Here is a 72,089-nt window from a genome sequence, read left to right on the forward strand (position 1 = left end):
TTTTTAGGTTTTTCACTGCAGCTACCAGAATTGATCCCATCTTTATGTTCTATGGTGGGCCTGGGTAATAACATAACAAGAGTGGAGATGAATGCACAGAAAAATGTTATTTTTCACCCAATCTTTGTATTTGATGTATTTTTTCAAGGTCTGATGTTTGTCATGAGAAGAGATTTGGGATCCTGCACAGCATCACATTTTTTTCTATGCTTATAATAAGCATCAAGGTGAAAAGGATCTTGTCTGTACTAATAGAAAAACACATCTATAAGAATTTCACGAGACACAAAGAAGGATGTTCTGTAAATATGGTGAAATGCACAAAAGCCTTTAATACATCAGATTAGTTATCGCACTGCACTGTGATCTTTCCAGGGGAAATCTTTTCTGGCTTCACATATTTTTATTCACACTGTATATGTGAAGGAATCATTTACTGGCATCCAGAACAGATGAACTGAATCCAAACAGCATCACCTTCACAGAGACCAACAGAGACCTGCAAGTTGCCACTGCCATCTGCTGTGGGAGCAAAACAAAACGATGTAATATTGAGCTTTTGAGGCCGAAATTATGCATCTTTTTGTTTTTTTGATCTCCTGGTGCACATCAAATAATCACAGACAAGAAGAACAGTAGATATCAGAAGCTGTTGGTGTGTGTGTGTGTGTGTGTGTGTGTGTGTGTGTGTGTGTGTGTGTGTGTGTGTGTGTGTGTGTGTGTGTGTGTGTGTGTGTGTGTGTGTGTGTGTGTGTGTGTGTGTGTGTGCGTGCGTGCAGAAGTCTGAACAGGTGCCACAACAATACAGTCACTTCGACATTCCTTGAAAGAGTGCAGGCTGCTTTTTGGGGAATAACAGGAGATCGACTGCATCCAGGCAAATTACTGAGCCAGCTGTGCTGTTCTTCTACCACTGATGGTCCCACATGCCCCCGCTGTGCATATCAGAGCTGCATCCAGCCCCTGTGCAATAAACAAGAAAATACTGTCGTTCTTGTCTGAATGCAACCGCACGAGGACCGAGATCCAATCAGAGGAGAGTTTAAGAAAGTAATGAAGACGTTCACTCTCAGTCTGTTACAGCAGATATTTCATCAGTTTGACAAAATACACAGGAATATCATTTGAAGCATTACTTTTTCGCTGTTATCAGAACTGTGATTAATGTGACTGTTTTAAAGCAACGTTGGCTCTAAAATGCACAGACACCACTGGATAGCATCAGGACAAAAAGTTATAGCACTTTTCTCCCAATCAAATCACATCTCTTATGAAGTCAACAAATAAATAGAGTCTTTCCAGTCAAGTAAAGTCAAAAACGTTTCTGTTCACATTGCAATATTCCCTTTCAGCCAGTTGGAGTCCATGTTGAGCTGTACTGAAAGGTCAAGTCTCGTCTTGAGATTTTTTTCCATAGACGCAGATCTACTCAGGCTGGGCCTCTTTGCTGCAGCGCAGGAAAATTGCACATGATGAGAAAAAGTGGAAGTTATTATTATTTCAGAGGGGAGCATCAAGGTGAATAATGCATTCGTCCATTCATCTTCTGCACTCATTCAACCCAACTTAGAACACTTGAGGCTTGAGTGGATCTCAGCTGACTTTGAGCGAAGGCAAGTTACAACATGGACAGGCTGCCAGGCCATCGCAGGGCAAACTCAGACACTCACATTAACACCTGGCTTGGCTGGCTGCAGCTTCCGAGTCACCAATGAACCTCAAACAAATGTCTTTTGAATGTGGGAAGAAAACTGGATGAAGCACAGCCTGAATTGAGTCCGAGTTTGGCTTGCTGGTCTTTCTATGTGGAATTTGCATTTTCTCCCTGTATGTATGGGTTATCTCTTGGGAGCCTTTGCAACATAGTGATCTGCTGAAGAGGGCTGATGGTGAAGTGAGGGTTAGCGCGCTTGCCTCAAATGGTGAATCATTCTGTGCTTATTTGCTCTATCCTTGGATGTGCTTTCTCCTCTCACGGTCACATATTTGAAGTTTATTGGTAATTCTAATTTGCCTGCAGGTGTGCATGTGAGTGCTTGTTTTTCTGTTATTGTCTGGTGATCCGTCCAGGGTGTGTCCGCCTGTTCTGCCATCACACGTCGTCAGCTGGGATCTGCGTGAGTCAGATAAAGCGCTTGATGAAATTGTTAAAGTTTGAGACAATACAATCAACCACAACACGCCTGTCACAGTAGGAAGGTGTCATTTTTTTAATGCATACAAACCAAAACCTGTCTCATCATTAATGCGCAGCAACTAAGAACTGTGTGATTAATAAGAAAAACAAAAACAGATTTAATTTTGGTCAGGTGGAACCTGAAACAGGTCAAGTCAGTTTAGATTAAATATAAGCTGCAAAGTTGGAGTTCACCCGCGAGACATGAAGACACACCCAGAGAGGCTTCCAAAGCTATGCAGGGATATGTGGGGGACAAAGAAAATCGACACTTTCACAGTTGATCATTAATATTAACAAAGTCAACAAAGATTTGAAGACAAGGGAGGAAATGAAAAAAAAGAAGCTATTTCTCTCTTACATGCGAGTCACACATCTCAGACTGAACTAAGCTGTGTAACCCTTTCAGAATAATATTTTTTGCTTTGTTTGACAGCTAATTTGCATCAAATTTTAAAGTCTGTTAATCCCAATGTATAAATACTGAACCAGCCGCTGAGGCACTGAGCAACGATTTTTTTTTACATTTGAAAACAACACAATGAAGAAGTCCTCATTTGAACTTTAAAATAATTTAAGTTTAAGGCTTGAATTTAATAGGTGGAAATTCTTTATTCTTTATTGTCTTTATTTGACAGTTTCTTCAGAACTTAATATTTGTTGTTTCTATATTCAGTGTATCAATAGTTGCATCTGACCTCCTCATCGGAAACATGCTCATGAGAGTTCAAAATATAAAGACCATCTGGACACTGCAGATGTCATTGTCCTCATGCTTATTTGTCACAACAGCCTGGCTTTGCAATATAAGGGGGGGCATGGCTCGGCTGGTAGAACAGTTGTCTCCAAATCAGAATGTTGCAGGTTCTATTCTCATCTCTACTTGCCTATGTGCCAAAGGGCCCTTGGGCAAGACACTGAACCCGATCGTGGGTGAATGCAGTTGGAGGGGTCGATAGTGCAGATTGGCAGCCTCGCTTCCATCAGTCTGCCCCAGGGCAGCTGTGGTTACAGAGGTAGTAAACCACCATCGAGTATGGAGTGAATGAATAATGCAATGTAAAGCGTCTTTGAGTGTCAAGAAAAGCGCAATATAAAACCCATGCATTATTATTAAGAGTCCAGGTGCTGAACTAACAGGGCTCCAGTCCAGACCTTTCATTAAAAGATAACATGTGGCTCTTTGTGAAACAAAAACATGAAGCAATGAAGGCTGAGGAGTGTGCAGCTGCTATATTCCTTACCAAACAGGAGGCGTATTAACTAACTGGAGATAATTTTCCACAAAAAATGGACAAATCCATGAATGACCTTTTACTCTGAATTGTAATGGGCTTGACAATAAATACATTTTAAAGTTATTGTTTTTTTGTTGTTTTGTTGTTGTTTTTTTATAATCTAAATTCAATACAAACCTTTTTGTGTTCAATTTAACGAAAATGAACAAACTGTTTTGGAATTGTAAAACATCAGAAAAATGAGTCATAATGAGAACCATATAGAGCCATTCATCTGTTGATCTCATACCATAATATCTATGTCAGCGTTATGGGTCACGGTACTGATCCCAGCTGACTGTGGATGAAGGAAGAGTGAACAATTTAGAGATGCTGCATGAATTGTTTCTGTTCTTCCATCTCCTACGTTGCTCCATCAAGCTAAAAGTCATGCATGGGCCAGAACCAATCCCAGCTGACTATCAACAGGGGTTCACCTGGACGGGTCATTTAGACAAGGCCACTCAATCAATTAACTTCAAATGTATGTTGGAGGAGCACACGAAGAACATGCAAACCCAAACCCGAGACACTACGGAGAGGTTGTCTTGATACACACTACGCCGTGTAGTGAGTTGGAGCATACAGAAAACTAAATCAAAAGGTAAGCATGTGTGGATGTGTAAATAGAAAGTTCTTGTTTTTTTGTCACTTTAAAAGCAGACCCCCACCTTGCTGAAACATATTCTCTGAAAACATGTTGTCTATGTATGTTTTTCAACAACAATTCTACCAAGAACGCCTGTGGCACAGCTTTGATAACTTCTAGGCGATGTGACCATGAAAAAACAAAAAAACATAAATGACAGCCTATGGAGGAACGCAAGGAGGATCAAATCTCAATTCATCTGTCTGGCATATAAGTAAGAATGAATGTTTACAGCTCTGCTGCAAGGCTTTCTTCAACAGAGGAACACAGCACTGACAAAATTTATCACATCTGCGCTGCTTTATGCTCAGCGGTATTGATGCTGAATGCTTCTTTGGTCTCGGATTATTGCAGCACTTTATTATAGATGTTAAACCCACTGGACATCAGTGAAGATCTCCTTCTGATTGGGCAATGAAATGAGTGTGATATGGAAATCCATCATATTACAGGAATGTCTCCTGTTACTTTGAAGCCATGAGCCCAAGGTTCTTTGTGCATGTAAAGGATTTTCAGAAGCATTTCAATGTAGCTCGCCGTCACTCAGAAAATGAGTCGACTTAAGCCTCTGAACGCATCTGACAACTCCAAAGACCATTTGATATACTGGACACTATGTGAGAAGGTTAACATTTGAGGATCTATTTCATGAGGCCTCCCTTGCAATGTTTTCTATCTTTTATAAAATCAATAAACTGCACATCCACTGGGTCTACCGTTTGAATTTAATTAAGAGATCAAAGACCCTGACATTTTGTCCTCTTTGTTTATTTATTTATTTATTTGTTATTTTTTGCTGTGCTGACACGTTGTCATTTATTAACCTGGTGAAGCAATGTGATTTATTTACAGAACATTTTATAGTGACGACTTACATAGGATGACTTACAAGTACACGTTGATTAATATTATATAGCCTCTGATACTTCGAAGGAGGCTGCCGATGCCTTTCACAGCGTGGCTTATGATTTTTCTTTTATGTGTGCTTTTTTGACTTTATTGCAGGCTGCTGAACAATCAGTCCGCCGGGACGCTGATGTCTGGACTGCTCTTTGCTGAAGACTTATATCTGTGGACAGTAATTCATTTGTTTTTCTGGCTGAAAACAGACTTCTAGTGGATTTGACACACGCTGGCATTTTAATAAAAAGTAATTACACTAATTGAAGATAATGAGGCCACACAATTATGTGGCTCTCCAAATCCATGAGTTGACATTTTAACTAAACCCCCAATCAAATGTGAGATTGTTATAAGCCACCAGCCTGAAAGAAAAAAACAATAATAAAAAAAAAAAGCTCACACAATTTAACTCAAAATCCGTTTTAGTCCTTTTCTCAAACACCCCAATTAATTCAACATGTGATGTGAATATTTAGTCATAATTGTTTTAAAAAAAAAATCCATTACAAAGCTACAGTAGATCTGCATTAAATGATGGACTTGTGACCTGCAGTAGGTCCAGGCTGACATCCCGGTGTTAAAAATAAAAATCACAGAACACAATGAAGTCTTTGCTTTTTAGTCGTTAAGACACAAAAGATAACAAGATACCAATTGCTAGAAAACCGCTTGCTTTTTTAGATTTATCTGCTGCGCAGGAAGATAGTCTTTCTTTTATCTGCAAATTGTTGTTTTATGCGCCAGCTGCTTCACAAGGTTACACCTCCCTCATCCTTTCTCAAGTCTTTTCTTCTATATCACAACTACATCAGATGTGTTAACGAGCTATTGTTCATATATCATAAATGTTCATGATTAATAGATCTATTGCCCTCTCAATTCGTTCTCAGGCCAGATAACAGAGAATATTTCTGTTCTATTACAACAGTATTAGAAAGTGATGCACCATGTTCCATTGAAGAAAATATCAGGTGTTTTAGGGTCGAAAGCAAAAGAACTCGTCAAATATATATATATAAAAAAAACAATGTTCTGCGAAAATGTGGATAACGCTCTTCTTTTCTTTGTTGCGCTTAGTCTTCTCCAGATTCAAAATGAATTGTGATCGCACACTATGAACCTGCTGTTATACCCAATCATGACCACATGGTGTCAGTGTTGCATCCTGGACAAAACAAACAACAACAGGTTGACGTTTTATTTATTTATTTATTTATTTATTTATTTATTTAATAAATTTATTGGTTTTATTTATATATTTATTTGACATTTTCGAGTCCTTCACTTAATCTTTGCAGTCCAGTCACCTCGACTTAACACCTATGACACCTTTCCAGATATGTTTTGAAAGATTGCCTGTTCAGAACATCTATCATTCACGGATAAATTGATGGATTGTGCCAAGTTTTTCTTAAAGTGTGAGGTGAAATCCAGACACCAAGCCAACTGCAAACTGACCTTATGTTAAGTGAGAACAATATGGTGCAAGAAATATGGTCTTGCTAGAAAGTACCTCTCCAGTGATCATTTCATACATTTATAATCTTTTTTATTTGTTTCTGTCTGTCAAAAGCTTTTGGAAAGAATATCATGTTAGAGCATCGTAAAAGTTTTAATGTGATCCATCCATCTTCTTTAGTGCTTTTTCCAACTTGAACTGTTCAGCCCGGAGAAAGTCAAGCTTAACATTCAGCTTTTTCAGAAAGTCATAACTGTATGTATTCCACCCTCATTACATGTAATCAAAATGTAGCATTTCCTGTAATTAGTTTTGGTAATTAGCGCCGACTGCTTTCAAGTGTATCTGAAAGTCATGGTTGCATAAATTACTATTTGTGCAGAATGAAAAACTGTGAATCTCTCAGGCAACGTCAGTACAAACCGTTGCAGTTGCAGAGAAGACTGCTTACTGCAATGTAATCCAGAAGACACTCAGTGACACCACTCTCATGAACATTGGAGGGTCTGGCTGCTCATAGAGGGCTGAGTCAAAGCAGATTCATGGAAAGTTCACCAGGAGGACAAGCTGTGGATGAAGTGAGTAAGCGTCAGGGACGATAGCAGCCTTGAGGTGATTGTCGAACAAAACCTCCTCAAGAACATTAAGGAGCATCACAAGCAGTGGACTGGACTTGAATCAATAGCATCAAGAGCTTGATCTGTCTCAGAAATGTGCTTCAAGTGTCAAATTCACAGTGTCAACCCCTGAACCAGAGAGAACAGTTGTCTGGCCAGAGAAGGAGACCAACGAGAAGTGTTTAAAGGTCTTTTCACAAATGTGTCAACCGTGTAGCTCAATTAGAAAGTGAACTCCCAGAGTCAGGAGGAAAAGTGGAGAGGTTCCAAATCCGAGATGCTTCAAGTCCAGAGTGAAGTGTCAACAGTCGGTGATGATTTAATGTGCCATGTCATCTGCTGCAGTCTGTTTGGTCCATTGTGTCAATGGAGTGTCTACAAGGAGATTTGAGAGCACTTCATGTTTCTGTGTACTGACAAGTTTTATAGAAATGCTGATTTCCCTTTTCCAGCAGGACATTACACTTGTGCATAGTGCCAAAACTCCTCAAACTGATTTGCTGACAATGACATTACTGGGCCTGATTGGTGGACTTACTGGCCTGAGCTGAACTCTACAGGAAATCTACGACACCTTGTCAAGAAGATGAGAAATGCTGGAGCCACGTAACAGATGAGCTGAAGGCCGAACTGATGATGCAGTAACTCAAACACGAGGACCAAGAATGGAGCCAGAAAAAAATGGCATTTCTTTTCTGTATTATAAGTCATTTGTTGAACTTTTCTGTACAGTGAGATCTGGATGTGTTGTTCTCATAAGCTAGTATGACCAGAAATATGAAACTAGAAAATTGAAGGTTGTTTGTTGGAGGAACTGATCCCACCTGACAAAAACAGGTTTTTACAATGTTCCTTTGTTCAAACCACTATATGTTTTAATTTGTGACTCTTATGGGCTCCTGGCTTTATAAAGAGATGCTTTCATCAGTCCATTTACTATATTGCTTAATCAGGCCAAAACAGAGAGTCACACACGCTCACATGTATGGGCAATTAAGACTCATTTTTAAATGAACCTCAAAGGCATGCTTTAGCTCTGCTGGAGTTGAAACCCTGAAAAAAAACCTATGCATGCACAATGACAACAGGCGTGCTCCACATGAAAAAAAAACCCTCAAGCTCAACCTAAACTCCAACCGGGGACCCTCTCTGTGCGGCCTGCATGCATTTTGTGAATTATAGATCTAAAATCTCTGAAAACTTCACTGTTTCAAATAAATTATGCGTGTAAAGCTCTTCTTTGATTTTCTCTCTTTTTTTTTTTACTTGCACGGGTATACCCAGTGGCAAATATGCAGTGTGTACAGACAGGTTTAAATTTCTGAAATTCTACACTAAAAGCCATTCAGTCTCTTGAGTTTCCGGTGTGTTTTGTGATGAACTGAAGAGTTTAATGTCAAATAAAAGGTAAAAGACACAATGTCCCCTCAGAGCAGTTTATATCCAGCAAGGGTATTGATTTTACAACTCTCAAAAAAATACTGTGCAGTACACTGTACAGGATATGAAACACCATTTCTCCAAAGGATGTCCCTTCATTTGCTTGTTATATTGAAGAGGGAGCAACACAACACATCCACCAAGGATACAGCACGTGAATCCCATAAGTAAAAAAAAAAAAACCCCATTCAATCCATTAAGTGACACCTCGTGCACTACGATAAGGGACATTGTTGTTATAAAAGAGATCAATCCCATTTGGATGATAAAGGCAGTAAAATGGATTTTTGGTGTTAAAAGAGACGGATGGCCTCAATTGCTGTGAGAAAAATGACCCCCAACAGCGTCACTGAGCTCCCAAATGAAGCTGTTGAGGCAAAGCATTCATATCTTTTTCTGCATTTTGTCACTTGCCTGAAGATTAAAAAAAGAAAGAAAGAAAAGACGAATTTCTATAAAAGGCAAACACTACAAGTGTGAGGGTTAGTATGTTTTTAAAACTTATTGAGCTATACACCTGTTCAGTGTTGTGACTTCTTTATGCGCAATCTCACTAAATATTCAATTTATCCTGTATCCCCTGCTGGCTGTGTGCAATGATCAGTGATCAGAGAACAATAATGTTTGAAGTTTTTAATGTCAAAGTCAAACTTTTACATGATTCATCTTCATACCAAACCATTCGTTGACCGCTCCTCCAGTTTCTCCTCATAGCAAATGCAATTAGTTCATTAGGTAATTACAGGTAGGGAACGGCAAAAAAACTGAACGGAAAATAAAAACAAAAACCAGAGCCAGTCCCTTAACAAAAAAAAACAAAAACAAAAACAAACCAGACAAGAAAAAACAAGTTTTTTTTCTTCTCATTTTTCTTTTTCTCAAGTGCAGATTTGAACCTTAAGCATGCCATCATCTTGTTATGGTTTTCAGTTGTCTGTTCTACAGTGTAGTTTAATCTGTACATGAATAGAGGAACAGCAGAAGGGGGCAACAGGTCGACGGTGTCCACTGCAGAGTCTGTTTTCAAAAAGGTCTTGATTAGTGGGAAGCTGATGTTAGATGTGACGCTCCTCCCTGTCTCCCCTCTGAATGTCGCAGTAGACTGAAATATACTAGTTTTTAAACGTGCAGTATAAAAAAAAAAGGACACACCCACACAGATTCATGTACATCAAGTTCCCTTAAATCCAGATTTGAGGGTTCTAAAGGTGCCATCAGGGGAACTGCCATAAAACAGCAGTTTGAAGAAATGTCTGCCACTTCCAAGAAGCAGAGCTGCATCAGGAATCTGTTTCCAGTTCGCTCAGACTGAGTTCTCCATGGGTCCTTTGTGACCGACATGTATCTCCACTCTTTGCTGTAGAACAAGCACTTGTCTTTTTTCTTTTGTTTTAATCTCCCAACAAAGGCGCATGATGCAAGATAATGTGATTGTTTTCATCGGTCACCTTATCAGTGTTGCCTCCAATAGCAGACTTGAACTTCTTTGTATCCTCAGCAGTCCTTCAAAAACAGAGTGTGGCGAACAGCCATGTTTGGGAGGGTGGGGGGGTTAATGACAGCATATGGGAGTAAATACATCAGTGGGCTTGATTAACAGAGTTGTAAAGTTGAAAGTATATACAGGTATATAAACCGCAGAGCATGTCCCATCTTAAATACGACGGTAAAAGGTAAGAAGGTGTCACGATAGATGCTGCTTTTTTTTTTTTTTGTTATACCATTCAGTCAAGCAGCAGCAGTGTGACTGGGTTAAACACTGTGGCACACCTGAGATTTTTTTTTTTTTAACTTCTCATAAGAGGGATGTCACGTTCGCCTCATCTGAACCACATCATCCCCCAAAAATTTAAGAGACACATTTACTGGCAAATTCCAGCAGTGTTACATTCGCCTATCCAGACATTAATGAGATCAGTGCAGATCAAGGGAGAAGAACAGAGGAGAAAGGAAACTCATTAAGACCATAGGGACGACCTAACCCTATTATCCCTATCACACTACGGAGCCACACACTGATGATGGGAATTAAGATGTGTTGGCCTCGATCCACACCCACTCCTTAGCCCAATGCAGCAGAGTGTGTCGGAAGTCGTGCAGTAGCTGTTGGGAAGGACAAATGTGAAGGAGTCTGTTATCTGTGCAGTTCGGCACAGCAGTATGGGCGTGTTCAGGTCAGCACTGCGTGGTGAAACAGGTCGCAGCTCAACTCTGCGCTCCCCGCAACATTGTCTTTTTTTAATTTTTTATCAGCCTCGGGCATCCTTCACGCTAGCTCTGGGAAGTGGAAAGTGAGAGAAAGGGTCCAAGGTTACTCCAAACTCACTCCACAATAAAGAAATAACATGTTTATTCATCCACTGAAGCAAACTCCCTTGCTGCCATCATTATCTCCATTTCCCCATAAGCACACACCGAGTACGGATGTATCCAAATAGGCGTGGTATCTAAAAAAGCGTGGCTTAAAAAAGAGAAAAAAAGTTAGCATTATCTTCCTTTCATGCAGTCTCTTTTTCCTTTCCTTTTTTTTCCAAGAGAAATTAGAGAAATTTGGTTTTTCTATGAGTCCTACTTACAGTGTGTATGCAGAAAGTCTCCTACTTCCACATCGTCTATCAGTACTTACAGTAGATGGCATTGAAATTCCCTTTAATGTAGCCTCACACATCAGTCAAAGATGAGTAATCATTTAAATACATTTCATGTTTAAATACTGGCTGGAGGGGAGCAGGCAAAATGCTACAGCTAATTCAATGAGGCAATATGTTAAAAAGAAACTATGAATAAAAAGACATACACACATAGTGCATATGAACTGCGCATTGTGTATATCTTAATATGTATCAATCAGCGTTGTGTGTGTGTGTCTGAGTTGTGTCTGCTCAGTTATTATGTATTAGAGTTAATGCAGTTTATTAAATACTTTATGTTACACAGCCACTGAATCATGTCACAAACTGTGGCCCAAAGCATGTTCACATTCTGTAAATGCACCGTACATGTTTACATGCTAAGGTCTGTGTGTGTGTGTGTGTGTGTGTGTGTGTGTGTGTGTGTGTGTGTGTGTGTGTGTGTGTGTGTGTGTGTGTGTGTTGATGTGTTTGCAAGAACACTTATCGTACATGAACATTGCTAAGATACTGTATAGATGTATAATGAAGTCAGCACCTCAGTCTAGTCTGGAACAGTGGACAGCAGCAAAGACTTAAATGCTGCTGCTCCATCAAATACACACATACAGTATATACATACAGACCGAGTCTGTCGAAAATTAATAAACAGGTATTTTCACACATGGTGGAGTACTGCGGCACTACTGACACTCTATGAGAACCTTGTATTCTGAATAGTTACATTTGATCGTTGTAAAAAAAAAAAGAAGTCTTTGTTTTCACATTGTTGCTGTTTGTTCTGAATCATGTACGTCTTTAAAAGAACAAAACCTGATGTTTAGTATCAGGATTTTTTTTCTAGTTCATAACTGTACAGTGACCACACTTGGTTGTACTCATTATTCTGTTTAAGATCCTCCTGGGATTAGCAGTTTGATAGGTTAATAACCCCCCCCCCCCTTTCTTGTGTTATGATACAGTTGATTAAGCATTAGAAAGTTTGATTGGCTTGAATAAGATCCAAATAACTCAATCAAAGACCCGTTACTTCTCGTTATCTGTTTTCAGTGGATGAAACCTCAGTGGTGTTTTTCAGCAGATGGTTCACCGGTTGAGTTCAGCTCTGGCCTGCTGTAGCCTTAGTTTCATATTCACCCTCGCATTTATAGCATCAGGATTCATACAGTCTTGATCTCTTGCTTCTTTCTTCTTCACACAGATTCCTCTGTTGCAAAGGGTCAGGCATGCATTGGATCCAGGTAAAAAGAAGAGAGGATTGTCCTCCTCCACATGGACATTGTAGGATTTTTGCCTGTAGGTAACTTTTACGAGTGGATAAAAAAAAAAAAAAAATGTTTTCTTTTCTTTTTTTTTAAAAAAGTACTCCCAGCCAGAGCTCTGAAAACAGTTGATCCACTCTGCTCGAGTTTTAGTGCCTATAAATATTACTCAGAATCCAAAAGTTCCAGTTTGATATTAACTTTCCGAGAACATCTTTCTTGAAATCTGCTCACATCTTCATCGATTAAAAGTCAGTGCGGATGTCTTGTCAGTGAAGTTTCAACCTTCGCTCTTTTTTGTTTGAAAAAAAAAAAAAAAAAAAAAAAAAAATGGCGATCGTACAGTGGCGATTGCTCCACTGCAAGGCCATCACAGGTAGACTTCACGGCGTGACAACGTGAGGCAGGATGTGGTCTTGTAGTCCCCCCCTGTCCGCGTCAGTGGTATGACTTCAGCGGGGTTCTGGCCTTCTCCTCCTTCCTCCTCTTGCTGGCGCCTCCCAAAGCCTGCGCTGCTAAACGTGTCATAGGAAGCCGAAGTCATCTTGCGATTTAGAAGGTTGCGGTTGTGATCGCCCATGTTCCTGTTGCGGTCTCCTCTGCCCAGGGTGCCGAGGGGATCCCCGTTAACTAAAGGTAATCTCTGACCTTCACCGCTGACGACCACCCCTGGCTCGGAGCTCCCTGCACTGCCGGCGCTTTCACTGTCGCTCTCGTGGTCGTTACCGCGCAGATTGTTGTTGTCATCTCCCGGTGCGAAGGTCGAAAGTCGTGGAGGGTCGCTGCCATGGCGCTGCCGCTGCCGTGGCGAAGCACGGACCGGCATCCAGCATGTGTCAGAGTGTCCGAACTCATCACACTCCCTGGTGCACTTTCCTGTTAGAGCCACATCTGGAAGCTGCCTGGCATCTGGATCGACAAGAACGGTGAAAAGAAGACAAAACATTTAAAAAAATGTTATGCTGATGTTGCTGCCTTCATTTATTGTTTTTGAGCATGAATGCCACCCGGCAAACTTTCTAACTGGAATAGAACTGAAGCAGCTGCAGTTTTACGGAGTACACTACGCCACCAAGAAGCCATGAAAAGACAGTTAAACAAAAGGTGCCGCAGAAGAGATGGGGGGAACATTGGATGAGGAAGACAAGAGAAAGAAAAATAGGTCAAAAAGAAAAAAAAAGGGATGAGACTAAGGTTATAAAGGAGGGGGTAGAATACGAAGGGAACAAGAAAGGAAGAAAAATGCTGTCTGAGCAAAATGAAAATCGCTGACTTCTAATGAGTGTTTTAAAAAAAAAAAAAGTTCAGCATTACATGAAAGGTGAAAAGAAGAGGTCAGACCAAAGGTTTATCGATGCCAAAGACGTCATAATTACTGGTAGTTTCAATGGCAAGTGGGACTTTCTTTCCATAAAAGAAAAGATTAATATTTGTTGTTTCCCAGGGGAGCAGTTCAATTGGTCGAGACTAAATGTTAATGCCATGCAGGGTCAAAAGTTACAGTGGTCATATATGGAAACAGGTCATTCATGAGTCAATAGAGGAAAGGTTAAGCTACAATTAAATTGATGGAAGTGATGGTAAATATGACTTTCCAATCATTTGCAAAGTGACTATGTTACAGAGATTCAGTTAGAAAACCCCATTGGTATCTAGTGCCCACATGAAAACAACACTAGCATTAAGTTTGATTTTGTAAATCGAGTTTTTCTGGAATTTCACAGTGTTGCAGTTATATTCTGAATCACATTTCTGTGCAGCAGTCGCAGAGGCAGTAAATTCATGTAAAACCAAACAAGCTCATAATTATGCAGTATAATTATAACAACACAATGACTTCTCTGTTCAGTTCCTCTCTCCATCTGACCGTGACAAAAATGTATTAAAGTTCCACAAAATCCTCAAGATTTCACACGCTGGTTAAATTGAAGCATTTAACCAGAAGAGCACAAACTGAGAGCGCAAGAAATAGTCAGTCACCAAGGTTACAATGACCTTGGTGTGTTGCCACTGTTGTTGCTGCATTGGCATGACCGTACACAGCGGCAAGAGATACAAAAAGATTTAAAAAATCAATAAATAAAAAAAATAAATTTCTGTTTCTTGTCATCCTTGACAAAGACTGTGGAAAAAAGGGTAAAACACTATTTTTTTGTAAAAGCGAGGCTCAGGACAAGGCCACAGATGAGCCTTTGGCACAACAGATTGCCACACATCAGTGTCTCTAAAAGAAAAAAAAAAATCCTTCACATAATACACAGAACAGAAGCTCTCACACATACAATATGTGCAGAGCATGCGTGTACACGTACGTGGGACCCCTGCTTTATTGTATAAAACACATTCCCATTTTGTTGTGGAAAGAAAAGACTCCAGAGACCTTGACAGCAAGTCAGGGTTCCAATAAATCTATTTGTGTCAAGCATGTGCATCCGGGTGTGTGTGTGTGTGTGTGTGTGTGTGTGTGTGTGTGTGTGTGTGTGTGTGTGTGTGTGTGTGTGTGTGTGTGTGTGTGTGTGTGTGTGTGTGTGTGCGTGGCCTTGTATTTTTCACTTTTCTCACTAGAAAGTGAGGACACCTATACAGTTAGGCCACACAGGATATATATGAGAGTTTTCAGACTATAGGTTAGAGTTAGGTTTAAAGTAAGGCACTAGGTTGTGATGATTAATAATAGAGAACACAACAATTAATGAAAAGGTCCAACAAAGATAGGACTGCAAGTTTGTGTGTGATCCAAAAATTTATACAATTCACACAACAAAAAAAAAAGAGACTAAAATGCGTGTCCAGTGAACTCCACTGGCCATATGCTATATCAGTGGAATATTGTGTGTACCATTCTCCACGTGCTCCTCTTCCCCAACGCTGCCCTCCGGTGTGGTCCGCTCGTAGCCCTCCTCGGGAAGTGGCAGGGATCCCAAACGTGGCCCAGTTGAACTCTTGCTGCTTGGGGTCTCCGAGTCCTCCAGGCCACTGTCATAGCAACCGCCATCCTGGGGTTGGCTCACCACGGAGAAGGTCACCCGGCGAAGGGTCCCCTACAGGGAACACACACACACACACACACACATGCACAATATGGGATTAATCATCCAAGATTCCTAATCTGAGTTTCTAAATCTGAGGATTAGGCTGTTGGGCAGGGGTCTGCAAAGACATACTGGGATTATCTGATCATGTTCGCCTTGATTATGGGCTTAGCTGCGACAATGCGGGGTAATAGTCATCAACGAATCACGGCAGTCTTTCAAAGTTTTCAGTTGGTTTTTAATCCCAGTTTAGATTAATGCTGCTGGACATGGCTGATGTTTACAACCCTCCTGGCCTGCCCAGAGCCACTTCTCATCTGGAGTGGTGCCTAAGAGCAGCAGCTGGGTAACATGGACTCCAGCCTCAACGCCACCATCTTAGTGAATGATATGAATTCATATGTTGACTGATGTCACATGATTTTATGAAGACAAGAAATGCCAGCAATGTAAATCCAGAGGAAATAAAGTTAAATCTTTGTATTTTAACTTCATTGACGACTGACATTATTATTAGTTTTGTTTGTCTTAGTATATGGTTGTGGATTTCTTCAACACAAGAAACACGATTAAAATAATCTCATTAAATAATCTACCTATAATGTCAATCCACACCCATTTTCCAAGTTATTGCGGCTGAGAGCCGTTTGTAATCCCAACTGATGACAGGTGAAAGCCAGGAGCACATAAAGAAAGGTTTTGTGGGAAAGAGGATCATCCTTCACTCTTGATATTTTATTTTGGCCTGAAGATTACCGGTCAAACTGTTGTTTTTCCCTGTGATGATTTGGGACTTGTGCAGTGTCTACCTTACATTTGCTGATAGTCCGCTGGGATTGGCTTGAGTCCCGATGAACTGAAGTTGGATACAGTGGTAGAAGATGGAGGAATGGATGCTTTCAGTGAGGTAAGTTAAGGTTGTTGGATAATTTTCCCTACTTTTTGTTCATTTTAGCCTGAGGCTACAGCTGTCTGTTGTTTTTTTCCCCCCTTTAATTGATGTTTTGAGTTTTGACTACTTTGACCTAATTCAAAATGAAGCTTGCTTGAATTCACAGTTTCTCTGGGATCCTGCTTTAAAAGCTTTCTGCTTTCTAAACCTTTCAAAGTTTTACTTTAGTTTCTTCTGGTGGTGGTAACACAAAGAGGCTAACAGAATGCTATGTAAAACTTAATTGGATGGTTACCAAAGTAAATATATAAAGATGACAGGCTTCTATTTGTGAAGCCTGAACTGCAGCCAGGAGCCTGTTAAAAGCAAGTCCTCACTCATCACTGTGAACACAGACCAGCAACAGAGCGTCACAATCCTGCAGTGGAAGTCTTTTCATCAATGAGTTACGTCATTCAGACAAACTGAGCATCTCACCTGCTGTGACTTTGACTCATAAATCACCTCAGTCTAGTTCGCAGAGTGGTTTTCACTTTGCCGTGGGAAAAAAAAAAAAAAAGACTAATAAGTCCACGCTGAGAGAACATCTCAGAGTTAAATAACTCTGTCTGGCCCGAAGGGATCATACTGCACCAGGAAGCCCTTTTCTATACAACACCCCACCAATCTCCTCTCATATTCATTTATCTGCTCACAAAATTACAACCCTTTCAATCTACATCGACTTTGAAACATGCAGCGTGAAGAGAGAACGTGAGGAAGCAGAAGGAAGAAACAGATTAGGGAGGAACATTTTTTTTGGCTCTGAGCGACACCTCCGGATAATCTGGAAGGAACTGATGGACAGCTGAAATAAAAGGCAAGGCTCCACCATTTCCTCTTAATGCAGAGGGAAGAGAAACATTTGAACAGTTCACCTAATGAACAGGCGCGGAAAGAGAAAAGATGAACACAGTGAAATTAATTAGGCAGAAGGGGGAAATTAACGGAGCACTTGTTTCTTCTGCCTCTCCTTAACAACATTCAGATGAAAGGGGGGATGAGAGAAAGTGACTCAGACAGCAGGGATGGCAACTACAAGCACGGCAGAGAAAGAAGACGATATTAAGAGTCTAGTGGAAAGCCAGCAGTTCTTGGAATCTCGGTGGCTTCATTTTAACTCTCCACAGAGAGAGAGCGATGTATTTTTAGAGCATTAGCTTAGATGAAGTCCAACCTCTTTTCCACTTCTTCAGACAAGGGGCAAACGCTGAAAGGAAAAGGGGAACTGGGTGAAATTATATCAGAGAGAGAATCAGGATAACAATCTTTTTTGTTGTCTTGTCAGGGGGAAAAAAAGAAAAATGCGTGATATCACCATAATCTTTTTTTTTCCTCTGAGATCAGAGATGTCAGCATCACAAATATTTCTTTTATTTTTCGTGACTTAGCCGGCTGTCAAAACAGCTTTCCTTAGATCATTGAAAAATAAAAACTCCACATCATGGCACCACTTGTTTTCATGATCACAAAATAATCATTTCATGATGATAGTGATGCAAAATTATAATTATTTCTGATGACAAAAAAAGAGATAAATGATGTCTTCAAACACTGCTCTTCTTTAGCCTTGTGTTCAATGGATATGAAGAGAGGGGGAAAAAAGGAAAGAAAATTAAATTACTAAGAAGTGGGGATTATTGTCAGACCCATTTTGTGCGTCTCTTGTATTACCATGACATTACTGTCACAGAGCTAAGCGTACAATTTTTCCAATATATGCTCAGCAATGTCTGAAGAAACCAAGGTCATTTAACAACAGTTGGAGCAGTTCTCAAGGTATTTCAAGACTTTTTCAAATAACAACAACAAAAAAAATCATTTGTACAATTTCAAAAGAGCTTTTAAGCCATGTAACGCCACAATTTATTTATGAGCTTTTTTCATTTATGCTGTGGTGGAAAAAGTTAAGTGTTATTTAGCTTGTGGCAAAAACTAAAAAGATACTTGTCATACTCAAATAACTTTAAAAAGCTGTTAATTTTCCTATTTGTGCAACAAAATCTTGTCAAGTATTTAATCTCGGAAGTCAAACATACAATTGGTGATGGTGAAAAATGTAATGAACGCAATAAACAGCTTTAAGCAAAAGTGGCTTGAGTGAAAAGCTGTTGCTACTCACAATGGCAGTGTAACCACGTTGATGTTTCGCATGTTATTATGCAGTAACATTTGTCAGTTCAGCACTGAGCAGCTGACACTGATGGCAGTACAAATGCATGCAGACATTCAGTCATGAACTGAAGTGTCAGGGAAATCCAAAGGCTGGGGATAGATGGCACTTGATGAAACATCAGGGAGGCATATGTGGATCGGATTTATAACAACCCATCCAGTTGAGTTGTTAAAACTACAAAAAGGAAGTGAGTGAATCATAAAAGTAATTCATGATTAGCAGAAGATTAGGTTAAAACCTCACACATAATGGATAACGTTTTGGATGAAACCACTAAAAGGCTTTTAATTTCAGCCCTTACACACCTTTTGAGACAGAAAGATGTGACAAGAAACATTAAAATGTGCTGAAAATGATCAACGAGTTACACGTTGTACAGTTCCTTTTTAAAAAAAAAATGAAATTCATTATAATTTACACTAAAAAGTTTGAGATTCAAAAAAGAAAGAGATTCACGAATAATTGCAACACAAATAAGCAGAGGCAAAATAGCGGAAGATGCAGACAGCAGCAGACAACTTTAATAATGGAATAAGCTCATTCTGATTTATGGCTTCTTATGTATTACATGAATCATGGCTACACACTGATCTTAGCATTAGTGACAGTGGCCATCTTTCAAATTGCTGTAAAATGGACTGTTGTTACAGAATTGATGGAGTAAACAGTTATTTAGTAAAATAGTAACTGCCAACACAACTGTTTTGGTAGAGTCATTGTGCAGTAAAGAGAGAGACTCCAGACCGGCAGTGCTAGAATAACAAGACAGTCCAGTGTTTATAACACTGTTGTTAATATGTTAATATTAATGGGTTGTTACTGCAAAACCCAGAGGTGATGACAAAAAAAAAAATGTAACACACTACTATAAAAAGTAAAATCAAAACTTCTGAACATCTGAGAGGGAACTTTTCTGATGTTATTTAGAAGTAGTGCTGTGAGATGGCTATGGCATAATTTGCACGAATAAAATGGAATTGAACTGAACTAAGACTGTATATAATCACAGCAGTATTTATTGTTTATACTGTGCATTTTCAATCAATACAATGAATTGGCTGAATGGAATATATCACCGGTTAATTACATCTCGTCTCTGCACATGTGGGCACATTCATTATTTTAATTCCTTTAATTGATTTGTATTTTTTTTCTGGCAGACTTTCTATTTTATTCGAATTAGCGCAATTCAAAGTAAAAAAAAAGTAGTCTTTAAATGAATGGCATTTTTCTGATACTTATCCGAGATGTATTCACAAAAGACAATAAATAAACAGGATAGAGATGGTGTAAAATTGCTGATTACCTTTAATCAGACACTGCAATCTTATAACAGAATAATTATAATGTTTGCTAAACTTGGCTGCAAAACAATCAATGTAGAGACCGATTTAAACAGGTTAATTACACAGTGAGATCAGTAAATATGTGATAAGGGAACGTGTGGAGTGAGTCCAAGTCGTTAATGTACCGGTACTTCCGAGACCATTTCATTAACATGCTAACTTCATTAACCTGATTTGTCCTGTTATTACTCAATTTAGTCTAGAGCATAAAAATTGGTGCGCTGCAACTTCGAAACAAGGACCAAACGATGCGTCGTCTGCATAGTTTTGGATGCCGTTCAAAACTTGGGGATGGTAGGTTAAAGCAGGCACAGTTGTAGATATGTCGTTAGTTAGTCTGACTTCAGTCATCATTTCAATCCATGCAGGAGATGTTGACATTATTCATATTGAGCAATGAGCTGTGCTGCTTAAGTGACTGAAAACATTGAAGGTTTTGAAAAGACCTGGATGAAAGTATACATGTAACACTCAGAGGTGTGAATGTAATACACAGTAGAAACTATCCAGGGATCAGTGAGCATATGATTGTAGAAATCCTGCTCCTGAGGGCAGGATTTGATTGACAAAGTATGAGTTGCTGGTATTGAAGTTTTGGTGCCGGTAGCTTTGTCTGTGTGTTCTCGAACAGACTTCATCTGTTCAGCCATGATTTCATCTAATTCAATTTCCCCTATAACACTCGTTCTGGTCAGAGGAGCCCCCCCCCCCCCCGTTCATTCCTTCATCCCGATAATTTTATTTTCTATCCCCCCTTCCCCACTCTCTTTTTTCCTCAGCCAATCCTGCAGTCAACTCTGCTTTTCACAGCTCTCACTCTCTCCTCTTTTCTCTGGCCCTCCCTCGCACGTCCTCCGTCCTCCCCCCTCCCCCCAACATCCTTTCTTCTCTTTGCCAGTCAGCTTTATGATGTGGCGATCGATGATGTGTCCTTGACCTCGTTATGAGTCCCTCTCCACTTCCCCACAGCAGGCTTTATTGACCCATAACTCCCTTACACTCTCTAACCCCCTTTCCCCCGTTTCTCTCATCCTTTTCTATCTCAGCCTTTAACTCATAGACGAAACCGTTATTCTTATATTTGGCCAAATCTCATGTTTCTAGTTATCTTTTGGTCGTTACACTATCTGGTTTCCCCATTTCTTCCTATCAATGTTATCTCACTTTTGTACTATTTAACGCATACACTCGGAAACCATTTAGAAATCTTCAGTCAGTGTAGATTTCTTTTTTATGAAAGGCTTTTTACACGAGGATCTTCTTTGCTTATATGATATGTTCATCTCTTATTGCCTCCATTCTGCGTTAGCGGCTTAAACCTATGTAGAAAAGAAAAATACTCTCTGTGAGCACTCCTTGATGTTTTTCAGACTGACTTGAAAAGCTTGTTTGTGTGCGTATCGGTACTTTCTACAATTTGGCTGAACAGTTGTACCAAAAGCTGACGACTCTATAACTCAAAATATCTACTGAATGTTGACACACATTTCTATGTGTGAACACAGGCATGGATGCACGCACACGCACGCACGCACGCACGCACGCACGTACAGACGAATTGGCTCAGGTCCAGTGTGGGCTATGAATTCATGCCTGATGGAATATTAATTGAGTTTGACGAAGGACATAAAAAAAAACCTTCCCCTTAATCTGACATGGGCCATTACAGTTCAATACTGACATGGGCACTTCAGTCATCCACATGGCAGGGTGAGCGTGTATCTGTGGGAGTGTGTATGTGTCATTACATGTCTGGACGTGTAAAGCAGCTCCCATACTGTATCACAATACTGTAATATATGTACAATAAAGCTATCGTGACGTCATTCCTGTCAAATCAATGTGAATCAAACACAAGCATGATGGGTCTGAACTAAGAATAAACTTAACCAACCGAATCTTGCAGCTCTGAGACAAAAAAAAGGTACACTTCTTAATATAGCTTGTATTCCAGGGCATGAGCGTGCTGCAGTGCACGTGTGTGCGCATATGCTCACGTGCACGAGTGAGTCTTCACACCTTTATGTTTGTGTTTGATGCCTGTGTATGAGTGTGAGACTCTCAAAGCCTGCAAGATGTGTTGTGTCAGCCTGTGAGAATGCACGTGTGTGTGTGTGTGTGTGTGTGTGTGTGTGTGTGTGTGTGTGTGTATACATTGTGACGATGGGCACGTGTGTGCACAGGTTGGCTCAGTCATCAAGGTAATTAGTGTGTAAACCTCCTTGCTGTCGGTTCAAAGAGAATTAACGAGCTCTAGTTAATTAACAGTCTCCCTCTCTTCTTGTTACATGTGTCTGCATATTCAACACGTGTGCGTGTGTGTGTGTGTGTGTGTGTGTACCTGCACATCTGAATGTTGATGTGTGAGCACATTTGGATGTGTGTCTGCTTGTGTTTGTCTTTTGCCCTGCTCCACTCTGGTCTGCATAATGAATGGACAGGATGTGCCTTATGCATAAACCAGAACTACAAATATGGTTGTAGGACGAGAGCCACATTTTCCTTTTTTGCTCCATGCATTTTCTCATTTACATTTGACATCATCTAGGTAGGGGGGCTTTGTATAATGGCTGATTTTATTATTTAAAACTTTGCTGCTTACAAATCATACTGTGCGGTTCCTCTTTCATGCATAACAAGTATGTTGGCTGTAACAATGCTCAGCTGAGAAGTTAGATTCCTGCTCTGGATGCAAATATGTTCACACATTCACTTACTCATGCATGCAAGAAGAGCCAGGATATTATGTATAATCAATTACTGACCAAGAGCTTGACCTCAATATCACTTTTTAAATATCTCACAATGTATGCTGGTTCAGCATGCTGAATACAGAGCAAATCATTTCGTGCGCCAATTTAAATGATATGGAGTTACATCGAGTTTAATTAACATGGTTTAATTTAGGTTGATAAGGTTTTTAAAAGTCATTCTTCACTTACAGTGTCGGGATTTTTTTCCCTTAATTCACACTAGATAAGAATTGATATGTTTACACAAATTCAAAGTACAAATTATATTTGGAACAAATTAGATTAGCAGGGACCGCAAAATGCCAAAATTTTTTACTGGACACTGGTCCAGTAATCATGCAGTTTTAACTGGATCGATGCACATTTTACTGGTCCAAAGTAAAGTTTGATGAAAATATATTTTCTATTTTTTAATTATATTTTTTATACGAGGCTGTAATAAACTTTTCTCCACAGGAAAGAATGAACTGTACGAATGTATGCATGTATTCTCTCAAAATGCAACATGAGGTTAGTTAGTATAAGGTCAGAAAAGGAAACAGTACAAACTATTTTTGTTCACTTTGGACAATGTGGGGGTCTGCGTGACGTCATCTCATAATAAACTTGTTATATCTTTCAAACCTCAGAATCGCTTCATTAATTCCTGGGGAAATTATTTAGCAACGCAGCACAAACAGCAATTTTTCCAGCTCTAATGCAGCACAAATAATTGGGACTATTTTCAGGGAGTTTAGTGGAGGTGTGAATCGCCTGCTACCACAGAGGAGCTGCTTTTCAATGTTTTTATGTCGTTCTCCTCGGCGACATCAGCGATTAAAACGCTGATGTCTGGCGGCAGAGCGCCTCACTGTGCAACGGATTTACAAACATCCATGTTGATGCTTTGCGTTGTTTTGAGCGTAAAATACGTCCAAACAGCGACATGTTTTCATGAAAAGTTAGATAGCCGCACTGGCCCATTTGGGCAAGGTGGGTGGATGATTCACTTGCCCAAGCAAAGTTTTTACTAGCCCCGGACGTTCGGACAAGCCTTAATGTCGAGCCCTAAGAGTGATTAATGAAAAATTCGGATATGAGACTGGTTTTAAGAGGATAGTAACCGGACCAAGGGCATTTTGATCGGTAATGGCCAATGTATTTCAGGATCACTGGATAAGTTACAACAAAGTGTGCTACCCTTGCTGTCTTCCCTGTTTTATGCAGCAGACAACTTTATATATTTATTTGCCGAGAATGAAAAATAATGCTGTTTTTGGTTTCATTATTATTCCGTAGTTAAAATTATGCTAGCTGACCAGCATCACAATTGTGTAATAGATTCTGTTTTCTTACTCTCATAACAAATCTGTTGTTTCACATTTGCATTTTTTTTTGGGTGAAACAGGGGATAAACCATATAATTTTTTCACTCAATGAGGCTTCTGCTTGTTCCTCAATTGCTATTTTGGCCTGAAAATTCACTATACTTCTTGCCAAGTCCATATATATGAAGTTTGAATATCATTTTTTAAGACCAGAAATTGGATTGTGTGACCCTCAAGGAAAACTGAAAGTCTCAATTAAAAGCCAGATTTATGGCCTTAAGAGGCTTAACAGCTCTAGTGGGCAGAATGACCCACTGAATGGTTAGAATAACCGGGGCATTTAAATAGAATATGCGTATGAAGTGAATAATTAATTTGCAATAAAGATAATTAAAGTATAGGTGATAGAATATTTTGACACAGCTTTTGATGAGAGTCTGGGCAAGCAGATATCAGATATTTGATGCATCAGTCACTATTTATGTCATGAAAATGGTGTCACTTCATCAAGTTTGTCATAATGCGAACGCGTGTTTACTACCTAAAATGTCAGTGTTATGTAATATACATGAAAAACACAAAAATAACCGTGCAAAATGAGTAAGGTGACACTGCACACTGCTGCTGCTACTACTGCACACAATGAAAAATAATATGCTTCTGTTGACACCAAACGGTCAGAGTACTGACTTCATATATGGAATGCTGATCAGTCAAAATGACCTTTGCTTCTGCTCTCTTGTTTTGCCCGTTTAGATATCATGTTGTGCTTATGCAGCCAGCAAATGTGAGTGTGCTCATACATCTGAGAGCAAAGTGATTGTAGGGATGAATGAACACTTAACACCAGAAACAATATAAAAATGCAGTTAATATGGAACAATAATGAGCTTGGTATTGATATTTTAGGGCATTTTAGCACTTTGCATGCTCATCTAAAGATGTGTGTGATAATTCAAATGAGTTATTAGTTTGTTTGAATTCAATGTACAGTGTAGTTTCCTTTATTTATGTCTGTTTTCTGCCTCTTTTAATGCCATTCATTTATTTATTCATTTTTACCTGCTCTTTTATATAAATGGAGGGCAGTTTCTTTGCACTTCAATTAGGGCATTTGATGAATCAACACAATCAGCAACAGAAACATCAGCTTCAATGGTTTCCTTTTACGTTTTTTGTGATTAATGAAATGCATTTGAATAAAGTAGGTATAACTCAACTAAAACAACTACTTAATTCAGTAGAGTGGCTAAATTGCTGCACTGCCACAATACATCTATCCATCTTCTGTAATGCCTTATATAACTTGGGATTGGGTGGGGCATCCATTCCAGCTGACTATGGAAGAAACTTGGACAGATTGCCTGGACAGGTTGCTTATCCATCACTTAGTTTAGCAAACACAGGGAAACAGGCAATCCACATTCAATGAACATTTAGGAACCCAAATCAACCTGAAGCATATGTTTTGGACTGTGGTACAGCAGTAGCAGTAGAGAAAACCAACACATGCAAAGGGAGAACATTCAAATTCCAAATAGAATGACTCTCACCTGCCCAACTCATAGTTGAAACAAGGAGATTGTCATTTCTCTTTACATGTCTACATTTACTGAAACAATCTGCAAAAGGTGCTTTACATGCTTCTTAACACTTTATGCAACCAATTGTTGAAGTTACACCTCAAAGGCAGTGCAGAGGAGAAACTGTGTTCTGTGTGAACATGACAGACATATTGACATTTGTTATTTAAATATAGAAATGATCTAAAACTGTTTTCACACCGAGGGTGCTGTGGTGGAGTGACATGTTCAGTGTTGGCGTGCAGCTGTCGACCTCCTGCTTACACCCTGTTGCCGTGAGGTCAAAGCAGACAGGTGAAGAAACGCGTGGGCCTCGTGGGAGAGAGAACTGATGATGAATAAAATGCCTCATCAATGAATGAAATGAAAAAAAACAAAAACAAAAACAAAACAAAAAAAACCCAATGAAATACAGGATCAAACATCTGCGAAAAAGAATCTGCGGTATGGTAAGAAACGTTCCAGACAAAAACTCTGCATGATCACAGACTGTCTGAAGTCAAAATGAAGAGATGAAGAATGCTTCAGGGAGAGAGACAGTGGACTGTTGTGGTATTTGCAGAATGCAGAAAATGTTTTGGAGCAGGTTGAAACTCAGCTCAGGGAGGGATGAAGCAATATGAGCCACGCTTCTTCGGCTGTCTGACTCGCAGATGTTGATGAGCCGAGGCGTCTTGTTTCCACAACACATGCACACACACCGCTGCCATGCAGATACCATAAACGCACGCATTCGGCACACCTGCTGGCGGACGCTCACTTTGGCAGGTGTGCACATGATGCACACAGACACACACACATTTATAACTATGCAGCATGTATGTTGCAATGGGACCACCTCTGCAGTAAGAGCAATCCTCCCCTCTCCATGCTTCTGCTTTCCCCCTGTTTTTTCCCCAGCCATATTTCTCTGCTCCCTCTCACACTTTGTTCACTCCCTCCCCTCGTTTTCTCCTTTTCTGCATTCCTCTTTCTTCTTTCCTTCCTCTTCTTCTGCAGTCCAGCAGTCCCCTACCCTTTTCCCTCCCCTCTTCCCCCCCTCTCTCTCTCTCCATCTCCCTCTATCCTCTGTCTCCAGCTCTCGCTCTCCATTGCTCCCTCCAGAAGCAGGTGATGTAGAAGGGTGCTCAGCAGTATCTGACTATCAGGCCTGACTCTGTGAGAGGAATGATAATCACTGTGCTGCACTGCAGAGAGAGAAAGAAGAGAGGGAGCGGAGGGAAGGAACAGGGAGAGAGAAGAGGGAGGGAGAGGGGGGCATGAGGTAGAGGAAAAAAGGGGGGGGCAAGTGCGGCAGTAGAAATGAGGGGCAAAATAAAGTGTATGTCTGCGTGTGTCTTTGGGATGTGAGTCGAGGAGGGCAAGGCAGTGGGACAAAGAAGAAGAAGACAAAGCAGGACGTAGGCATGGGAGTTACATTGGACGAAAGACGGGATTACAGAAATTGAGCACTGCTGTAGTAGCAAACACCTTGTCAGTGTCACGCTCCCCTCCCTTCCTCTCACGATGGCCCCTTCTCTCTTAATCTTTCCCCTTCTGCAAACACACGCAGTCACTCACTCACACACACACACCTCTAACAACGACACACCCGTCCTACTGACATCACAATAGCTTGTAGTACCAGCAGCCCCACGGTATGAGGGAGAGCCCTGAGCCCTTGTGTCCTGAGCGCCAGAGAACATTAACTGCAGCAGCGAGGTCATCTGATCGGCACTATGCGGTCTCTCTCTCTCTCTCTTCTCTCTCTCTCTCTCTCTCTCTCTCTCTCTCCTCTCTCTCTTCTCTCTCTCTCTCTCTCTCTCTCTCTCTCTCTCTCTCTCTCTCTCTCTCTCTCTCTCTCTCTCTCTCTCTCTCTCTCTCTCTCTCTCTCTCTCTCTCTCTCTCTCTCTCTCTCTCTCTCTCTCTCTCTCTTCTCTCTCTCTCTCTCTCTCTCTCTCTCTCTCTCTCTCTCTCATCTCTCTCTCTCTCTCTCTCTCTCTCTCTCTCTCTCTCTCTCTCTCTCTCTCACACACACACACACACAGACACCCTCCCTCTCTCCCTCTATGTATACTCTTCAGACTGCTGCAGTCTGTTGTAAGCCCCCATGTGGCCATCGCTGGAACTACCAGTCCTGCTGCCTGCTGGCACACCTGTCCTCCAACCACGAGTTCCTGCATTGTGCAAAGCATGGATGCAATTTGTCGAAGCTTCTTTGGCACAAAAGACTTTTTTGTTTCGAAAAAGCATCTCAGGCCAAAATGTTTGGCCCAGGCTAATGATGCAATAGTGTGGAAGTGTGTAGTTTTTTCATTGCGGGCATGCTGTGCACGTGGGTTTGTGCAGGAACAGGCAGACACACAGAGCGTGTTTCACGGCATGTAGATCTACTGCATCGTTATCCACCGCAGCTTTGCTACCATCAAGCTGTCCACTCTGGCATTGTGCTTTCTCCCTTCTCCCTGTCTCCATCTGGGCTATACACCCTGCAGATACACATTGAAAATCACTGACTCTATTCAAAGCATCAGGCCTTTGAAATGTTTATCCTTTTGTGCAGCCGTGGCCATCTATAGGATGGAAAACAAAACAGAAACAAAGGCTCATAGAGTGAATTTAAAGCGAGGCTTACCGGACAAATGCCCCATGATTCAGATTAGTGCTTTTGTTCATGTGTTTGTGAGTGTGTGACGGTAATGTGCATCACTTTCCACTGCCTGTCCATAAAACAGTCATCTCTTCTCATATCCATGACAGCGGTCATTGTTGAGAAAGATGCAAACAGGATGGTGGTGTACAACCGGCCTTCTGTGTGCGTGTGCGAGCAAGAGAGACCATACATATGTATGCCTGCTATTTAGATGGCATTTAGTGTGAGTGCGAGTGTGTGTGTGTGTCTGTGTGTATTTGGACCATTACACTAATAGTATGCGTGCTAGGAACAGGCTTTTCCCACCCACAGCTATTGTCCATTAAGGTTGACCAGATGAAGAGTGAACAATGGCTGCTCTGTGGGGGCCAGTGTATGAAAGAGTAAAAGTGAGGATGAGGCTAAAGATACATAGTCTTACACACAAGGCTGGTAAGCAAGAGCACGCACACAAGTGCACGCAAACACAACCTCCCTGTTGAGAGTGATTAGGAGTGCTGCTGTGAACAATAGACAGAGTCAATAAAGGACCTCAGAGACATCCGGATACAAGAGCAAGGTCTCTATCCCTCCATTCCTTCCTCCGCCTCTACCTTCACTGCTGTTCACACTCGTTTTATGTTAACATCTCAAATGCTTTCTCCTTTTTCTTGCCTCACTCTTTTTCTCTAAACCTGCTGCCTCTCCGTCACTTTCCCAAACTGTTTTATTCTCATATCTGTTGCAGCTCGCACCACATCCCTCTCATGTTCTTCTTGTTCCTTGTCCCCTTTCTCTCTCACATACACTCCTGTCTCTTTTGTGGCACTCCTGTCTTTTGTAAAATGGGCGGATGGGCTGAGCTGACAGAGGCTGACACGACGGAGCGCCATGGCAAACTGAAATCCATCCTGTCAGTTTAGAATCAGTGTCACTCATTTTACAAGGTTAAAGATAGCTTTGCTTAATGTGCTGTCAGATACAAACAAACACGTCCGCCACATAAGCTTTGCCACACATACACAAACACAAGCACAAAACTGCACCAGACCCTCTCGCACAATCATGCACTGCACTCCAGGAAAGTGTCGCATTAACTCACCTACTTACATATAAATACAACCCACACGGCCCAAAAAAGATATTTGGTTTCTGAGTGTGAATGAATATATTTTGCTGTTGTGCAGCGTACCGATGCTCACATAGTGACAATACCGAGGCAAAGCAAAAATAATTAATTGAACACTTGGTTTTGGGTTCAGTTCAGTAAGGTTTAAAAAAGTTGCAGTCAACATCGGTCTTAGTCCTCACCCTCCCGGAAATTAACGGGAGTCAATATGAAATCCTTTGAAGTGATGAAAACATGACGATGTGAGCGTGTGTGAACCCCATCTCAGCCCTATCACCCCTGTGACAGACACAGTGCCACAGAAATGTCTTGGGGCACCTCGCCCAATGTCTTGACAATAGTCTCAGTGTGTGTGAGTGACAGAGAGTGGCTCGGGGACACAGAGGGGGCGTTATACCGGGTAGACGACATGCACGTACGTACACACACACACACACACACACACACACACACACACACACACACACACACACACACACACACACACACACACACACACACACACACACACACACACACACACACACACACACACACACACACACACACACACACACACACACACACACACACACTAAGAGGGAAGACAGTGAACTCTTTCTCTCCCTCTGCGCCATTTCTCATTCCCTCTCTCCCTGACGCAGACTCAATCATTCTCACACTCTGTCTCTTTTGACGCAGAGGAAAAGCATAAAATAACTGCTCTCTCTCTCGCTCTCTCTCTCTCTTGTTTATGTGTGCGTATGTGCGCGCGCAAACGGACTGTATAATTAATATGGCTTTCATTTTCTTTGAGCTCTGAAGTATGCTTTTGGTATGCAAACAGACTTCTTGCATGAGAGTGTGTGTATGCGTGTGCCCCCGATTGACTGCGTGAGCATGTTTGAGTGTGAACGTGTTCGATACACCAGAGACTGAGTGCAGCGTTGGGCCATTGAGTGGAAGGAGAAGGAAGGAGGAGAGTTAATGAGAAAGCAGGGGAGAGTCCAAGCCATTCCCATCGATAACCTCATATCACACTTCAAGCGTATACATGTATACTGGCTCAATTTTGCAATCCCCTTTGAAAAATCACGGTTTGGAATTAGGGTTAAGAAACTACTTCAATGAAGTCATATTCTGCAGAGTTTCACAGAGCTGAGCCATTGCACAGGAGTCTGCCTCATTATTATGCCAGTCCTGGCATTAGAAAAATGTTTAAAAATGCTAATTATTCTACAGCTCCCTCAGTAAAATTGTTATGCTGCCACTGAAAACATGTTTTCCGTGCAATAAGACTTAAATTATGCATAATAATTACTTACAATAGTATTATATACACTCCCTGCTGATAGCAAAGGCTTCAATGTAATCATTTAGGAATATAGAGCTTGACAGACAATGTAATATATACAAATATAACGATTAACATATCGATACTCATATTCCTTGTTGTGCTGTTTTAGTTGTATGTATTTTACAACCTGCTGAAGAACTACTATAAATGCTTGTCATTACTGATTTATCTGCAGATTAATTTTACAATTGATTGGTCAATAATTTTCTCTGAATAGCTCAAAGTGACAAAACATAATCATTGTATCTTTCCAGAGAGTAAAACGGCAGATTGAGCTAATAATATACAACACAGAAAAAATGGAACAATCAGATATCTGCCACTTGCAACTTGTAATTGTTTGGTATCCAGCTTTAAATAGGACTTTAATTATTAACTCAATGTCGATATTTGCAGTGGAACAACATAAAGCAGGCACAGCAGTCTGCACAAAGACTTTCATGACCTAAGACAAACAACCATGCTTTAGGCTTAAAGACCACAACCTAGTTATTTTTTTAAAGCTTATTTAAGAAATATAAATGTTTTATATTTATTATTATTTCAGGAAACTCAATTCTCCACTTTGTTCAAAATGTTAAAAATCATACATATATGCAGGAGGCTAAATGACATGCAGTTTCCATGAGGAAGCAGCACAACCTCTTTAGTCAGCACTGTTTGCAGTATCTTACTGTATATGCTGAGAAAAATAAACTTTGAGTCGAGCACTTTGTAGATGTAAAGGCATGTGTTCACATCTACATCAGATAAGACACGTTATGTGTAAATTGCCTCACAGTCCAAATAAAATAGTCACATTCTACACAAATCCCCATAAGAGAGTTGGAAATGAATTATTAAAACAATTATAATGATCATGAGAGTAACCGCGCTTTGTTAAAAGTCACGCAGAGCCATCTTCCCGCTGCGACTCGATACCCATACCAAAGGAACACCAGTTTATTTGATTTTCAATTCGTTTTGTTTAGTGGGAAATTGAATGTTTGATCACCTTGAAACTGCACTGTTGCTGCTTTGTGGTTGACTGCCATGTAAAAGGTCGCCAAGCATGGTGAGCATGCTTGGCTTCTGTCTGTTTCCAAGTTCAGAAAGAAAAAGTGAAGGGTGGGGAGGAGGAGGAGGAGGAGGAGGAGGAGGAGGAGGAGGAGGAAAACCCAGAGAGAGCATGTTGGGGTGAAATGGTTGATTCAACATATTTTTGACGGAAGGCTCCCTGCAACAGCTCCGCTGGATTTAAATGGACTGTCGTCAGCAAAGACCGGCATTAAGAAACACTCTCACACATCAACTTCTAATCAAAGCCTGCTCTTTTTAAGAGCCGTGAAAGCTTTCATGTTAACATGACACCGCGACCAAAGCTTTATTCACGCTTTTAAAAAGAGACTGACCGGTCAACGAGCATGTGTGCCCGCGCCTGACAATACACCATATCTGTGTCAACACACTTTATCCCCACTTCTCATCTTACTGCTGATACCGTGTGTGATTCCCCTCACCATGCATAAATTGTCTGTGATCCCCGCTTACACTGTGCACCTGTGGGTTTGTGTATGCGCATGCATGCACATGTGGATTTGTATATTTTCCGAGCCATCTCGGGTTGTCGGCTCAGATGCAAGCGTTCTTTTATCCAGCCAATTAGAGGTTACCATTTCATCCCCGTGGAAACCTGTTTGGGGCCCTAATTGGCAGATGCATTTGCATGACTTTGATGACAGTTTTTTGGTGGTCTTGTGTTCAAGTTTATTTGTTCGTCTGCACATCTGAGACATGTTCAATGAAACCGAGTTGTTTCAAGTTCTCTGTTTCCTTAAGTGCTGTTAGTTCCCATCGTCATACTATTGCTGTATTTCGGAAACAGGAGACGAGAGCCTCTTAAATAATGTATGTCTCATTTGTACCTGTGCAGTGTTGCTCCATTAAGTAGTAACTTGACGGTAATGCTGTGCAATTACTGTGTCGTAACAGGAGCGAACCCATGATTTAAAGTGTAGTTTGATGGATCAAAGTTGACTTTGTTTTGGTTTGAGAGTTTCTGTGAGTGCACTGGTTAAAAAAAAACAACAAAACAAAAAAAAACAGGTAAGCTTCCGTGGTGATGGTCGTGAGCATGAGTAAAAATTGATTTGTTGTGAATGTGGGACTATATAGTCTGTATGAGTACGTGTGTGTCAAACAGGTCAAACTATTTTAATGTCTCTGTTTGAAGGCACCGTACAGCTCTTAGTTCAGGTATGTCTGTCGGTCCGTGTGTCGGTGTGCATGTTTAAGTGGGTGTCTCTTCTCTGGGCTATTTCTGACATGAACAGACAAGTGGGATTGGACAAGGATCGCGCACACACACACACACACACACACACACACACACACACACACACACACACACACACACACACACACACACACACACACACACACACACACACACACACACACACACACACACACACACACACACACACACACACACACACACACACACACACACACACACACACACACACACACACACACACACACACACACACACACACACACACACACACACACACACACACAGGGAGAGGCCTGGGTCAGTAGTATAATATGGAGGACCGCTGCAGGCAGAGGCCTGCCCACTCAGATTTATGTAACTTTTTCAACAGGGCAGGTAGAGAGTAGAGATATCTCTATTTTTCTCCTTCCCCTTCCTTCTCTCACTCTCTCTCTCTCTTTCTCACACACACATACACACGCTCATAAAAATAGCCTGAAGAATCTGAGCTTGCTTTACTCTCACGGCAAAGCCCCTTCCCCACCCTCTCATCTCCAGTCTTCTTCTAACCCCAGACCCAAATACCTCTTTTCTATCCTTTTCATTCTATCTCCTCCTCTTCTACTACACTCCCCCCAGTTTTCCACCCCTAGGCAATACCGAGGAACGCATTCTCATTTTGTAGCTTCACATCTCTTCCTAGCACTCACTGAAGCATTGCCTGTTCTCCCAGCCACCATAGTTCTCTTCATCTACCTACCTACCTAAATCTCTGAGTGCCAATCCCTCCCCCATGAACACCGTTGCCACTCTCAGCTCCGATCTTAGCCAGGGGTACTGACCAGGAATTTCTTTTTTTTCTCTTCATTCCATTTTCTGTCTCTTCCCCTATTCTTTTGTCATCCTCTATCTCCATTTCAATCTTCCAATTTATCTATCCTCTCACCAACAATTCGAAAACAGATGGCTACACTTAGCCTGGAGCAAAAACATTGGCTTTGGACTACAGCACTACCAGGGCCAGTCTTTTGCACTCATGCAAGATCTAAAAAGCTGATATCCGGTGAGAAATGTGCTCTGATTTGCCAGCAGCAAAAATGCATAAACCATATTGCACAGTGCAGATATTCACACCTTAGGCTTGTTCCTTGGTAGCATGCTTAATTTTATCATATCAGAAAAAAATGAAAAGCAAAGATTAAAGCTGACTATGACTAAAATCTAAAAACCGAGGAAAATGAGGAAAGGAAAAAGATGAGGGCTGTTAAGAGCCATTTGTGAAAATTTAAAGAAACTATTAAGTGTTGTGGAAAAAAAAAAGTTTGGAACTATTAAAAACACATTTTGAAAAGAGGGATCCAGATGGATAATGATGAAAAGAAATGAAACCACTTAGGAAGAACAGAGAGATCAATCAGGAAGAAGACAGACGGAGGGCTATGTGAATATCTGTGTAATAGGGGGTGGGCAGTCTGGCATCAAGGATGGCGGGTTGGAAAGAGATGCATTTAAAAAACTCCATCTCATTAATGCATTTTTTCAATAATATAGATTCAACAATGTCAAATGTTTCTTGAATATTACACTTTATGTAATTTAATTAAGCTTACTTTTCACAACAAGATTATTTCATTGCTTTGTGACCACTCAGGGTACTCAAGTTTTATCTATTTATTAAATTGTTTAAGATACGGCAGTATCCATAAAAAGAAAGTTCAGGACCATGTACACAAGCAAAAAGTTAAACATAAGATTGGAAAAAAAAAAGAAAACTTTAAAGTCAATTTTAAGTATTTCTTTCTAACTTATTTACACTGCAGTATGATGTCAGTTTACTTGATTTAATTAAATCAGTCAGTCGCACGCTGTCCACTGAGCCGTCACCTGCAAAGTCTGACAAACAAATTTACATCACATCAGCTCACTTGACTTTGATTCCGTTAGAGTTTACTCAATCTGACTTGACTCCTTGGTAATCTGAATTACTCAATTTAGCCGAGTTGGGTTCAGTCCAATTCAGATTCTATTCAAGTCATTCTCATTCAGTCCATCTCAATACCACTTAATGCACTGAAGATTCTTTTGTGTAGGTGGATAAAACCAGTCGTAGGGTTACTAAGCTGTCGAGAATCCCTGTCTATTGTGAGAAAGAATGCTTTTGTTTAGCAATACTGGGTAAAACTGCTCAACCCACAGACAACCATTAAGGTAATGCTGGAAGGCAGATGAGCTGAATGCAGAGCTGTACAATGCGGAGCAGAGTCTTCAAGAAGCAAATAAAAGGAAGCATCTCAGTGAGGGGCTTGATATGTAGGTCTTTGTGTGCGCTTGAGTGTGTGTCGTGTCAGAGTTAGGAGAGAGTGTGTTTGTGAGCTTGTACGGAAATGTGTGATTCTCAGAGACAGAGTGTGCCCGGGCTTGTGCATGTGATTTGATCCAGAGGGAATAGAGGAAGAAACTGATGTAAGAGATGGAAAACTTTCCTTTCCGTTTGTATGTCATCATATTCTTATCAGACTTCATTTGCCTGCAATGAAAAGTGTATATGCACAAGGATCTGGGAGCGAGTGTAATTTTGTGTTGTTGTGTACACACAGGAGTCTGTTTCACTGGGCACATCTTCGTGTGTTATAATTACAAGTCTGACGGTGTCTGCGGCATGTGTCCTTGCCTCGGCTTGCCTCTGCTCGTGTGCATGTGCACATATATATGTGGGTATGACATTCCCACATTCCTGCCATTTTGTAGAGAAGTTGAAACAAAAGCTGAAAGGAGGAGGAGTTGTTAACATGGTAACATTATCAGCTGAAGAGCCTGTCTGTATTATCTTTTGTGGTGAACAGCCAAGACCGACAGGGGACTTCCAATCAAATTCCAGCTCCGGTGACCTTGATGTTTAGGGAAACAGACAATTTCTCTCCTTTTGGCTCCCGCAGTCCCCCTCCCCTGGGTTCTCGCCTTGCTTTGTCTTCGTGTCTTTGTCGTCTTCAACACTTCCGTTCACCTTCCAATTGATGCAGATGTAATGATACATCAAAAACACACATCTACAACACAAACCAATATCTTCTCGCTGTCCATTTCCTTTACCTTCACCTGATTTTCATTCCAATTTTGAGTCAAAACTGCAATTTTAAGGCGAGCAGATCACCAAAACATCACTTTTGAGGTCTCATCCCACTGAGGACAGTTGAAATTACATCAGCCGCTTGTGAATGAGGCAGCAGCTGCAGTGCTTCATCATTCTCTAACTACAGCAATGTTCTGCAATCTGAAAAGTTTTAAGAGCAGCTACAGCCAAATATGGAATATCTACTTAAACACAGATGTCAGAAGGGAAAGTTGTAAGGAAAATTGTCATCATTTGACTCACACGTAAAAATTCTGTCTATAATAGTTAATTCAAACTAACACATATCATGTCCTTTAGAACGGATCAATACAACTGACTATGGACAACTATATTGGCTGCTGATGTCAAAAGTTTGGAGGCTAAATGACAGCATATATATGCCACTATACAAGTAGAGGAAGGCCGCTCATCTTCTGGGATCTGTATTCAAATATCTGTAATGCTGGCGTGCAGGTGAGAGTCTCTCGAAGCCGAGTTGGTGGAGAGAGAACTGCGCCCTATCCAGCTGGGTAGAACTCTGAAATTGTTTTCCATCTGACTTGGTACACGATCATTGTCTTGATTGTTTTAATTTGACTTGATTCACTGTAAACAATCGTCTGAATCAGATATTTGATCTCCAACTGTTTAATGGGTCTATTATGTCTCTGGTTCAAGCCAACACTGAAATATGTGACATTGTGGCATTTGAATGACCCACCCCCCCACCACAAAAAAAAAAACTGCTCCAGTGCAGATATCAAAATTCTTTTCACATCAAAAATCAAGTTTCAGTTATCCAACCACATTGATAGTGTTTATTTCCATAAGGTTTTATGTGTATGATCCCTGTTTGCAACTGAACAATGCCAAGTAAATTTGTGGGTTCAGTTTGTTTCATTCAGACTTCTTAAGAAATATTGAATAAACAATCTGTATATTAAAATACACAGATGACATTAAAAATGGTTCTTTCCTTACTAAATCCATCACCCCCATACTGTACTGTAAGCGTACTATGATCAGGCCCATCAATCCAACTTGTATATAACTTTATACAACTTTATGCATTGTGTGGAGGAAGAGTAAATCCTGCACACATCACCAGTCCATCAGAGAAACAGACACAGATTCAAACACAGTCACATTAGCCTCTATAGCCAATTTGCAGTCAACAATGAATCTAAAAAGACGGGAGTTCTTTGAGAAATTTTGTGCATGCACAATGAGTACATGCAAACTTTGCACATAAAGACTTCAGTCCAACTTCCAGTGTGAGTGCTAACTACTGCACCACTATGGTAAAGTGCATAATGTATTTGGAATGCTGTATAAATGTAACACTAATGCATGTGTATTCTCGGCTTTAAAAAATAAAAAAGGTCAAGTACCTGTTCTTTTTAACCACAAATGGGGATGAACTTGTGGTCAGTTACCAGAATTAATGGTGTTTCTTCTTTTACCTACAAGTCCACAATGGAGTGCTTAAGGACACTTCCAACATACACTCACTCCCAGCGTCATGGTTGTATACAGGATGAACACCAAATTGAACTAAAATGCATCAATGTTTTTTTCTTTTGGTCTGAACCAACAGCGGTACATTACAGATGTGAATGTTCCTTCAAAGGCTGTGCATTTGTATCCAAATGATCCCGGTGAAGTGGAAAATCATTGTTTACAGGATAAGCATGTGTTCCACCTCCACAACAAAGCATGTAGCAGAAACACACATCTGTCTCCATCCCTCTTCAGCGTTGGAGCCTTCTTCCATCTCCTCTTATAATTTACACTCTCTCTCATTCCGTTTCACTTTATTTTCTCCGGCTCATGTTCCCTCTCTCATGTCCGTTGACTCTCACCTCTTCCCTGTCCCCTCCCTCGCTCTTTGTCACCAGGTCAGTAGATCAGTTTTCAGTCTGGCTCATTGGGTGATCCCCACTTCGGTTACCAGGTCCTTCTCACCTCTCACTTACCCCCACCTCCTCTCTTGTCCACCCACTCACCCAGTGAGCATATGGTGGGCTGCAAAGCATGAACTCGTCATGGCTTTAATAAATACATCAGTGTACTGGTATCATCATGACAGGGTTCATGGTTCGGTTACAGTGAGTGTGGGTAGCGGAAAATGCGAGGGAGGGGAGCGTGTGCGCGGGTGTGCGTGTGTATGTGTCTGTGTGTGTATGTGGTTGACTGTGCATTCAACTCTGTGATCCAAATGCTGCATGATATCGCAGCAGGTGGAGATGTGCGCAAGCGTCCATGTGGCATCCCGGAGCACACACAGAGGTGAGTGTGAGTCTATGACAGACGCTCATCATATTTAATCCTAGAGGGATTTTGTTCAAATGAAAAGCAGCTTTTCAATTTTATAATCCAGTAGACCTAATCTCTCTGCCTGCTCTCGTCCATACAGTCCAATTAGATGAACGGGACTAGCCGGTGGAGTCCTTGTTGCCACAAACTCATCTCCATAGACTGTCCTTGTTATGTCAAAACACAGAAGTGTTCTGTGTTGTGGGAGCCCAGCGACGACCTTCACAAAGTGTTGCAGAACTGTGCAATGCGCAAAAAACAGCGCTGTGTCAACCCACCTGTTCCTACTGCAGTCTTGGCCTTGTTAACTGGGCATTGATTGGTCTTGGACTGGATGTGTGTATGTGCTGTAGTGGGTGTGTGTCTGGTTCGATTCAGCCTTTGTGGCACCGCACTCTCACCCGCCCCCACACAACCGCTGGGCCCAGGGAGAGAAAGTGCACACTACAGTAAAAGAAGTCACACTAGTGAAAACGCTGAGTCGATTCATTCTCAGAGGTCAGGGTGGCGCATAGAGGATGCAAAGGTAGAGGTAGCTGGGGTGTTTAGATTTATGGCCAGGCACAAGGCAAGAAAGTAGGAAACTTCAAAAGAGGAATATAAATTGCTAGAGTCAAAAGAAGACATAAAAAGCAAGTTGCAAAGAGCTCAGTGGGATTAAATTACACCCTGAAAAAAAGGACAGTCAAAAAGTCAAAAGAACCGGAAAGATAAATGCTGAGTTCTGTGACCTTTGTAATGGCTGATTGAGGACAGCAGACAGGAAAAAAAAAACAGCTATATGGTGCAGAGTTTTTCAATTTATGTGCATGTGTGGTCTCAGTAAAAGGGGAGAACGAGGCCACTTTGCCCATATTGACTGCAGCACCATGTGACTGTTGTGATCATTAATGTGTCCTGATGCCAACGGGTATCCTGATGACCCACATCTCAGCAGTCCACTCTCACACCCTGGCTGCAACCCAAACCAAACCTCTTTCCCCCTCCCTTACTTGCCTCCCTTGCTTGGAAGCACACTAAACTTTCTCCATTAGACCTTGGTATCGAACCCCTATACTTGTCTGCTACCCAACAAAATGTGTGTGCACCTCTGAGCAATTGCAAAATATTTCAAGTTGTTGGCTGTTGTTTGGGGGGGTATTGACTCTTTTTTGCCTCTTTTCCTGATCATTTGTATATTCATCTATTCCCACTGATATAAATAACCTTCATCACCTCTTCTTTTCCTCAGTGAACAGCTTCTATATGGAAAATAAAGATCCAACACTAATGACTGAGAAGTCCTGTCATCTTGTTGCCTCTCTAATGCAATCTCGCACTTCATCGATGATGCCCAGCTTTTTATTACTCCTGATTTTTCATTCATTTTTTTCCCCCCATTTGGCACACACTAGTTGGTCTGATGATGTGCTGACTTCAGACACTTTTTAATGTTTTCATGACCCAGTAAAGTAGCTTTGAAATTTACTTCTTCCCACCCATCTCGGTTACTCCATCTTTCTCCCCTTCTAACCTCCTATAATTCTCTCCCACTCCTGATGCAGTGCTTTTCCAATTTTCATTGCCATCCCAGTTCCTGTGCTTGGCACATACACGATGCTTATTACACCCTGGGTCTATCTCTCACTTGCACTCACGTATAACATGCATATGCCTTCATGAAATAAGCAGTCCCTCAAGCACAGTGACAAGCACCCACCAACACAAACCTGCTCATGTTGCCAAACTGTTTGAGTTAACAAATTCTGACATGTACGCAAGGGCAGTCACGCATGAGTACCCTAGGTCTTAGACACGAGCACGGAGACACACACAGTCACACAGACGCACGCACGCACGCACGCACGCACGCACGCACACACACACACACACACACACACACACACACACACACACACACACACACACACACACACACACACACACACACACACACACACACACACACACACACACACACACACACACACACACACACACACACACACACACACACACACACACACACACACACACACACACACAGGTCTCTGTGGGACACCACATGCATTGGAATATTTTGAGGGTGGGCTCGGGTATGGAGGGTGAACACCCCACTGCAGCAGAGGAGTTAATTACCCCACGCAATCAATAATTCATTACACTGTCAGTTTGTGTGCCTGCATGACTCTCGATGTGCGCTGGCATGTTTTGAGTGCACGTAAGCATGAACGGCAAACTCTCCCAGTAAGCATTTTCTTTCCCTGGGAATGGCAGATTAAGAGGATTGACTCCGTAATGGATTAACCTCTGGAGTTTGTGTGCGTGTTCCTGCGTGTTTCTGCGTGCGTGTGTTGAGCAGGATCAGAAAGCCCATGTATGAATTGATTAGCCTAAGAAGCTTCTCTTCTTCCCTTTTAATGACCACATCAGCACTTTTTCACCACAGGGAGGATAAATGTGAGCTGTCTGTCAGAGAAATGAGACACCGCCCCTTTAAGAGGGGTTAGCTGTCACTCAAATATCACTCTTCGGAGCACTCCCCATGGACTACGGAGACCCTGCTGTGTCAGTGTGTCTGGAATGATAGATGCTGTTTGTGTCTTTGTGTGAGTTTGTGTGTGTGGGTGTGTGGAGGGGGGTTACTGACCGTCCCTATGCAGTATTTATATGTCAGCAGGACTTTAGCTTTTAACTGCAGCTTCCTGAGTGAGCATCAAAGCTATTGCATCCATTATCTATTCAATAGATATTGTTTACGGAATAAACATATATGCTAAATGGAAAAAATGATAACAGCTTGACAAGAGACACAGAAACAGAAAATGACCAACTACCCTGTCGGAAGCAACTATCCGCCCACGCCTTCTGTCTTTACTTCATCTGAACTCCTCAGGGGTTCATAACGATAATCTCTCTCTCCGTCTGTCTTTCTTTCTCTCTCTCCCACATACATACAAGCATACACGCACTCATCCCTGCATGTGGCCACGCATGTATACACAAATGCACTTTTGCATATTGTTGTAAACTATGGGCCTTGACTCATATACCCTGCAGTAGATCTTGCTAAACAGAGGGCTGATGTTTGACACAGAACACACGCACACTCTGACAGCAGGGCATCGTCACAGTGCTCAAAGGCTTAGGATGTTGACATAGTCACACACACACACACACACACACACACACACACACACACACACACACACACACACACACACACACACACACACACACACACACACACACACACACACACACACACACACACACACACACACACACACACACACACACACACACACACAGTACAACGACAGGGTGAGCAATACAGTATGTCAGCAAACGTGTGAATAAGGAAACATAAAGCCAAAGAGGGAGATGAAAGGACAAGGCAGAGATCACATCTATTGGGTGGACAAAAAGACAAACAGTCAAAATGAAGGTGTTTTTTTTTTTTTTTTTTTTTCAGATTTAAAGAGCGGAGGCAATCAAAACAAAACAATTCGTTCTCCTACCTGTTTGCTGTACTTGTTCCCAGTCTGGCAGCCATACTCTGAGCACTGGTCAGATCCCAGAGACATGGCATCTGCATTGCCACTGCCCCCACTACTGCTACTGCTGGAGCCAGCACTCCCCACGCATCCACCACTTCCCACAAAGGTGTTGGAGGGAGGCAGCTCCTGGACCGCCTGGTGCTTCTTTCCCTCTGCTGGTGGTGAGTGAGGCTGTAGGTTCACTGCAGGTAGAGGTGAGCTGGATTTATAGTGCCTGGCCAGATCAGGGCTTGATTGGTGCCTCCTGCCCCCGCCCATCCTTGGGCTGCCAGGGTCACCGTCCACGGCACAGTAGCGGGCAGCCAGACGCTCACTGGCGCTGCTCAAATCCTCCTCGTCTTCATCATTGGCATGGCGACGCAACCCGTTCACGGTGACAATGCCACTGTAGAGTGATCGGTCTGCCTTCCCCCCTCCTCCAGCAACACTGCTGCCACTTCCATTACGTTTGTCACGTCTTGGTTTGCGTCCGCGGTCTGATCCTCCGCCGCGACTAACCTGTGGCTGAGCTCCTGAGGGACTGAAGAAGTCCTCCTCTGGCTCCTTCTTACCGGCCTCATAGCCATTCTTGCCCTGAGCACCACACTGCCGAGCAGTGACTACAAGAAGGATAACCAGGATGACCGCTGCGGCTCCCGCCAGGACACCGATAGCTACACTGAGACGCTGTTTCCCCAGAGCACGCTCACTGTCTGGGTCCCCTGCAATGTCCAGTGACAGTGGAGCCATTAGGCTTCGGGCCACCTGGGGAGGAATGAGAGGGAGAACTTATGAGAGAGAGCGAGAGAGACCATAAAGGAGGAACAGGAACAAAAAGACACAAACCATCAATATAAAGGAGTCCACTAAAGTGACTGTAAAAGATGACACAGTGGGTGTGAACCACAGTGAAACATCAAACAGCATCTTCATCTTAATTAAACGCATCACTGTGTTTTAGTGTGGGAGCCTCTACAATATTCCCAGGCACACAGAGTGTCACTAAATATATAATTGCTCTTGCTTCCCAGTTGCAGCATTTTAAGTTGTGCCTGTATTTCTTTACTTGTGATCTCACAGCGTTTGTGGTGGAATAGGAAATGCCTGGGATTATGCCGTTTAAAGCTGATTAAAAGAATAAAATGAAACTTAAGACATTCAGGTCAGGGATGGGTAGAGGAGGAAAAGTATGAAAAACAGTAACGCAAATGTGACAATAAATGAAAGAGACATGGTATGACTACATTCTAAAAACACAAGAACATCTACTGTCTCATCAACGAACAAAGTCCCTATTGTAAATAATAGCGTAGGAGTGGATTTGTTAGGGATTTGCTATCACAATTTTTGCACTGAGAATTGGATGGATAGACAAATACCAGACAACTGTAAATGTGTCTGCTCTATGGAATAATTTCTTAAGCTGTTTAATGTTCAACAATGTGACTTCATTTTAGTATAATCGTTTTTGATGCACAGCAAATTTGTGTTAGACCATTTCAATATACACTATAAAATATTTGGGAAATGTCTTCGATATTTTGGTTTAAAATCGAAGTAATAATGGTCTGCCAATATAAACATGTATACATCATTGAGGACACACAGACACAGACACACTCCCACACACACACGCTCTAAGCTTGTACACTAATAAAAGGATCATTATAAGAAAGTGGGTTATGCTGAAACACAAACACAGCCATTAATGGCTATAGAATCTTGCACAAGAGTAGACAATGAGGCTATGGAATCCTGTTCTGCAGAGTCCTGGAGGTAATATGTAGCAGGGTCATGAATTTGAACATATCTAATCAATAGATGGGAACTATGCTGGGAGATGCAACACAAAGGCAGACAGAGACAAATATACGTGTAGTGAGACACGTGTAAGACGCCTGCGAGTGAGACAACTCATTCTGCAGCCCTGACATCTTGTTGCTGAATTCATATGACTATGTCTTTGTCCTGCCAAGGCTGGGAATTACAAGCTCATGTAATCCTTGCTGCCTTAGGAGTTGTAGGTAATAAGGTCTTCAGGAATAAATGGTAGAAAGACAGAGATGTATCTGTGGTTTTAAATCGCCAAATAAGAAAAACTTTAACGGGCAATATTTGTAATACTGCAGAGAATTTTACTCTGACTGCACTTTGTAACTCCATATTGCATTATCCAAGTCATATTAGGCTTACTCATGAAGAGGCACATTATTCACTCTCTCTTCTCGTTACCCCCAAGCAAAGAATGAGGCTGACTTATATTTCACTGTTTCATCACCATCTATCTCTGGGTTAAGTTTCATTGTTTTTCCAGTGACTTGTGTTGGTTCTGTTCCATTATTCTATTTCCACTGCAGAAGACCTCTCTGCCAGGCTCCGCTCTCCCATCGCAGTTCTTTCTTTGCCTGCAGTATTCTTTTCCATTCTCATTCTACTGGGCATCCCTGGCATTGCTCACCCTTGCACTGTCGGCAGTATTGTGTGAGAGAAAATGCAGAAGCAGTGTCATATATGCACTCTGTGACCACGCATCAAGCCAAGTTTTTCTGTGCGAGTGCGAACACAGGCCTGGGTGACCGAGAAAAGCATTACAAGGTGCACAGTACATGTTTGTGAGTAAACTAATAGAGATGATATGAAGAGACTCGCATCAGATTGCAACCCATATATCGTCATTCTATGTGCATTGATGAATGTTTGTGTGTGTGTAGGACAAAGGGGGTACCCCGAGCAATATAATCCACTATTTTTAGTGCTGCGTTTGTGTGCATTTCTCTGATATACCCCGAAATCCCATAAGAATTCTTCCATTCTGTGGTAAGAGCTTTGTTCTGACTTGACTTAACATTGCAATCTGTCTGTTCCACTCTCCCAGGATTCATTCATCAGCATGTCACTGCAGATGCAGCTGATGTGGTCACTGACCAAAGCTTTGCAAATACCTCAGCTGTTGCTTATTCACAGCAGCCCAGCAACTTGAAGACTATTTATAATTATACTAGAAGTTATTATTAAGTTAATAAAACTTTTGTCTGACGTGACATATCACAGCATGAGTTGAAATCACTGTTCCTAAATGCCTTAATCAGCTTTCCCATATGGTGTACTTCTCTTGTACAAAGTACCTTAAAGGTCTCCAAATGACAACTATGTTGAAAATGTTACAAGTAGATTTCTTCTTTCTCTTGCTCAAACTTTACTGCATGATATTACAGATAATTAGCCAACATGTGGTTCACTCAGTACTGTTGGACAGAAAAGACTTGAGTCATTTTCTGTAGCGGTGCTGCTGCAGCAGTAGCAGCCGTTGTCGTTCCCTAATTGCATCTGGCACCCATCCCACCACTCAGTTTGACTTCATTATGAGATTGGAGGTATTCTCTCTTCAATGACTTCTACTCAATTACTCTGCTAAAGTTCCTCCCGACAATCAAACCAAACTGTGCATATTGTAATCAAAGACATCTTTTTTTTTACCAGCTTGGACATATTACATCTCATTGTTTGACTAAATGTCCTCCGTCATCTGAGCTTATTGCAGTTAATTCTACCTGTCAACGCTATTGTGTGACCATGCACTCATTGTTCTGTTCTAATGCTCAGCCCCTTCAATGTTCCATTTGTATTTTTTAGGTTTACATTCATATAATTTTTCTACTTATCTACTGGTGGTCAAATCATACACCTTCCATCCAGTCTGTATTCAGTTGTTTGTTTTTGTTCAAATAAAGTACCCCCCCAAAAAAAACTATTTTTTGGTGCCAAGTTGTCTTCACATTTGTGAAAACTCTCAGGCTGTGATTATACAGGATGTCATTTTTTCCTCCTGCTAAAACACAAAGTATAGCTTTAAAGAGTCTTTGACATTGAGGATAGACATTACTCAGAGCGCTCACATTGCACAAATCTAATGTAGTATATATAAATATATATAAATAGCTTACGACTGAAAATTCAAAAGTTTATATAATTTTCACTCACTTAAAGATATGTATTCCCCCAGTTAAATGTGTTTGACCATTTCCCACTAGTAATCACACAACACAAAGTGATAATATGTAGTTTGCATGAGCTGCATTGAATTTTTTTCTTGTTTGTTTTGACAAATAGACACATCTGGGTGCGACGTCCTTGCTTTCCCACTTTTTTTCATCTCAAAGCTGTAACAGGGTTCGACTTCGTATACCTTCTTGCAAGCAGACACTTCATATCTAAAGATCTTTCCCTTGAAGAAAATACAGAAATGTATTACAAATAGTGGCGTAAACCACAAGCCAATAGTTAAAACAAACAATGTAACCACCAGGAAACAGCCAAGTTAATTACTCGTCAATACAAATGGCTTTGTTAACACCAAAGATTATGTTCTACTCATCATTACCTTCCAGCATACATATCTTAATTGAACATTTTTAAAACATAATGGGAACTTCATTTGATGAATATGAGGGCAGAAAAGAAAAATTTCTACCAGCAACGCATAGGCTAAATTTGAACTCATACTCATGTAGTTATTTCTGGTATCTCAGTAATGTCTTGGAGTCTAGTCAATTACCTCTGCACCACAGTGCGGCTCTTTCAAACCAGCTCTCGTCAAGCTGTGGAGTCCTCTTTTACAGTAAACCGCACAATTTCACAAAACATAAACAGGTACATTGCTGAACATGTGTATTTCTCTGTTCTCTCTCTTCATTTCATTGTACATATAATAAATTCAAAGGACTCCCAAGTAACCATCCGGAAGGTTTAACCACTTCTGTTCTCCTGAGTTTTGTATGACAAAATGAAACAATATATACTTCATCAATATTCAGATTTAAAGACACTTGTGAAGTACAAGTTCTATTCACATGTTCAAACATATTTCAACCAGCTCTGTATTAGACGTCCAAAACTGGGACAGGCTCTCAAACACACTTACCCCTAATACTCTAACACACACACACACACACACACACACACACACACACACACACACACACACACACACACACACACACACACACACACACACACACACACACACACACACACACACACACACACACACACACACACACACACACACACACACACACAACCCTAATGCTCTCAGCTTTGAGTTCAATGTACCATAAAAGAAGAACCACTTCAATAATAACAGTTATTTTAACACATGGTCATTACCACACTGCGTGCTGGACAAAGAACACACTCCAGTAGGATCCAAACTACAAAGAAGCTGGCATTGCCAATAGCCTTCAAACAGGGGTTGGGGTTCTTTATCTGGGACGAATATACATGAAATCCCCCCCCCCCAAGAAATGGCCAGAAAATTGCAACACCATGCCGGTTGTAGAAATGCTGCATTTAACACAAGTTTAATTTAAACAGCCACAATCACTCATTACCACCCTCCTCTGCCATTATCTGAACAGACCATGGGACAGTATCATCAGTGTCATTATTGGCTATCATTACCAACTGTGTGAAACAATGGACGTCTATACACTCTAAAATATGGCAATGGGTTTTCAAAACGCTTCCTACTTCAGGGTTATTTCAGTTGCGTGCATTTCAATTAAGATAAGTATGCATGTTTAAATAATTAGTATGAAATACAATTAAAAAATGAATTACCTGTACGTCCACCAGTGTAGCATTAGCCAGGCTCTCATTAATGAAGACATGAACCAGCGCAGTAGCACAGAGAGAAGGGATGCCACTGTCATTTACTCGGACCACCAGGCGATGTAGACCTCGGTGGCGCCGCTCCAAAGGCTCTGCCAGGGTGATCACTCCATTAGTGTGGCCAATCTCAAACAGTCGAAAAGGATTTCCCCCAACCAGAGCATAGCGAAGGTCTGCATTTGGGCCTGTGTCCGAGTCTATGGCTGTTACAGTCCTTACGATGGTGCGGGCACTGCTGGCAGGTGGGAGGAGGGTGTAGGACTCGTTGGCCGGGGAGGTGATTGAGGGGGCGTTGTCATTCTCATCGGTCACAAAAAGTGAGACGGTGGCAGTGGCAGTTTTTCGTGGCTCACCTCCATCCACAGCCCGGACCCGAAAGGTGTAGGTGGAAAGCTTTTCACGGTCAAATGACGCAGATGAGAAGATAGTTCCTGTGTTGTTCTCAATGGAGAACACCTCTTCTTGCTCTTTCTCACTATTATCTCCCTCCATCTTCTCCCCTGTCTTCTCATCAGCTCCATCCATTTCCACAAACAGACTCAGTTCAGCATTTTCACCCTCGTCTGCGTCAGTTACGGTGACCATGCCAACTGGGCTGTTGGCAAGCAGGTTCTCCTTGACATAAAAAGTGAAAATTTCCTGAACAAACTTTGGTGCGTTGTCATTGCGGTCGGTCACCTGAACAACGACGGTCGCAGAGCCTTGCAGAGAGGGGGTGCCCTTGTCTTTTGCGATCACCCGAAGTTCATACCTCTCTCGCTGTTCACGGTCCAGAACCCCGGTAGCACGGATGTCACCATTGTCCGTGTCTATATAAAAAGGCCCACCAGCTGGATCCAGAGAGTATGCGATTTCTGCATTCTTGCCACTGTCTGCATCTGCAGCTACAACAGTGACAACTCTTTCACCAGGTGAATTGTTTTCGGCGAAGTGGACTTCAACAACACTCTGGGCAAAGGTGGGGGCGTGGTCATTAATATCGACCACTCGAACCATCAGTGAGCTGTTACTGGACAGACTGGGGCTGCCGGAATCGACTGCCACAATTGTTACACTGTATTCTTTTGTGGCCTCATAGTCCAGTAAGGCAGAAGTATGCAAGAAGTATTTTTTCTTGTTCCTGTGAAAACAGTTGAAAGAAAAAAATCACGAAAGTTATGATAGTATAATAGGTCTGGTCTTTGTCACAATCTAACGTGATAAAAAAGAAAACTTAGATGGCCTCTCAAAACTTTTTAATGACCAATCAAGAATTGTTCAATGCTTAGTTTGAAATTAATCAGAGAAATGTTCTTTCAGATTGAATTCTTGAAGCCCTGAATGTCTTGTGAAGCAAGTCAATGAAAATTATTAAATCACACGAAAGAACAAGGGCAAATATTAATCTGTTTTGCTTTAGAATTGTCTTTAAAAAAATCCTCAATTTTTTTAATTAATGTTTTCAACTAAATATGTCATACTACAATTCAAGTTAGATTGAATTGACCTCCCTGCATACCTTCAGTGATCTGCACGGATGCCATAACAGTGGAGACATTTATTTGAAATCAATTTATCAGATTGCTGAACCTCTCTCTTGATTATATCTTCCAACACATTCCTTCATTCCAGGACAGCTATATATTCAAAAGAACAACTTCCCTCGGTGTACCGGAGAAGAATGCAGCAATATCCTTAAAAGACCTCATCTATTCCCCTGACACATTTCATTCAGTAGCTGCAGGAAAAATTTTTCTCGATTGACTGAAGAGCAGTGATATTTGCATTCTGCACTGCAGGAATAATATTATTATAAAGTGTAAAACCCTTGACTTTCATGAATATTTATGTGCAAACTTTACAGATTGTGAGATGGTCTAACTACTCTGTTGCCGCAGTGAATGGGTGACACTACTTGAACCAAGCTTAAATGAACTCTGCATCCACGAACACTTGAGACACTTATCTCAAAGAAAAACAGATATGATATAAAATACTTAAAATGCTTGCTTTGTGCATCATTATGAAGACAACAATCGAAATAGGTGTATAAAGTATGCACTGTATGGTATTTAGAATCATACAAGCATGTCCATATAAGTTGTACACGTGAATAATGACAACACTACATGTGTTGTGAAAGACAGAAATAAATGCAGAAAGAAGAATCAGTAGCCACTTAAAAAAAAAAAAAAAACTATCCACACTTTGGTTGTAGTTACTACTACTAATAATGCATCAAACTTGTATAGAGCTTTGTTGTGCACTCAAAGCCACTTTACGCATGAGAATCTGAACAGTAATGAATAAAACAGTGCATTCCCACAGTGACATCTTAATGTCAGTGTGGGAATGCACTGTCTAATAATTATTATGACTATCTGAATGCTCATTAGCCATTTGCAAGTAATTCGTATATAACTTTGAATGATCCGCCTCATGGTATATATCCGGATGATATTTAATGGCTGACATTGTGCCCCCTCAGGTAAATTTCAGCGGCAAAATCAAGTTATTTATTTGAAAAGGATCACTATTTTATAATTAAAATACTTCATGTTTTGCATTTCCTAATTAGGAATTGAAATTTAAACAAGTCGCTGTGATCATATTGTCTGAAATTGTGTGTCCAAGTCAATAACATGGGAGTATATGGCTTCATTACAGAGTTTTGTTTGATAATTGTCCTGGTAAGACGTATTGGCACACAGTAAGATTTAGACTCCGAGCTCAAACTTATGTGTAACTTTGTATGAATGATTAACTTTGTTTTAGCCTTACCTGTCGAAGGCTTCATCTGCTGGCAGGGGTGGTAGGGCTGTTTCACCAGCTGGCTTCAATGTGAATGGGACATCTCCCACTACAGTACACGTTACAGCCCCGTTCTCTCCCTGGTCTCGATCTGAAACTTGAACCAGAGCCACTGGTGTGTCCACCAGAACATTTTCTGGCACTAGTGCTGCCCCATCTCGGACAGGGATGCGTCCAATCTTTCGGATCTCGACAACTGGGACATTGTCATTTTCGTCCCTCACAGCCAACACTACAGTGGTTCGGTCAGTGCGTGGAGGCTGGCCCCTGTCTCTGGCCGTCACTGTGAACCTGAGTTGTGCCACTTCTTCTCTGTCGATCCTGTGAAGAACGCTGAGCCATCCAGTTGCCTCGTCCAGCCGCAGGAGTCTTCTAACAGATTCAGTGGCAGCTCCAAAGACATACTCCACCTGTCCATTTACTCCGATATCACGATCTGAAGCTCTGACTTGCAGGACAGGTGTGCCAGGAGGAGCATTCTCTGCCATCTCTGCTTCATATGTAGACCTCTCAAACTGTGGGCTATTGTCATTGACATCGGTGATCGAAACACGCAGCAGAGCTTGAGATGAGCGTGGTGGGTTTCCTCCATCTCGAACCCTGAGGACAAGCTCGTATGAGTCTTTTTGCTCTCTGTCCAGTGTGCCTTTCACAATGAGCTGTGGCTGCTTTTCACCATCTGGTATATCTGCAACTTGCAGTTCAAACACGGTGCTCCTGGCTCCTCCATTATCTCCACTTCGACCCCTGCGTTCACCAAGTCCATCCACTCTGGCTATGGGGTTTCCTCCAGCTGTGCGCCTGTTTGAACTTGACCCAGCTCCCCCATCTTGGATAAGCTCATAGCGATCAATCCCATTTCGCCCAAAATCCCTGTCTGTTGCAGTGGGAAGCAGGTAAAGGGTTCCTATTGGCCGGTTCTCCTCAACTGAGAGCTGCAGAACAGGTGAGGGGAAGGAAGGTGTGTTGTCATTGATGTCTGTTATGACAACTCGTCCCTCAAACAGGTCAACCCAGCTCTGCAGTGGCCCGATCACTGACACCTCAAAGTCCAAGAAGCACTCATTTTCATCGAATATCATCTGGCACTGGGGCAGCTTCTCCCTGTCGATGCGCCGCGGTCCTGTCGTCAGCTCACCTGTCACATTGTCAATCTTGAAGTACTCTGAGCCGCTCTCCAGGGCGAAGGTGACGTCCCCGCTGCCAGTACCTGCGGTGAGGCCCAGGTCGGCTGCGACGTTGCCGATCTTGACGTCAGGTGGGCCCTCCTCCGCCACCCGGTACCGGAGAGCTGAGTCGGCACCCGGCAGCTGAGTCAGCAGCTGCAGCAGTAGGACCACGAGGCTGAGAGCCTGCGCCGCGGAGGAGTGCACTGCACCAAGCCTCTGCATGGCTCCTGCGTCCTCTCGCCTCTTCTCTTCCAGCGCTGTGTTTCCTCCCGGCCGCCGCTTGCCGCTTCTTTTACTGCTGTTTAGTGATCTGACGTGTCTCACAGCGTGGGTGTTTGATTTATCCCTCCTTACCTTCCTCCTCTCGCTCTCCGCAGACTGAGGTCCTGGGAAAAGCACCTGCGTTCACTCTACTTCACTTCAGCAGTGTTTTTTTTTTTTTTTTTTTTTAAATTATTTCTTTAATTCTCCTCCTGTTACTCTGCGGTGGCTTTTCAACTTCTATAATAACGAATGCGCTCCCTCGACGGGCTGTTCAAGCCTTAAAGATATAAAAAAATCCATCCTGCTGCGAAAAAAAAAACCAAAAACCTAATTCATCAGCCTCTGATTAATCCACTGCACTCTTCCTCACTCCTTTCTTCTCCATAAACTCGAGAGCTATCCCGTTGCGACACGAGGACGCTTATCACCAGTTCATAAAGCCATTTGGAAGTTCTCTTTATTCCAGTCACATTTGGGACAGCAGCGTTTTTCCACAGTTCGAAACTGCAATGCAGCACTGCTACACAAAAGAAAAGGGGGGCAAAATACACCACTCAGCTCTCCGGACGCCCAGGAAAATATAATCGCATCCCCCAGAAGAAGAATAAAAATCAGTTTTGAAAAAAAAAAAAAAAAAAGTCTCTGGGATGCTGTGACTGGATGTCTTCTTACCTTCACATCCAGCTGCGGTCCTTTCTTTTCCCCCGCAGTGGAGCAACGTGCCAAGCAGTCGGATTCCTTTACGCAAGTTGTGAAGAGCCAAGAGCGCTCTTCACTGCGAGTTATGTGTGTATTTTAAACACATAAAACAGTGAATTGGAGTCTGGACTGACTGGGGAATCCCGACATCAGCGTCAATTTCGCGTAATCCTGCGCAGCCCGTGTCCGGGATGGATGCCTCGGTGATGGACCGAGTGGAGATGCGTCTTTTTCCAAGAGTCCCGCATTCTCTCTCTCTCTCTCGCTCTCCCTTTCTCTGTGTGTGTGCGTCTCTCTCTCTCGCTCTCTCTCTCTCTCTCACTCCTCCACATGCGCCTCCTCCTCTGGCTTTTTTTTTCTCCTCTCACCTGCACTGCTCGGGACTGCTGCTGCCTCCGGTCTACAGCATCATGCTGCAGTCTCTCCCTCTCTCTCTTTTCTCTCTCACTCTCTCTCTCTCTCACTACTGCAACATTTTCCCCGACCGCGTAACTCGATCGCTGAGCAGTAACGGGAGAGGCAGCAGAGGCAGTGTAAGGTCTCTCTCTCTCTCTCTCTGCCTCTCTCTATCTCCCCCTCTCTCTCTGTGTGTGTGTGTGTGTTACCGGGGACAGACCTCACCCCCTCCTGTCATATAGCAAGATTAAATGGCTTGGTGTCCCGGCTGCTGACAGTTCCTGGTGGGAAAATATCTTTATTCACATATTCATACAGAGGACAAAGAGCGAGTGGAAGAAAGGAGAGTGATCTGGCTTTAATACGAGTCAGCCCGGCACTCAGTCATATTTCTGCTGGTGAAGCTCTTTTTGCATGGGGCAAGTGTGGAAGGCTTCATTCATCCTTTTTCTGAAAGAGGCAGCGACTGTGACACACTCCGCTGCGTTATGACCGACAGTAATTTATAGTGCGCGCTCCCGGCACACATAAACTACTGCAAACTGTAGTAGCCCAACAGTAGATTCCTTACTACTCCAAACAAAAGGCTTTAAACTACTAAGGACTATTAAATATAAACTAAATAAATAAACATGGAAATAAAAAGTAACTCTGATTATATACCTGTACAACTTTTATTTTTTTATTTTTTTTATTTTTTTTTTGGGGGGGGGGTATCTTCATTATGTTATGAATGAACCTATCGGACATGTTTCTGTTGTTTCTTTGTGTGTAGTATGCACCTCATGCAGTCACAAACACGCGCTGCTGTGAGGACGTTGTCTCTCGGTGGACCGAGCAGCGCAATGCAGCATCGGTCTGCTGCTATTGAACACTGCCGGGGTTTCCACGCTGCTGCTCTGGTGAGCTTTCCTCTGCATTTCTAATTTCCAGGCTAGTCAGGCCGTTGTAGGGCCAGCCAACCGGCATGGAAGCAGGGAGTTCCCCTCTAACATAACGTTATTGACGGAGAGCGTCACTGCGCACCAGCCATTAATGGATTGTTTATGGCTGGCAGAGAGTAAACAAAGGCTGACAAACTGCACTGGAAGGTCACATATTTTTGGTTCTCCTTCCCTCCTCTTCTCCTGTTGACTTTTTTTTCTCTCCCTCTCCATCTCTCTGCGCCTCAGCTGCAGCAGAAGGAGTGTGGCTCTAAGTGTTTATGGGCCCATGTGTTTAACATTTCAGAGGCATCGGCACGCGCCTGCTACAAGCGCACGCACGCCCTCTGTCGTCCGACCCACGCGCACTTTCATTTCCCTCGAAGTCAACCGCGTTCCTCGCCCTGTGGTTTGAGCAAAGAGGATTTCAGAGAGAAGCGAGAGTGAAAAAAATAAAGTTTGTGTGGGAAATGAAACAAAAATCTATGAATACATATATACTATAACAATACGCACACACACACACACACACACACACACACACACACACACACACACACACACACACACACACACACACACACACACACACACACACACACACACACACACACACACACACACACACACACACACACACACACACACACACACACATATATATATAGAGAGAGAGGCCAATGCATGTGAGCTTATAGATCTGCAGATGAGTTTACTTCAATTGATTTAGGGAATTGAAGTCAGATTTGACCCAATAAAAAAACCATCTAATAAAAATCTGCTGGCCTGAGCATGCTGTTATATTCAAGCCATTATGATATAATTGAGCATGAGCCTTTTTCATCAGCAAATGAACTGCAGTTGCAATTTGCATATTGAATTAAAAGTGAACTGTGGGGCTTGGTGTGCATGTGAACAAGGTGCACGTGTGTGTTCTGGGTTAAAGACAGGATGTTCTATGCAGAAACACAGCTTGTGATGACATCCCAAATAGCCTAAAGGTCTAAACTATTGCTTGTCCCACCACAATAGCACGCCCTGGCTTTAAAAGTTTGATATTCTACATGCGTAATAATGGCAAAGAATCAGAAGAGAATCTCGACAAACAGTCCTGACAGCATTTGGCAACAGCAACTGAGGCATCATGGAGTCTGTTTGCTAAATATCCTGTAGACAAACAGATAAACAGGCTGGTGTGGGGCTGTGAATGTCTACAGTTTCGTAATCCTTTTCATTAAGATTCAACTGAGTATTGCTTTATTATTGACTACCATCCAGACTTCAATACAGAGACAGCGCTTAAGACAAACTCCACCGTTCTTCAGCCCCGTTAATTAGCCTATCTGTTGTCATACCATCACACAATTAGTGGTGGCTTTGGTTCAAATGGCACAGTGAGTTACCTTCCTCCAAACCCAAGGCTGGTGGTTAAACTTCCCTGATTATTACAATTGACCTTGGGTATAGGACATTAAACCCCAACTTTCTCTCACTGATGCAACAATCCATCACTATTGGTGTTTTTGGGAGTGAATGCTTGGATTTGACTGATCATCTCGTGTGTGTTGAACAGTGCAACACACTATCAGTTAGTGCCACTTGCCATTATCTAACACTTCTTTCTGTCTTTTAATCATGGTCATTAGACGTACAGTTGAATTTCGACGGAAGTTGTTTTGCCCATGAAAAACTCCACAGCGGGTCTGCTCGACGATAAGCCAGTCACAATGACCTCAGTGGTAATAAAGCTCTTTAAGAAACTTGTGTTGACTCATCAGCATCATATCGCAGACCACCTACTTGACACTCTGCAGTCCACCTCCTACACAGTCCAGTGGCTACATGCCCGGTGAAATGTGGATTGATTTTGCCTGGTTGTGGACTTGAGCTCAGCATTCTCTGATACGACATGGAGAGCGCTTCACACTTTGCTCAACAAAATCAGCACCCGTGCCTCCATCTGTGACAAGATCAGTTACTTTCTGATTATAGGAGAGATTAACTACTGTGGCACCTGCAGCTTCTTTCACTGGTCTTTTCTGTTTACTCATATTTGAGCAAGTGTTCACAAAAACTGTTATATCTCCATAACTCCATGAAATTCAATGTCCTTTAACTGTTTGCATTTAATTTATAACTTTTTAAAAACATTTTCTTGTTTTCATTGTGTTTATTATGTACAGTACTGTTCATCTGTTTTATATTAACTTCAATATACTGTCTTTCAATTTTAGTTTTGTGTTTTTTTTTTATAGCAATGGTTTTACCTCTGTTGTCAATTGAACATTTTAACTGTTACTTTCAAGGACTTTTTAACACAAATGTATTTTTGTATGCCTTGTACAAAACACATTCACCAATTGCATTTGTGTTCACCTGCATGAAAGTTGCTTTACCAATCACCTTTGATTGATGTTTAACTCACCAATAAGCATCACAACTTGGTTCATGAGATTAATAATTATGTTAAATGCACCTGGAACAAAGTGCAGAGCAACAGTTGATTGATTATGAGTCTTGGATGTATACAGTGACCTTTAAATTACAAATGGAAATGGGAAAGTAACACTATACTATTTTGTACAAAACGGACACACAGGTGGTATATTTCCCAAGGTTGTGGTTAATATTAAAGCAGAGGGTAAAACGTTTTCTGCTTAACTAAGTTTGTTCTAAAGAATTTTGTGTGTCTCGAATGACAATGTCTCAAAAAAGGACTCAAAATCACGTCAACTTTTTCAGTTGAAAAAGAGGTTGAAAAGAGTGTGTCTCCAAGGTGCGCAGCTATATTGAATATAAATGTTTATAGATGAAAAATGTGGCAATTGAGGGCAAGAGGTGAGGCAGGGATGAAGCTCGGATAGATATATCACAGAGCCAGGTCAGTGCATTCAGTTTAAGACTTCAGGCTATGTTTCTTTCAGAGAAGAAAATTAAAAAGGTTATAGTGGAACAAAGACTGTGGTCACATTTACACAGAATTACAATGGGAGAAGCAAACATTGAGGTATGGCAGATACCATACCATTTCGAAAAAGTCCTTCCTAAATGTTCAAATATATATATTTAATATGAAAACAATATATTTAAAATGGTTCCACTTACATTACAGCAAGAAAAGGGCTACTGTTGAGTATAATGTCAAATATCTACACAGAACATTACATTTAACTGTACACTTAGCAGCATCACTTTAGAATTCTTCACATTATATAAATACAGCTGTAGTACAGAGAAAGCGGGACTTTCATGTCCTTCACACTGTTCAATACATCAGGAGAGGACATTCAGTATTAGCTGCACTTTTCTTTATGATGTGTTGGAGAGGCAGCTTCCAGATTGGTCAAGCTAAATGGCTGAATAAGTCGACTGAGGCGGCAAGCTCTGTGTCAACCCCGAAGTAGATGGAAAAGCCACCAAACATTGGATGATTACAGAGACTAACTCAATTCTGTCCAACTTTCATCTCCTTTATCACAATGATCTATCACTCCAGGATCTAATGGCCATTTTTTAATTGTTGTTTAAAAAAAAAATTCAATTCGTTTTTAACTTTATCCTTTTAATGTGATTTTCCATTTGGCGAATTGCAGGACTTGAGTCAGGAGAAAAGTTATTATTTTTTAAGTCGACTGCTTTCTAAAAATGAGTTACAGAGTCACATGCAATTACAAGGAGCACATGCATAATACAAAAATAGGCACACATTGTTTCAGTTCCTTTCTTTATAATTAGCTTCAAAGACAAAGACATCTTCTTAAGTTGGAAGAACTTTAAGGTCTAGCACACACACACACTTTTTTTTCTTTAAAAAAAGTCTTTATTTCACTTTCGATACTGTTTTGATAAAGATTCACTTGTGGCAATTATATTTTCTTTCAATGTGATTGCAATGAGAATAATGTCTAGTGTTTTGGTTGATGTATGGCTATACAAAAGCAACTTTTACACAACCAAAGCAATGCATGGAGGGCAAAACAGGATCCTTTCACCCTGATGTATAACCAGAGAGGTATTTCATACAGTCTATTATGGTTAATATATTTCGGCAGATGGAAACATTTCTCTAAGGTGTCACACATTCTCCACAATAAAATGAGATGGCATGGCAATTGATGTTGCAGACACAACAACATCTAAACAGTCGTGATTAATTATTGTGGTTTTTATATTGCTATTTTCAAGTAGGATGGTGGCAATCAATACATCTGTGTCTTCAGTGCAGACATGAGACTCCATGTCTTGCATTTGCTCACTAAGTTCAACCTTGGGTGACTGCCCTTCATGAGATTCCTGTCATGTCAAACATCCAGTACTTCAATTTTACACTCCACATTGCTTTTATAGTATAATAGACTGACACTTGAACATTTTTCACCATAATTTATGATAAGTGCATCTCTATTCATGTTTTTGTTTCTGTGTCATGGTTGTAAATCTCTTGACACACATGAAAACTGTTGGTTCTTTATATAAATGTCAATACTTCCATAAGTTAATCACACCTACAAACGCTTGCTACAGAGAAGGGCTGCATTAGATGGAATGATAATTAATAGGTTTTGTCAGCTCGATAAGGCCTGGTAATCAACGGTTTGGCGTCTTTACAAAGGAGCAGGAAACGAGTACTGGAAGACAACTCTGAAGAGACTGAATCATTTCCACAGTAACTGCAAGAGTATCAGTCAAAAATCCATTTAAATATTGAATATGTCCAGGGAAGAGAGTCTCCAAAAATGTGATGGCATAAGCCAACACAGACAAACTGCAGTGACAAAGAGGAACATCAGTCACAAGCTGAGAATATCTCACAGAGAAATGACAAATCCTGATTATTTTCCTACAGCACAGCAATATTTACAACTTTGTCACAATTTATCACCCCATTGAAATTAATTTCCTTATGAGTTCCTTATGATTTTGTCAGTCACGTCAATGGTTTGTATGTATGGGCAATGATGATGATAACATAATTTAATTATGAATGTATCCAGTTTATCTGCTTGTGGAAGTCTGCCATTTCTTGAAAGAAAATTTCGATTGAGATTATTTCCCCATGTCTCTATTGTTGACTGCCTTACTCAATATATGCATGAGCAACTTTCGAAACTTATGTGTATTAGGCTGTTTTGCCTTGAGCCAAATCTCCCCCTCATAGAAGAATCAACCTAACCTAATATGGTACCACAAAAACAACCCTGACTGTAAAAGAAAAGGCATATAAAGTAAAAAAAAAAAAAAAAAAAGATAAAGTATATTATCTACAGGTAAAGGTGAAGCTCTGAGCTTCACCTCAGGGGAGAAGTGATCACTTTTTAACGATCATATTTAAATGATACTTTTTCTGACTAAACATGGACAAAAATACAAGTAATTGACTGATAAAGAATTGTAACGGCTTATCTGTCCATCTGTCTCCTTTAGTAAATTAAGTGGCCACCTGATCAAGGCTTCGTCTTTATAAGTGATGGACATTGCACAGAGAAACCTCGTAGATCTAAGCTTGTTTGTGTTTTGCATTTCAAAAATGCTTGATTAGGCTGAAGTGTTATTTAGAGGTAAACATAGCACTTTGAATTTGTTGTCATGTTAAAAATAGATCAGTATGCAGCATACTGTTGAAGTGGACAATGTGATTGTGGAAAACTGCTTCCATGAAGGTTATTTACAAAAGGATTTGTCTTGTAACATCTGTATTAAATTCAGGATCCAAGGTTTTCCAGGCAGAACATTGGCGACAACATCCCTTTTGACTTCGTTGTCTCCTTTGCATCGTGCTCCCACATACACCAAAGCTATATAATATATCAAACCAAGCCAGCTTCCTTCAATGCACCGTGCTAACGTGTTCGGTGGTGACGCCAGAGGATGGGATTCAGCACGAGCATGAGTATTAGTCTGCCGCCTCCTGCATTAAAAAAGTGTGTTGCATTGTGTTTTCTGACACATTTTTAATAGAGCCAGCAGCTTTAACTTCAGCTTTAGGGTCCAAGAGAGACGTTGTACCTGTCAAAAGTGTAACCACTTATTGTCCTCGTGGCTTACAAGCTGCTACATTCAAAGAACCTGCCATCAAATCTGCTTTTGTGGACATACTCTGATGCAGTTCAGAAGCCGTTATACCTCTGTCTTTGCTAAACGTTCCTTATTTGTCATACCTTTATTTTTCTTATTGTACACAGATTTCCTTTGCTTCTTGATACATTTCACTTCTTCACACTTCTGCTTATTGCTGCAAGATGATCAATGCAAATAACTCAGACGTCAACATGTAAATGTAATTCATGCTCTCTTACTTCTTGGCAATGCTTTCAATTTTTTGTGAATATCATATACAACATAAAATTCCCCCCTCCCTCAAGTCATATCATTTCAAATGAACTCCAAACTGCCAACCATTTATCATGTCTTGCAGTGGCTCACACTGAATACTGACCAGCTCAACACATCTGTGTACCCTTACAAGCAGCTTCAATTAAATATAATCATAAAACATTGCTATTGTTGTTGTTGTTATTGTATATATGGTCATTCTTGGCTCTAAAAGCAAACATTTTCATGAGCTATTTTTTATTACCTCGTCAGTATTTTCTTGATTTTCTATTTAGTTTTGCCAAATGTAATGTTGCAACACTGAACAGTTGTTACTGATTACAATAACGGCAAACCAGTTCACTCGTGACGACGCAGCTTGTTCTTTGTATGAAACATGCAGTGCAGTTGTGGATTTTAGTGCGTTTATTGGTCAGGGCAGGGGCAACGTCATGTTTGTAGTTTGTAATTGGTTGTGGAGGGAGAAATCGCTGAGATAAATACAGCGACTGGCGAGTTGTTTGTCCCATTCAAGTTGCTGATGCTCATGTCTGAAATTGACTGTGTAACCTCATTTGACACTGAGAAGTGTGCCTTAGCTGTCAAGTTTTTAGACCCAATACTGGCATGCATGATGAAACTGAATGTTGCAATGGTAATTTTATTGACTCACCTCATTGAAGTGAGCCAACATGGGAGTGTGCCTTAGCTGTCGTAGAAGCAGAAAGTGTGCCACTTTTCAGAATATAACATTAACATTTCCTGACTATCAAATCTAGCTCTATTTCTCAATTTTTTAAACCAAAAAAATTGGGGTTTTTTTCTGCTTTGAGTAACTCCTGAGAAATCTGCATAAAATTTCAGATCTTCCCACTTTAGATCTGCTCCATCGCATGACAGATGAAGTTTGAAGACGGGCAAGTGTGCGCCGAATGTCCTCTTTTAACATCCACTCAAAGCAAAAGCAGCGGTGACGTTAAGTAGCTACTACTTCATTCGAAAGCAAGCCGTCTAAAGAGTCTTGCTGTTGGTACACATCTTTATCCAGGATTGGTCGCAAGTGTCATGCAATGATGTGGTGCGGATAGTCAACAGTAGGGGAGGTAAGAGCACGGACAGTTGCACTCAGGCAAGGTGTGGATTAATCAAACCTAAGTTAGTGCCTTTCGTGACAGCTCCTAAGCGCACAATCAATGTCTTGCCAAGTTGTGAGGGAGTCAGGCTTTGTCAGCTGAAAAGAACTGTGACAAATTGGACTGCTGTTGGGTGAGTAACCCGGTTTTGTCAGCTGGTGGCAAAGAGTGTTCATCATCCTTGTGGTTCACCCACTCAAGGCACGACCGGGACCAAAAAAGAATTGAGCTGCCTTTGATAGTTCACTTTCTGGTTTTGTTTACCAAAGTGAGAGCCAATAAGAACCAGAAAGCACCTTAAATTGGTTTGAATAAGTAAATGAGTATCTATTTGTATGTACTTAATAATGCATGTTTCCATAACATTTCATTAATTTGTATTTGCTGAGCTGATTTGTGTTTTCAGTTTTTGAATATCAGATGTGGAAAGATCAATATCAATATTTAGTGATGATGGACTTAAGAAGTAAATGAAAATTCAGCCCCATCACTTTTCTGCTGTGCATCGTTCACATCTGCTACTGTTGCTGTGCAGCCCTTCCTAATGACATCCAGGCTCTACATTACCAGCGTTTGACTGGATACGACAGGGAAAATTACAGTGTGTAAATGAACAGACTCCTTGGTCACACCGTTGAGTGACTGTGTTCTGACACCCTGGTTGGCAAACTATGATAAGCTGCTTAGTGTTACTTCCCTCTCGCTGTTTCACTGTCTTTCTGATTAGGAAAGATCACTGTACAAAACATTGAGGAAGCTTCTCATTTCACCCAGTGCTGATTGTCATGTTCAAAATGACAAATGCCACGGGTGGCAGGCTAACCTTAATTCCACTTGATGACATGCCAAAGTAAATGCGTCTGCTCAAGCGTTTGTGTGGTCGCTGCAGCCTGTAATCTGACTGAGACAGTTTCTCAGAGAGAGAAAAGCCCCATGCTGGGCTACAAGTACAATTTCTTTATTTCTAAAAAAAAAAAAAAAGAAAAAAAGCCGGACATAATTTTTAAGAAAAAATTGATGATGAACAGTCTTCTGTCAGGGCCTGATGTATTTGATTTTTTTAATCAAGCACGTCATGAAAAAAAATCAGGAGCGTCAGATTTAATGGGCTGCGTTTGTTAATCCACTAAAATGAATGATCAAAATTTTGATAAATGTTCACTTATTATTAGAGATGCTCAATAATAAGGGGCTTATACTAAGTTCAGGTCCACTGGGCTACGTTGAACCAGTTGTTCTGCCACCATTGACTTTTTTTTTTTTACTATCAGTTAAGGTAATATTAAAGCCATTGTGAGTATAGCTGACATTTGAAGGTCATAATTAAAGATATTGTTCTACACAATTCATATAAAAATGTATAGATAGCAGTGTTTTCAATAATGTGTTATGAATCATTTGTGACAGTAATACCATTGCAAGACAAATATTATGGAAATACAAATGCGGGGACATTTATGGGGTTTTAATTGCTTGTTTGTCATTGTCAGGGCTATGCAGTTGACAAGACGAACTGACAAGGACAACAGAGGGAGAGGGATTTAAATACACAGGGAAAAGGTGGACACAGGTGGAACTTGTAATGAAGGGAGCACACAGAGGGAGAAGATCATAGGTTGATTGGAAACACGAGGTGAGAAACACAGGGGCAGACACAGAGACCCAACAGTCGTTACTCTTGTCGTATGTTTGTTGCATGTGATAATGATTCATCCACAGTACCTGACATATTCAGCGTTTTCAATAAACATTACATTTGATTTTTATTACCAGCATGCTCTGAGTTTGTTGCTGCTTTTTCTGACTCTGTTTGATTTATGAACCAGTTTCTTTTAACAACCAATGACAACCAAATTAGAAGGCATTTTCCTCCTACTAAATGATTTAATTTCAGCTGAGATGAATGATTGAAATAGTCTTCAGACTGACCCACACAGTGCTAACAGTTCAGCTGATGTGTCAAAGGAACAATTAAATGATAGAGCTTTATGGATATTAATGAGACAGGCTGAATCAAGACTGACAGTTTGCAAAGAAATAACTAATAAGTACAAATTGCACAGTACTACTAGTTAATATACTACTGGGGAGCAGGAAAAGTGGAAGAATGCTCATCATAACCATTTCTTTCTTGCTTCTATTTGATTGTGTCTCTTTTCTGTTCTTACGTGACATCACCTCGTAGTCTGATGTCTGATGCTGCTCTTTGGAAGATTAGACATCTGCATTTGTGCTTCAAATGGAGGTGAAAGTGTAATTGGACTTTGATGTACTGTTAAGCAAAGCACCTTGAGAAAGCTGCTTTTTAAAATACCTCCATCCAAGATTGTTTCCTGATAAGAAAAGCATCACTTTGTGAATGGCTGCAAAAATGAATCCATAACTGCTGCAGAGGTTTTTCTTTAGGTATATCTATAAATAGAACATCAGACATGGCAATTTTGCATAATGATCTGCTTTATTGAGGGCATCGACTGATGGGGACAAATAAATAAATATAAAATGGTGACTACTATCAGACAAATTTTAATGAGAGTAATAAGGAAAACATTCTTACTGTATCTCTCGTCACCTTGCAGTAACACGTCCTACATTGACACTTTCAGCAAAGTTTGTAATCAAGTGGTTCTTCCATGTAATTAACTTTAGTCACTTTTGATTACAATGTACATATCAGTCCATCTGTCTGTGAATCTAGAAGCACTGAAAAAAAGGATAAAGTCATGAGTACAAATGATAAATCCAGGAATGTTGTGCTTATCTAAATAACTCTGGATATAGTTTTAGAAAATGGAAGAGGTTGGATTAATTCTTTTAATCTGAATATAATACAAATGTAATCAACAAGTTCAGCATTGGCAACCATAACTATAAGGTGATTATTTAGTGCTTCTGAGGTATGGACACATGCAGACTCACCATCATTGAAGTAATCAGAAAGCAACTCGAAACTTCAGTCATGCTGCAGTTATATCATCTATTTGAAGTTGTACCCATGGCCACCTGGTCAATGTGAGTTTGATATTCACTCTTCTTTTAGTCTGACTCTTTCACTGGTAAGTACTGGATTCTGTTCACCACCTGGTCCCCAACAGACTGCATGACGTTTGGTGCAGTGTAGGTAATGTACAGTGGGTTTTCAGAGCTTTTATCTTGGAAAGGGCTGTCTACTGCAGCTAAAACAAAGCAATGAGAACGAAAAGTGTGAAGAGAAACTGAAAAAGTGAGGGAGTTCAAGCATCTATTTTTCTTTTTAAAGTTGCTAAGAGGCTTTATAGAGTTGAGGGTGACAGCAGATTTAGGTGTGGGTAGTCAAGTTCATTTCACCAAGATATTTGAAATGTAGGAGAGATGATGGCTATGTAGGGAAAGATATGCTAAAGATGGAGCTGCCAGGCAACAAGAGATAAATTCCAGTGAGGTTCATGGAAGCAGTAACGGAGGACATGCAGGTGATTGGTGGGAAGATGGAGGGTACAGGATGCCCAAGGTATTGGAAGGTGATGACCCTAATGGAAAAATGCCAAACAAAAAAACAAACAAAAAAAAGGACATGTTAATGGAATCAAAAAGCTCCCCAAAACACCCAATAATGCCTTGAAATCACATTGAAACAAAACGATGCCTTCTTACTGGGGTCACCTTCCTGTTGCCCCCTTTACCAATCACAGTAGAACACAGCTGACAATCTTTCTGGGGCAACAGTAGTTGCCACAGCGCATATTGATTGACAGGTTGAACGCAGTGATTATACTCTGTTTATCTCCGTCTGGCTGGATTAGCATATTTTACCTTTACACAGTATGATATAGTAATTAAGTGAGTGAAGCATACACTGTCTGTACATATATATTACGTCTGCCACTGTCAGTAAAGAAAGCAAGGTCACAGTAGATCTAGATGGAGATGTGGATATTCCTCCTGCTGGCCTCCTAGTCTCTTAACCCCCAAATGACATGAGAATCTCTCAGAATGTGAGAGTTTGAGACAAGACCTACCTGTGACTGCTCACAGACATAAATGTTGCATTCTCTGGAGATACTACAAGTGGAGATACCTACTAGTTACTGTTTCTTAATGTTTTAACTAAAATCTGATTATAATCATTGAAGTTGTTGCCCACTGTTTCTGTTTGATATTTGTTTTCTTCACACTTTTCAGCCCCTGATGTTGATCTAAAGCTGGTGCCGGTGGTGTTAATAACGTGTGTTAGTTAACTGTGACTCTAATTCAGTTGTGTTCTCAGTTACCTTGAACTAAAACACCTTGTTCGTGTCACAAAAAAAGAGCATTGTTGCTTCCAAGTAATATCTATTACTGTAGCAATTCATGCATTAATTTTCATTCTGGATTAAAAAGGAAGTTGTTATATAATGCCAATTGGATTGATAACATTTGGAATTATTAGAAAGAGTTTCATAACAGGAAAGAAAATAATGATGTTCATTGTTCATTCTACAAAATATTATCATACTTATTTGTTTACAAAGGACTGAATAATTTCTTGCTTTTATGCTTCCTGAGACATAATGTTTGAGGTTGCTTTTTTTGGCTGAAATGCCTTAATTGTTCCACACAATGTTTGAAGGAAATCTCGCTCCTAAAATCTCTTCTCACTCTCTTATGTGTCATTTGCGATGAAAAACACGGCAGAAGAAATTTCATTAGACATATTCATTAACGAGTTGGAACTTATTTTTAAACTCTGATTCATTGCACCAAAGGTGTGCTGGGAGTGTGATGCTGCTAAATGGAACTGAGAAACAAAATGTCACACTGCAGACAGTTAGGTCATCTTAAAGTGAAAGGGAGCGAGAGAGAGAGTTGGCTGGACTTCCTCCTCGCTCGCTCTCTGAGCCATTCTCACCTCTGCACGCACACAAGCGTGTATCCGCCCACCCAACCACACACACACACACACACTGAATCTTGATACGCAGCGCAGTAATTCTAGTCATCTCACAGGCGCACAAAACAAACTGAAATATGCATTCACGACACGCATAATTGCACTCTTACTGTCCTTGTTTCCCTGTACTATCGCTTTCTGTCAGTCTCCATACTTCAGTCGAAGCGGACATGCAGGCATCCACATGCACACAAACTTTTTACTTTCCAAACGTCAGGTCTGGGAGGAATGTAAAAGTGCAAATAAAACCTGACAGAGGGCACACTCAATGCATGTGCATTAACACACACGCACGCACAAAGTAGCTGCTTGGTTTTCCTTCATCTCTGACTCCCTCTCCAAGGCTTCATTCCAAACCCTCTCACTATAAAGATACCTTGTTATTTTTTTTCCCTGACAACAAAAGGTTTCACATATCTCTTTCACTCTTTACACTTTTGCTCACATATAACATAGTACTGCTCTTGAGAGAGCCAAAGTAAACAAAAGAAATCCCTCTTGAGCTACTGCTGTGGCCATTTGCTTTGTTAATGCATTTCCATTCAGCCAGCTTTGCTGCAGTGGGAAGCACAGCGTAGCATACGTAATGCTGAGAAACAAAACTGCCAGAATTATTCTGAGAATCCAGCTTATTAATTTGAACTCATCTATTTTTGTTAAACTATTAATAGAATGAGAAAGCTTGAATCTCAGTTCACATTTTAATGTTTTTTTTTTTTTTTTAATATGCATCACAAAAATGTACTTGTCAAATGAGCTTTGTTTGTTTCCATTTTCATTAACAAAAAGCATCCAGCAGCTCTATTACCTAAACTACACTATCACACAGAGGGATCGATGATCTAACCCAACTGAAACCTCTTGTCATCAAAACGTTTGAATAAAAAAAAAAAAAAAGACTTTTACCCTCAAATTATTCACTTATATTAGTAATCAAATCATGCAGGCAAAAGGCATCTCCCTGAACCCCAGATTTCTCCTGCTGCTGAGCCCTTGGAGCTCTTTAGTGCCCCCTATGGAAGCTCCCTATGGAGGTCTCCCCCTTCAAAAACCACTGTTTATAGTCTAACCTAACTTAGCCCCAACCTTTGCCTGACCTGAGAAAATGTCTTCTTCCAAACATTTAATGGTGTTTCACTCACACACGCACACGCACACACACACACACACACACACACGCACGCACACACCACTAATAGTCTAATTCAAGCAGTGGCAGTCTTAGTCTTAAACTCCCAATTCCTGTGTTGAATAGCTCTCCCAGCAGTGCCCCCGGAACGTCATCAGCTTTGGAAATGCTGACAGACTGAAAAAGCAGCTGAGTCATTCTTAATGAAGATCAGGAAGCTTTTCCTTCTCTCCCTCCATCGTCAGAATAACAAGCATGCTGGCACAGACAGCATAGGCTTACCCCACTGGAAATTTACTGCAACAGCACAGCTGTCGAAAAGTTACAGATTGTTGGCAAATAACAGGCAGAACCTCAACGCATTTTCTCTTTCCACATTTCACCTTTATTTGTAATAACTGGTTTTCCCCTCTAAGGATGTCTGCAGGTTATTCAAAATGTGATTGAAAAAAAAGAAAAAAATCTTTTTGAGTCAAGACATGTGAAGTGGCTGTAGAGTGACCATTAGTCAACCAGGTTTCACAAGATTAAGGAATCAGTCGGATTTACCTTGTTTGTATCAGACTTCCTCTGCAGCAGAAATCAAACTGTACCACAGAGAAAACAGAAAAGAAATGGATTTGTATGCACCTCACTTCAAACATGACACATTGATGTCTACTCAAATGTGATCCCGGTCATGAAACCGCGTTGCATTTTAACCTCTGAAATTCTGACATTGTGCACACCTTACTGTATGTCACAGGTGTAAACATGCAAAGAGGCCAAACTGAGTGTGTCTGGTAACAGCATACATCAATCATGAACAATCCCAAAGAATCCCATGTAGTAACAGAGTTGCCTCAGAATGCAAATCATGATGGAAATGTTTTTTTTCCCTCTCTGCCAACAGTTTGCACTCTTGGCTTTGGGTCTCTTGAAAATGTTCTAGATTTGAGCTCGGTTTGACAAAAGAGCAGTCGAAAATATTAAATCTCTAAACTTCTTAACCAGCAACACAATATTCGGGGAAGCGGCTGGGTAAGTAAGATATGGTGTCATATTTTACAAGCCAGCTGGAGGGACTTCGTTTTGCACTTTGTTGTGAACATCGGTTATGTATCCAAAGCCAAAACATCTGCATAATGGGACTCTGCCGACAACAGCACCATTACAACCATAAGGTCTACAGTGTATGAAATTAACAATGCAAGGTGCTGAGGACACTCACATGCAGGCTCATGTTGTCCGATACGGAGGAAAACAAAAGTGTCAGAGGATGAGGGAAACAGATTAGGTACTGTGATGAATGTGCTGCAATCTTTGCAGTGTTGATCTTATGTGTTTATTTCTCCTCACACCTGCCTTGACACGCCATTCCACAATGTTTCCCCTCTTCGTTAGTGAGGAACGACTGCTGTGCACTAATGCATGTACTCGGCTGACGTTCATGTCCTCGGCGTCGTGTCGGTCGGTGTGTGCAGCCTGTTTTCCGCGTATGTGTGTCTGCATGCTGGCATATTTTTTCCTTCTGATTAAACTCCTGCGGTGAAGCGATACCTCCTGTGTCTCCACAAGCTCCTCCTGTTTTTGACCTTTCTCTCAAACCTGTGTGCACTCTCGCACACATCACACGCACACATGTTCACACACGCCAGTGATGGATGGCGTTATTACCTGAGGCTTTTAAGGGGCAGGAAGGTGCTTAAGAGAACAAACACACCTGACTGTTTGGGCTTTATTGTCACAAATTAAGACTCAGATACGCCAACAGGTGCGCACACACAGTTGGCACACACAGCAGCTCACGAACATCGAGGTTGTACAAAGTTTTAGGGAGATATTAGCATTTAGTCAGGGAAGACAGTATCTTCTCAGAAAAATTTGTTTTCAGCTTTTTCCCATACACACTCTCTCACCTGTGAAAATTATTCATTAATGATTTATTGAGACTCATACAAGTCAACCATGCTTGAGAAGCTGAATTAAGCTTTGCATTTCTAACACAGCATTAAGTGGAGATAAACACACACACACATACACATACACACTCACACACACACACACACACACACCCTTATACAGCCACATAAATTCTTTATATGTTTATTGTTGCCTGCTTGGATCTGCATTAGGGCATTTTTGTACTCGGGATGACCTTGCTTTGTTATTCTGTGGAATGAATACACCACCACTAGTTTCTGTGGGTTGATCATGCTCCTGGTAAAAGTGATGATTCAAAATGTATATCATCTTGCTGATAGCCGAAATGTCACATCAGGACCAGCAATAAAGACATATTGCTTTCATCCCATGTCTATCTTTCTTCCCTCCTTTCTGTCCCTCCTTCTTCTGCTTCCTCCTATCCACCCCATCTCCATTTTTGCCGATTGCTCTGCACCATTAATATTTCATGTGTAATATGGCTCTTTTGGATACTCTGAGCATGAGTATATGCCACTGTGAGCCTGTGTTTGCGCGTGTGCATGTGTGCCTGTGTGCCTGTGTCTGCATATGTGCGTGCGTGCGCGCACGTCTGTGTTTGTGTGTTTGTGCCGCAGTATCAAATTCTGCTCCCACAGCTGTCGGCAAGCCTCAGCCTGGTTGTGATCTGTCTGTCTACCTCTCAACCTTCAACCTCTCCTTCTGTTTCGCTCCCTCCCTTCCTTTCTTCTTAGTTTTTCATCTGCATCCCTCTGTTCTGCGGCCCTCTGTTGCTTCTGTGTCATTTTTTTCCTCCCTTTTATTGTTTCTCCTGCAGCATCCTGCTATCTCTTCCATAACACGCTGTGTCCCTGCCTCTCAGCTATTAAACACCCCTCCAATATTCTTTCTGACTTGTATTACTTTCAGTTGGGCAGCACGTTGATGCCGTGGATACGACTGTCACCCAGCAGTAAGAGATACCCCAGACGAGTTTGCATGTTCCTTCTGTACTTGTGGTTGTTTGAACAATGACCTCTTATTTTCTCATAGAAATACGACGTGCTTGTTCACTTATTTGGTGTCTACAAACCACAGGAGTCAACTACATTGCAGTTCAGGGGCCACATGTAGTCCATTTTAATAAAATGACAGCATAATAATCGATAAACAACCACCACAAAATGTGCAATTATTTGACCCTGTTTCAGGTCAAAAGTGAAGTTTTGGATCATCTGGTGGATTTTTCCCAGTGGTTCGTAAGTTTCACACCCTTGTTATCAAGCTATCTACTTCTGTGTTCACCCCATTATGGACCGGCAACTTCTCCTGGGTGTACATAGCTTTTGACTTATCAGCTGGGGAAGGCCAATAACCCTTGTCTGGATATAGAAAGTAAAGAAAATGGATGGTTGGACTTTAAGCCCGCCCGTTCTGTTCCACAATTTATGCAAAAACAAAAAGTAATATAAGATAAAAGGGAACAGTTTTTTTTTTTTATATTATAAACAAAGTATTTCATTTAAAGCATTTTCATTCTCATTTCTTAAACAAAAAGTTAGTGTCCTTAAGTAACTCAAATCATGAACACAGATACAGATGACATAATGAATCATGCTGCAGCATTATTCATTTTGAAACAAATGGCAATGACCACTCACCTATTAGTGGCTGTAATGTGAAGTGAAGTGACTGGGTTATAGATTTAAGTTGAGTTTGACAAAGGCCTATTTGCGAAAGACTTCAGAGCATGCACCCCCAAAACGGCAGCTCTCATGGGGTGTTGACAGTCTGCAGTGGTCAGTGTCTATATCAAAAGTGATCCAAGGAATATAAAATGTTACCCCTCCATGCCAAAGCACACCGTCAGAGGTCTTCGTGGAGATGATGCTTCAATAGCCTTGTTATGACCCAGCTCTTCTAAGAAGATGTAGACAGTAACAATAACCAGGTGAATTTGGGTGAAGTGAGGGTTTTATTGGTAGTTCTCGGGTGTACAATAATCTAACAGAACCCCAAAGAGACAATAATACTGAGGGCCAAACAGGTAATGCCCAACAATGTTTGAGCTAATAAAACAAAAAGGCAGCTTCTTCTCTAGAAGGCCTTTAACTAAAGTTCAACTAACACAAATTTAATACATGAAAGAGCAGCAAAATGGAAACAAACACCACCATTAATTAACACAAAGCAAAGCAGTTGGTGCGGTGACCAAACTGTTTAACGTCGTGTTGACCAATGTTTAACTCACACACGGATATCAGAAGGTTAGAGTAGAGCCAAGTTCAAATGATTATACAGCAATTCAAACACACACCAAGGTTCTCGGGCCAGATGCATCTTGCATCAGCCACCATGAGGAGTGTGCTGGAGCTGTTTAAATGGCCTCAGCTGGTGGGCGGAGCTGAGCCAATCAGCAGTCATCCAGCAATCAGATCACTCCACACCAGGACAGGAGGAGGAGGAAGTTAGTGAGGGAACCTCCTGTCAATTAGCACACACACACACACACACACACGCACGCACACACACACACGCACACACACACACACACACACACACACACACACACACACACACACACACACACACACACACACACACACACACACACACACACACACACACACACACACACACACGGGAGGAGGCGAGGCCATACAGCCTGTGCACTGCAACAAGCCTATATGGGGGACCTATACAATTTTAAACAGGCATAATATTAACGAGAAATGCTCAGAATTTTTGTTGGTCATCAAACTTTCTATGGAGTTGTACAGGAAGGCAGTGATATCTTTAAAAAAAAAAGACAATCTCATCTTAAATAGGAGTGATATGTTGGACCACTTCTGACCTCTTCAGCAAACAAAAGTAGACAGGCTTTTAGGATTATCCGAGCGTACTGAGCAGGTAAAATTCTCTGCAAAATGCTACTACAGCACAGACAAAGGTTCAGATGTTGAAAAGACTTTA

At 41.2% G+C, this 72,089-nt stretch overlaps 1 protein-coding gene across 1 annotated transcript; it reads right to left on the minus strand.

The window, feature by feature from the left end:
• Positions 1-12,783: 12,783 nt before the first annotated feature.
• pcdh7a (protocadherin 7a) lies at positions 12,784-51,774 on the minus strand (the record flags this gene model as incomplete). The annotated part of the gene is made up of 5 exons (XM_080518997.1): positions 50,251-51,774; positions 47,440-48,610; positions 41,803-42,585; positions 15,253-15,451; positions 12,784-13,322 (listed from the first exon to the last, which is right to left on the minus strand). The coding sequence occupies exons 1-5, from the start codon at positions 51,669-51,671 to the stop codon at positions 12,784-12,786; spliced, it is 4,113 nt and encodes a 1,370-aa protein (XP_080375123.1). The 5' UTR covers positions 51,672-51,774.
• Positions 51,775-72,089: the final 20,315 nt, after the last annotated feature.

Source organism: Blennius ocellaris (assembly GCF_963422515.1).
Source record: "Blennius ocellaris genome assembly, chromosome: 3".
Lineage (NCBI taxonomy): Eukaryota > Metazoa > Chordata > Actinopteri > Blenniiformes > Blenniidae > Blennius > Blennius ocellaris.